The 61,826-nt window shown below is 44.4% G+C and overlaps 5 protein-coding genes and 1 long non-coding RNA gene across 13 annotated transcripts; 3 read left to right on the top strand and 3 right to left on the bottom strand.

Annotated features, from left to right (window-relative positions):
• Positions 1-1,143: 1,143 nt before the first annotated feature.
• TMEM125 (transmembrane protein 125) lies at positions 1,144-10,913 on the bottom strand. 5 transcript variants are annotated; one of them, XM_051808510.1, is made up of 3 exons: positions 10,647-10,913; positions 9,004-9,141; positions 1,144-5,121 (listed from the first exon to the last, which is right to left on the bottom strand). In XM_051808510.1, the coding sequence occupies exon 3, from the start codon at positions 4,807-4,809 to the stop codon at positions 4,147-4,149; it is 663 nt and encodes a 220-aa protein (XP_051664470.1). In that variant the 5' UTR covers positions 4,810-5,121; positions 9,004-9,141; positions 10,647-10,913; the 3' UTR covers positions 1,144-4,146. The 5 variants fall into 5 exon arrangements, with proteins under 5 accessions (XP_051664470.1, XP_051664476.1, XP_051664494.1 ...); XM_051808516.1 differs by lacking the exon at positions 10,647-10,913 and adding an exon at positions 10,483-10,635; XM_051808534.1 differs by lacking the exons at positions 9,004-9,141; positions 10,647-10,913 and adding an exon at positions 7,107-8,992.
• A 45-nt stretch (positions 10,914-10,958) lies between these two features.
• On the top strand, positions 10,959-13,014 carry LOC127480429 (uncharacterized). Of its 2 annotated transcripts, none has more exons than XR_007907909.1 (3): positions 10,959-11,090; positions 11,716-11,864; positions 12,872-13,014. It is a non-coding gene; the product is annotated as an uncharacterized LOC127480429 (long non-coding RNA). The 2 variants fall into 2 exon arrangements; XR_007907908.1 differs by having other exon boundaries at positions 10,970-11,090; positions 11,713-11,864.
• A 141-nt stretch (positions 13,015-13,155) lies between these two features.
• On the bottom strand, positions 13,156-35,553 carry CFAP57 (cilia and flagella associated protein 57). 3 transcript variants are annotated; one of them, XM_051808444.1, is made up of 22 exons: positions 35,361-35,552; positions 34,955-35,271; positions 33,356-33,642; positions 33,008-33,188; positions 31,902-32,054; positions 31,124-31,263; positions 30,277-30,442; positions 29,776-29,889; positions 29,063-29,275; positions 28,242-28,415; positions 27,034-27,195; positions 26,430-26,585; positions 24,233-24,326; positions 23,380-23,570; positions 22,260-22,433; positions 21,032-21,190; positions 20,477-20,620; positions 19,232-19,348; positions 18,177-18,311; positions 17,950-18,093; positions 14,574-14,700; positions 13,156-14,280 (listed from the first exon to the last, which is right to left on the bottom strand). In XM_051808444.1, the coding sequence occupies exons 1-22, from the start codon at positions 35,512-35,514 to the stop codon at positions 14,102-14,104; spliced, it is 3,681 nt and encodes a 1,226-aa protein (XP_051664404.1). In that variant the 5' UTR covers positions 35,515-35,552; the 3' UTR covers positions 13,156-14,101. The 3 variants fall into 3 exon arrangements, with proteins under 3 accessions (XP_051664404.1, XP_051664411.1, XP_051664419.1); XM_051808451.1 differs by lacking the exon at positions 28,242-28,415 and having other exon boundaries at positions 35,361-35,553; XM_051808459.1 differs by lacking the exons at positions 34,955-35,271; positions 35,361-35,552 and adding an exon at positions 34,786-34,838.
• Positions 35,554-35,563: 10 nt separating this feature from the next.
• Positions 35,564-40,129, top strand: EBNA1BP2 (EBNA1 binding protein 2). Its single transcript, XM_051808506.1, has 9 exons — positions 35,564-35,684; positions 35,756-35,839; positions 35,953-36,110; positions 36,713-36,836; positions 37,955-38,044; positions 38,279-38,354; positions 38,614-38,704; positions 39,019-39,190; positions 39,535-40,129. Exons 1-9 carry the CDS (start codon positions 35,607-35,609, stop codon positions 39,583-39,585), a joined length of 924 nt encoding a protein of 307 aa, XP_051664466.1. The 5' UTR covers positions 35,564-35,606; the 3' UTR covers positions 39,586-40,129.
• Positions 40,130-40,199: 70 nt separating this feature from the next.
• CFAP144 (cilia and flagella associated protein 144) lies at positions 40,200-43,174 on the bottom strand. The gene is made up of 4 exons (XM_051808556.1): positions 43,036-43,174; positions 42,244-42,303; positions 41,367-41,470; positions 40,200-40,329 (listed from the first exon to the last, which is right to left on the bottom strand). The coding sequence occupies exons 1-4, from the start codon at positions 43,166-43,168 to the stop codon at positions 40,264-40,266; spliced, it is 363 nt and encodes a 120-aa protein (XP_051664516.1). The 5' UTR covers positions 43,169-43,174; the 3' UTR covers positions 40,200-40,263.
• PIF1 (PIF1 5'-to-3' DNA helicase) lies at positions 43,167-52,554 on the top strand. Its single transcript, XM_051808569.1, has 12 exons — positions 43,167-43,820; positions 43,909-44,014; positions 44,092-44,217; positions 44,313-44,466; positions 45,011-45,125; positions 45,200-45,306; positions 45,717-45,856; positions 46,505-46,611; positions 47,168-47,255; positions 47,796-47,941; positions 48,935-49,126; positions 49,466-52,554. Exons 1-12 carry the CDS (start codon positions 43,167-43,169, stop codon positions 49,520-49,522), a joined length of 1,992 nt encoding a protein of 663 aa, XP_051664529.1. The 3' UTR covers positions 49,523-52,554.
• Positions 52,555-61,826: the final 9,272 nt, after the last annotated feature.

Here is a 61,826-nt window from a genome sequence, read left to right as displayed (position 1 = left end):
GCTCCCATTACAGAGTCCTGAGTGCATCTCTAACCGTGGAGTTACAGGAACGTTGTAATTTTTGCATTCCTGTCATCTTTGTGGTACGATAAACAGCACATGAGACACAGGTAACTGCAAGTTGTTCCTGCTGCAGTCGGCTGTGCCTGCATGGGTTATGCTGGGGTTAAAAGCAGGGAGAAGCAGCAACATTTGCTCTCCTTGGTAAGTGATTCATAAGGCTGGTACCATCCGGTTGGGAAGATTTCCCAGGGCACAGCCCAGTCGTTACCATGCCTGATAGCTCGGGAATCTTTTCCTCACGCTCCAGAGAGTGAAGTATCAACACAGGGACAGCATTTCTTGCAGCCCTGCCACACAGTCAGTTCCCCCACCTCCTTCAAATCCCTGTTTCACTGTTAACTGCCTTTCTGTTTCTCCACTCATTAAGACATTTATAGAGCACAGTGTATACAAAGGTAAATAATACACCTCAGAGAGTGTGAACCAAAGAGGACAAATGGGTCAGGCACCGGATGGGCAATACAGCCCAGACAGCAAAAGTGACATTTTAAGCCATGAGGAGGAGGAAAACTTGCTGGCTTCCTTTCAGTTGTCGGCCAGTTTTTGCTTTTAAATATTTCTTAAATATTTTTTAAAATTTCTTGAATATTTTGCTCTTAAATATTTCTAAACTAAACTTTACTTTTGCAGTCATTGTCTTGTGGTTTGCCTTCTGGGCTCATCAACTACCCATGAAAATACATTATCTACTGTAATTTTGGGAAATTTTTGATATCTTTCAGGTAAGATAGGAGACTTAAATCTGAGGGCTGGAAAAATGCATTTCATTTATGTTTTGGAGGGTATTTTCAACATGCTTTTCAATCACATGAACTCACACTAGATGCAGTATTTTCTTTTTAGTCTCAGTGATGTCTTAAAAGAGATTAAAACTACAAGTGCCCAGGCTTATTTATCCAGGATCTCACTCCCTCTTGTCCCTCAGTACCTAGTGGTGGGTTGCTTGTCTACTTTGACCCTGCTGGCAGGCTCACCCATTTATTTTTTAACCAAGCTGACACATCTGGTTTTCATGTGCGGTTTTTAATGCCCCCTCTCCAGGCAGCTCCAGTGCAAGTGGGCACAAGCCTGGCAGCTCACAGGGAGGGAAATACACCTGGCATGCAGAGCTGGGATTACAAGGGGTCAGAGCAGAAAAAGAGGATCCTTCTCAAGGGGTTCAGCCCAGGAAGGTGCCAGAAGGACTGTGGCTGAGGCTGGGGACGGGACTGGGAGCAGGTATGCAGGCAGACTGGTTCCAGGCTCCTTGCAGGGAGCAGCTGCTGCCACAAGGCTCAGCCCTGCCCCAGGGTAAAAGAGCTTCTCTGTAAACAAACCAGCCAGCACTGACATATTCAGGAAGCTTTGTGTGCTCCATGTGAGCATCTTTCAGGGTCACGGTGAGGTCACAGGTTCACAGAGGGGATCCGGCTACATCCGGGTCCTTAGGCAGAGGGACCTGCACTTGGAGGCGCGGGTCATGTATCAGGAAATAAGGTTTTGGGGCCATGGTGGCATTGCCACACACCAGCCAATAATCCAAAAGCACAGCCACAGGAGGGACCCTGGGATGTCATGGTTTCTGCCTTGGGCCCAGCCTGAGCAGAGGCCAGCTCTGCAAAGCCCTGCCACCTCCTGCTGTACAGAGAGGCCAGCACTCAAGCATCAGCTTCAACACAGTCAGCTTCTCTAACACTTTATTATGTATTTCCACACACAACACAGGAACTGAGGAAGACACAAACCAGTACCCCTGCTGCAGAGGTGAGTCAGTGACTGGGGCAGCACAGGCTGTCCCTCTGGGCACCGGACACCCAAACCATCATCTTCAGGCACAGTCTGTTCTCAGCCATTCTCTCCTTGGGTTGCTGACACGGCCCATGATCACCCTTGTCTGGCACAATTCACAGGCACTTGGGGTACATTTTGAAGGGGCTCTGGAGGGGAGGAGGATTCACAGTGACATGCAGGCAGCACAGAGCTGCGAGCTGGGCACAGCCACGCATCTTCACAGAAATGCCCAGATGTGCAAAACAGCTGGGGCAGAGGCAGCTGTGGCCTGTCCACACGTGTGGGTTGGGGGAGCAGGGAGTAACTGCTGGAGCACTGCTGCAGGCAGAGGGGGTGCAGCCTGGCACAACTGCACAGGCACTGACACAGATGTGCAGAGCACCAGCAGTGGTGATGGTGCAGAACTGTCCAGCTCTGGTCTGTCCCTCCCTGTGTATGCACAGTGGTCCCTGCTGGACCTAGGGCCAAACAGCCCAGAGGGGAAGGACAGCTCTTTGCTTTGAAGAGATTTAGCACAGAAAGATCTGAGTTCTGTTACACCCTCTGAGCTCTTGGGCAGGTTAAGGGAGGAGATGCAGAGAGAAGAGGAAACACCAGTTTAATAAAATCTACAGATGAAGAGAAAGGGGCAGAGGAAAATGTAGAAATAACAGAGATACAGAAAGAAAAGCCCAAATGATGTATCCATATTTTGGAGAAAACAATCCAAGGCTTCAAGGGAAGGAAAGCCAGCAGGAGCAGGGCAAGAGCAGATGAATACAGATGTGCCCTCATGTGATCTCACTGCATCGGGTCTGGAGCTGTGAAAGAATGAAGCCTTCATTGTCCAGCATATACCTTGTGGGGCTCACCAATGGTGAACTCTGACACTGCCTCCAGGTGTGGAAACAGTGATTTGTGCTTTTAGTAAAGGAATGAGCTACCATCCTCTTCCAAATGAATTTGCTACCAAGCACTAAAAAGTAATAACTCAGTCTTGTGCCATTGCAGAGGAAACTTGGCAAATAATGAGCAAAACCAACATCTGGGGCAGAGCAGCTCAGATGAGGGGGAGATGGGAGCAGACAGGAAGATGAAGAGAAGGTTTTGCAGGAGCAGCTTTGCTTGGAGGTTAGGATATATGTCAATGGAAAGGGCAAGAAATGGGTTAGTAGGTCTCTGAAGGAAATGAGAATTTTGACAGGTAAATTAGTCTTAAATCACAGGAAAAGCTCCTGGGGTGAATTGTTAGTCTGCCTCTGGAAAGGACACCTTGGAGATAGACACCTTATAGAGATAAAACAGAAAAAAACCTCCAGGTGAGGCCCAAGTGACAGCAGAAAAACTTTTTTGCCCTGCAGGAGCTGCAGCACTTGGTAGACAGAAACAGTATAGAAACAGGCAGGGACTGGGATAAGCTGTAGGGCTCCTGGCAACAGAGGTGCATCTGCTTGGGAAACTGCAGTGGGAGGGCACAGCCTCTCACACCACTCTTGCAGAGAGCTCCAGCCCTGGGATTCAGGCATTCCATCACCATCCCCCAGCCACTGCACCTTGCTGTTTGTGGCTCATGTGGCTTATGCTGGTGTGATAACAGAGCCCCAACACACAGTCCAGCATGGGTAACCTGTCAGGGCCTTGACACCCCTTGATCACCCCTTTGATAAGCCACAGGTGGAAGAGATCCTGGCATTGCAAACACAAACAGAATTTCATGTGAGGTCCAGCCATGCTGTGGCTCTGGCACAAAGAATCCCATACAAATCCCACACTCACTCCCACAGACACACAGGTGCTTTCTTGGGAGCAGGCCCTGCAGCCATACCTCCCACCAGGCTCCCTTTGCCTGTGCCTCATGCCTGCTGACACAGAGTATTTCCTGCCATTCACCAGCTGCTGGAGGCTCTGCTTCACTCAGGAGCTGGAGGCCCTGCACAGAGCACAGGGTGGTTTTATACCACCCACAATCACAGCCTCTCCTGCCAGGAGAGCATGTGACAGTTCCAGGACCTGCAGGAACCAAGTGAGTACTGGGGTCCCCAGGGGTACAGGACAGGCTCACCTTCACTCTGTGACACAGGTCACAGCCGAGCAGGAGCAGCTGTCACAGAAGGTTTGAGGAGATAAAACACCAACCAGGCCAGCACTGCACGCCCAACACAGCAGGTCCCAGAGCCCGTCCAGGCACCCCAAGTCTCTGCTGTGCCATCAGCAAAGCAAATGCCAGTCATCCCTGGCAGAAGCACAAGGCACATCACAGCTCTCGCCCTTCCTTCAGGAAAGGCCAGCACTGACAGGTCGTATCCACCGAGGCTCACGCAGAGGTGTCCTGGGTCAGATCAGGTTGGCCATGCTGGAGGTGGGAGGCAGCCGCCTGCTCCCAGCGAGGCGGCCGGAGATGGTGAAGACGCGGATCTCGCCGGTCTCCAGGCTCCGAGGAGCGGCTCGGCGGCAGGAGGTGCAGAGCAGGTAGAGCAGCAGGCAGAGCAGGATGGCGCTGCCAGCAGTCAGGAGGACGACCCCGCTGGTGAACATGCTGGCCAGCGGCCGCGCGGGGCTGAGCTGCATGGTCGTGGTGGAGAGGATGGTGAGCACGACCCCGCAGACCAGCAGCACCAGGGCGCTGAGCAGCAGCACCAGGCAGTCCGAGAAGCCCCCGCTCTTCAGGAGCTCGATCTGATCCCGGCTGCGGATGCAGTTCATGTCCTGGATTGCAGAGCTCAGCAGCTGCTTCAGCAGCACGAGCAGTGCCAGGAGGCACAGCGTGGTGCCCACGGCCAGCCGCCACTCTCCAGACCGGCTGCTAGTGCTGTAAAGCAGGATGATGCCCCCGATCCCACAGGCCAGGATCAGCACCACAGCCATCCCGTAGCACAGGATGGACTTTTTGGGGTCCTGGAACCACCAGAGCTCCACATGCTCCTCCAAGATGTTCCTCTGGATGTGGTCTGCGTCTGCAGGGGTGCGGGGGCTGCTCAGCTCTGCCAGCTCTGGCATGGTGGGCAGCTGAGTGAGGAGGGCACAGTGGGGTGGTTGCACAGATGAATCTACACCCTTATGGCAAAGTGGAGGTTCAAGGCAGCAGCAGTGGTGAAGGCAGCTACATTTCTCGAGCAGTGATGTCTCTGTCTCATTCTTTGGATCCTCATGGAGTTTCCTTCTGCAGTGGTGCCACCTGGAGAGCTACGGTCCATGTGCTGAGATTGAGCCCACCATCCAGGCACGGCTGTGGAACATAGTGGAGCATTCCCAGAGCAGCACCATAAGGGAATAACCGGGGCTGTGTCCTTCCTTTCCTGTACCTTTCATCTGAAAGAGTCAAGAAGAGAAGATTTCATTAAACAGAGACCCTGCTCCCCTGTACCAATCAATCCCCTGCCGAACCCAGGGCCTTGGCTGCTCCAGGCTGGCCTGCAGACCTCACCCTGCCTCCCTCACAAAAGCCCTGTGTGTTGGAGAACAGATCATCCACATACATCTTCCCAGAAGACCTCCACGCACTTCGGGGGAACCTCAGCCTGGCCCAAGGGTGAGTCTCCTGCCTCCCCAGCCTTGTGTGCCCTGCTCAGAGGCTACTGGCACATTGCTGCCCACAGGACTCTGCCTGCAGCTGGTGCTGGCAGCAGGGCAGGGACAGAGCAGAGGCAGGTCCCTCCTGGGATAAAGCCCCATTCACAGCTCTGACTTCACATGCTCCCTCATCAGCATCAGCCTCTTGTCACCAACTGGCTCTGCTGCCCAGAAGGACAGCAGGAGGTGGGGGTCAGGACCAGGGTTTAACCCTTCCATTCCAGCCACTGGAAGAGGAAGAGCTGCCTTTGCTGCACGTTCTCAGCCTTGTCTCTACCCCTGCACTGCCAGTGGTTTCCCCTCACAAGTTGCTTAAAGAAATATGGTGGTTACATCTCCAGTTACATCTGCCCTGGAAAGAGCTGTCTGACAGCTGGGACCAGGCACCCTGAGACTTTGCTCTCCTCTCTGCTGGTCCGTGAAACACTTCACCACTGGAGGGGAGCAGGGGAAGGGCGGTGGTGGCTGCAGCGTGGAGGGAGGCTCTGAGGTGCTGTGCTTAGCTGGGCTCCCCTCAGCACAGCACCTTTCTCAGCCCACAGCTCGGCTTCCCAGCCTTGTGTCCCCAGTGTCCTGGTTCCCCTCAGTGCTTCTCTGTGTACAGTTTTACACCAAGAGTGGAAAAAACTTGAGTTTCTCTCACATAATGTGCCTCCCTGGCACGTCAGTGCCCCAGCTGGTCCCACAGCACCACAGGGACCCTCTAGAACAGCTTGTACCCAAATCAAGGAGAGGTGCTGGGGAGGACACTGCAGGAGCATCTCAGGTGTGCCCTGAAGACATGGGGCAGACACTGGAGACCCAAGAATTGCCTCTGTGGCCATCTCCCAGACAGGATGATACCCCCTTGACTATCACAGGCAGACACACACAGACTGCTCTGAGCCCTGCAGGAGCCCATGGCAGGGACAGGGACAGGGCAGGTCCCTTGTGTCAGAGTTGTGTCACTTCTCCCGGGTGGGGGGACAGCCACTCAGCACCCTGCCTGCTGGAAATGGCTCTCATGAGCCCGTCAGCCCATGCCAAGCACACTCTGTTTGTCTTCATGCCCTGCTCTGTGTGGCGCTGGGACTCGGGGCTCATTACACACAGGCTGGGACAATTTGTGACCTCCACACATGGCAGCTCTGCACACACCAGGGATCGTTCCTTCCATTGCTCTCCCTGTTCCCAGACAGTCCCCACAGACCACATCCCCTTGTGGCATTGCCTTTGCTGCCAGCAAACACCTCAAAATCCCCTTCCCTTGGGGACCAGCCAACACAGGGTGGGGGGAGAGGGAGGACAATAGTGTGGGGGGTGCCCGAACCAGACACCGCCTGACAGTGTCAGGCCAAGCTCCTCCTGAGTCACTCCCCGGCTGTGATGGAGCATGAGGTCACTTTGGACGTGGCTCAGGGCACACTGCCAGAGGCAGCACGTGTCCAGGAAGTCTGTAACCACCGTGGGTTTGCAGGCCCGGGACCCATCACACTCCCTGAGCTGCACACAGGGCTGTTCCCTGCACAGCTCCTGCTGCTTGGATTGCCTGGGCAGGGAGAGGGCTGGGGCACAGAAACCCAGGCTCCAGAGGGTACAGTTGCTGGGAGGCCTGTGAGAGATCTACAGCTCCTGGCTAGAGCCAGAACAATCAGAAAGCATCAATTAGAGAGGGAAAAGAGCTGTGGCTGAGCAGGCTGATCTGTGCCTGCTGGGACTCTGAGTTTGCATGAGACAGCAGATACCTTGTGCTGTCCACGTGTGCCCAGGAAACGGGTCCCTGAGAAGGTGAGGATGTCACGAGGCACTTTCAAAGCAGAGGAGTGAGAAGATGTTGAGTCCAGAGTTGTTTCCCAGCCTATGCAAATCAGCTTGGTGCTAAACACTGCTTCCTCCTGCCTTTCCTTCTCCAAGCACAGAGGTGCCTTATCTCCTCCTTAGCATCAAATGAGTGAGTCTAGTAGATAGCAAATTTGTAGATTAGATTGAGATTTGGGACTGAGAAAACATAAAGCTTGGAGAAGTGCAAAGTCTGTGTCCTTCTGCTGCTTGACCCAAGTTGTGCACACAAGTTGTAAGTCAAACAGTAAACAAAAAAACCACAACAGCACAAATCACAATGAGGGAAAATGTGACCAAAAATCAAGGTACAGCACTGCATTCTCATATTACTCTTTAAAAGTTAACCATCTTAATTTTTTATTTGCTCAGAAGAAGGGCAGGGAGCAAGAGATAAAACTGGAGGAGCATCTGGCTGAGGGAAAAAAATAAGGTGTCACCTCTATGAGCACATATTTTCCAGTGTTATATAACCTCTTAAACAAATGATTTGGAGAGTTTCCCAGTGTCACATTAACCCCTATTAACCAACTGATTTGGAGAGGCAAAGGCTCCCACTGCAGTGTGCTTTCATGTTTCCTTCTGCCAGTTTGAAAATGTTCTGGGAATATAACACTTGTTCTGTAAGAATCCACACATGCTTGGGCTTCCCTAGACTGTGAGGGTTTGTGCTACTACTAACAGTATTTTTACACTTAGAATCACAGAGTAATTCAGGTGGGATGGGACCTTGTGAAGTCACTCATCCCCCTGCTTAAAGCAGAGTTAACCTAGAAGTCAGACTGGGTAGCTCAGGGCCCCATCCACTCAGGTGCCAAGGATGGAGGATCCACAGCCCCTCAGGAATCATTGCAGTGTTGAACCACCCTCACCAGGAACACATTCTTCCTTAAATCTAGCTACAATTTCCCATTCCTCAGGCTGGCTGCATTGCCTTCCATCCTCTTCAGAAAAATATACGTTAAACCAAAGCTGTCACCCACCACGCCTTGGAGAAGGGATGAAACCAGACCTCACCAGATCTGCTGATCTTGTTTCTTGGCATTATGCAGCACATCATTTTGCCCAGATCAGATCAAGAGAAAGGAAGGGATATGGCTGCCTGCTCTGCCATGAAGGAGAAGGACAGCCTTTCCACAGCTGTGGCCTTTTCTGTTGGTGTTCTTTGGGCTACCTCGTCTGGGACAGACCATCATACAGACCCCTTGGGAGCTTAAGCCACCAGATTAGCCTTTTGACAGCACGTATCACAGGTCATTAATCTCTAACTCACTACTGAACCCAGAACCTTCAGTGCTTCCGTCTCTGTGTGCAAGAGAAAAAGGAGGAGAGGACCAGCCCAGCCACACTATGCTTTATGTCCAAAGGGCACGTTTCAGGAAAAAATTGACACTCTGTCCTTCCCCACTGCTGGCTGGCAGCTGGGGAGGAAGAACAGGAAAACACTGGGAATGTAGGACAACAAAAATGTTCATGTTTTTCCTTTTTCATTATGTTTTTTTTTCCCCCGCTCTGATAATATTTAACTGGAAACTGAGGGTCATCATCAACAGTTTTCTGGCCACTCCTGGCTGCAGGTGTGGAAGATGCACACTGGCTGAATGCCTCAGAATGATGTATGCATATATTTATTTACTTATGAACTCTTTGTCTGACTGCCTGATATCTGACAGACAGGCCATGGACTGTATGTTAATTAACACTTTAATTTCAGAGCCACATACAATTCAGCTGTTGAAATACTCCTCACTTTCCTCCTCTTACTGAACCTGAACCCAGGGTACCCTTTGAGACATTCCTTACCCACAAGATTCAGGAGGGGAAGTCTGGGGGTGGGACAGGCTCCTGCAGTGCTTCCTTGTACTTCCAGCCTTGGAAGGGTTTTATGCAGCCTTATGTGGACTTTGTGAGCATCATGGAGACTGGAAGAGTCAGCAAGATCTGTTGTAAAATAACAACACATAAAATTATTTGCATGAGCAAACTAGATGAGAGCCAACAGAGCCTCACAATCTCAAACAAATCCAAAGCCATTGCAGTCCCCTGCTTCCCCAGTGCCTCACAGCTTATTTGCTTCTTGGCCAGGTCTGGCCATAGCCTGTTTGGGATGGACTTGCCACCCCTCTGTGCCTCACAGAAACCTTTAGTCCAGAACAGGCATAAATTTTTCCCCATAATTTCTTGTAATTTTTCCAACTTCCAATGCTTTAGGAAGCATTTCTTTATCAAGAGAGTCAGCCCTGAATTGTTGTAGATCCCTTCCAACCAAAACAAGATATTCTGTTCTGTCTGCTGTATTCCAGTTTGTCTATTCTATTCTGTCTATTCTATTTCAATTAAAGAGGACCTAAAATGATAATCTAATCCAATTGCCTGACCAATTCAGGGCTGAATAAGTTAAGGCATATTATTAAGAGCATTGCCCAAATGCCTCTTAAATACTGACAGGCTTGGAGTATTGACCACCTCTCTAGGAAGGCTGTTCCAGTGTTTGACCATCCTCTCAGTAAAAAAATGCTTCCTAAGCATATTCAATTCGATTCTAACTCCCCAGTAGGCTAAAAGAGAACGAAGCTCATGTATCTTGTTTTATGCCTGAATTACTGACAATGCACAAATCAGAAGCTCTGAATGTCATAGTGCTCAAGGCCTGCCTGTGTCCCTGGGAGCATGTGGGAAGGTTTCCTCTCTTCTCCTGAGAACTCAGGACTGGGGACAGAGGAACCTGCAAAGAATAGGAGTAATGGGGCCTTCATGTGGCATGCCCGTCTCACCCAAAATCCTAGCAAGAGACTCAAGCTCTTTTCACTGCTACACCAAACACCAATTCCCAGCATTCCTCCTTTCCCGGGCTTCTCAAAATCCATGCAAAGCTATGCAGCTTAATCTGTACCTGTGGGGAGAGACCACTCTCTCTACCCTGCCAGAGGGATAATGCTTTCCTAGAAGTGAGCATCCCACCAGTGCTCCTGCCACAAGACACCCTTTGGGAAGCCCTGGGGAAGCCCTGGGTGATGGTGGACTGTCCCTTCCTTTCTCCAAGCCTAGGGGCTCAGGGGTTAAGGGTGGCGGAGGGCTTGTTGTAACAGGGTCAGTGTGCAGCTGCTTTTTACACAAATCTAGATAGCTTTGGTATGCTCCATTGCAAAGTCTCGTGTTCCCCCTTCCTCCCTGCGTGCATAACAGGCATCCATTATCCTGACCCCGCAGAGCCTGTCCTGATGTACCTCTGCCGAGGGCGGCCTGGGAGTCCCAAAGGAACAAGAAACTCCCAAGCCTTACCTGCTGAGAGGAAACACAATGGTGCAAGGAAGAAACGCAGTGGAGGCAAGAGGCAGGATCTCTTAAGAAGTAGGTCTGAGGCAGCCCCCAAACCTGCCGGCAGCTCCTGGCGAAGCGCGTCCCTTCCCGCACGGCACAACTCCCGGGGAGGAGGGATCACTCACCTGCTGCCCACACGCGACAACCCGGCACAGCTTCCTGCTCCTGGCTGGCAGCGATGCTTTTTCCTGGCTTTCCTTCCACTGGATCCAGCTACCGAGGGAGCCCAGGGGGAAAACCTCTCCCTTTCCTCCTGCAGCTGCCTGCCAAGAAGCAGGTGCGGTGCCCCTGCCGGCTCCCCGTCCCGGTGCGACGCGGCAGCGCCAAGGATGGGCTGCGAGCCCTCACCTCTCGCCCGGGCAGGTGCATTCCCCAGCAGGGTGGCGTCCCAGCAAACCTGCTGCTGCTCTTGGAGAGGCTCCAGAGCCGCGCCGGTGTGCAGGTCCTACCCCTCCCTCCTCGGGCAGGATCTGGCCTCTGGCCACACACCGATCCTGGAAGGTGGCTCATTTCCTCCCAGCTGGAGGGGAAGGGGTGCCGGAGCCAGGGAGCAGCTCCCAGGCAGCAAGGTGAGAGGAAGCCTGCAGCCAGGTTGGCAGCGCTAGGGAAGATTTGACACATTCAGCAAATATTTGGTATTATGTGGCATTAAATAAAGCAGCTCCTGCACTACTGTATAGGCTGGGGCCATCTGGTCATATCAGACCTGAATCTTTCCATGGCATTAGTCCAGGCAGGCACTTAAGTCAGGCAAGATGTCATTGTGGTGTCATCTTCCCATGACAAGGCAGCTGCAGAACCCCTTGATAGGAGACAGCAGCACCAGCAGAGCCTACTGTGCTGCAGAAGAGCTGACTTCCTGGTAAGTCCGTGGAAAGAAAAGGGTAACCACTTTGAGAGGAATTAGGGAAACAGAAAAGGATCCGTTTAAGAGATGAAGAATAAAAAAGGGAGTAGCAAGAACGCAGAAGTCAGTAGGGGAACGGGACTCCCAGGCTTAGTGATATCCCCTCCTTCATGGCTGGGCTTCATCATAGCAGAAGGGATCATTACTGATAGTCTGAGCAGTTGGAAAATCTCCTGGGAGATGCAGGAAGAAGAAAATGGGACTGAACAACAGCTCTTGTCCAGTTAATGGAAAGGGAGGCTCAGACATTAAGCCACATGCTAGTTTTTTTAGCAGGCTATGAGCAGGGAAGCTTAGGATATGCTAATCAAATAGAAACCAAGGAGTGTGACAGCTTCAGGAATTTGTCTGAGAAAAATCTGAGAGATCTTTTGAAATTTGTGAAATATCATCAATCCAGAGGTTGTCCTAAACCTAAAACAGCAAAGGAGATGTGGTGAGTTTTGTTATACAAACACCCTTAAACAATGAGATTGACCTTACTCAGAAAAACCTGGTCTTTTAGTTGGCCCAGTTAACAAAGTCATCCAAGGGGAAACCTTATTCACATTTAAAGATAACCATATATTCACTTAAAAGAATGGGCTGTAGCTTTATAAGAGCATGAGATGCTTTCCAGCTCATTTAGAGATAAAAGGAGAAACAGAACAATGCGGATCAAGGGAGGATGAAAGCAGAAAGTGTCTTTGCACCCTGAGAGAATTTAGAAGACCATTAGCCCACAAAACCATAATCCAGTTACAACTTATTCTACAACATTTCTACAGCATATGCGTGGGAGTTTGACCTTTGTCTGGTTTTCCCAGTATAGAAGGGGCTTGTACAGCTACTTTGCTTCCAGCAGATCTTTGATAAACCTCACTTGTAACACTCTGCTGTGCCTGACTTTTAATGTTCCCCTATACAATCAATGTTTTAGCTGCCTCTTAGCTGCTAAGATCAAGTTCAAAATCCTTTTCAGCCTAGTTTGGCAGGTGCTTACTTAAGGCTTCATCTGTATTGCCTTTAAAATCTCTCTAATGAGGGTGACACAGGGGCATATTATTAAGCACATCAGTCACCATTTCAAAATAATTCTTCGCCTGTATATTAGGACAAGGTTCTTCTTTTTCAGAAAGATTGATTCCATTTCTCTAAACCACTACTATTAAAGCAGTGCGTTCTATGATTCTACCACTCAATTTATTCTGACAGAGAGAGGGGAAAATTACACCACATGGGAGCCTAGCAAATTAAAATGGGTGTGTGCTGAAAATTTAAGAGGGAACTAGTTTCTAAAATATTTACTAATTACATTAATTACATCCTCTTTCTGTACAGGAAGTATCAAGATGATTATATGGGGAGGGGAGGAGGAAGAAAGAGTGTTAAGATAGCCCATTAACAGACTAATTCCATCCTAACTTCTTCCTTTTGCTCCTGTGAAACCCATGCTTCATACAGGTTGAAGATGCAAAATGGAAAAAAACCCCAAGACTAAAGAAACTTAATTCCATGTTCATGGACAAAGCACTCAGCTGGAGTCTCCAAAGTCATAGGAGCTCAGGGAACCATCTATTTTGCCATGGTGTTACCCTGGAAATGAGTCCAGTATCCCTAATGGTAATGCAGCTTACCTGTTACCCAGCCTTGGCACCATCATCTTCTGTGTAATATTATGAGTATGTGGAGAGCACTTGTCACTTTTCTACAGTTCAGGATAGGAAGACAAACAGTAACAATACTGGCTGTTATAACACCATACAGTTCCATGCTCAGTCAGTAGCTTCAACTTCTGATGTATGTGAAGTACTCCTCAGTGAGACCGTGTGTCATGCACCAACAACCAAAGATGAAAAATTTAATTTTTTACCCCTCATTTTTAAAGAAATGACTCCCTGCCTTTTTCTGTATATGAGTACTTTGCAGAGTGACTTATTTGGAGAATTTCACTGAAAAACTGAATTAAAGGGATTGTGGATGTTGGAAAAAAGACAAGGAAAAAAAATCAATTTATCAAAGTTACAGGAGAGTTATGACATAAGGTTTGGACTTTATTCCAGATTTCACAGTCTGAAACAGGCTGTCTTTTTGTCCTGCTGAAATTATTGCTGCAGATGAGGCAACTAATCTCTAGACAGGAGGCAGAGGCTTGAGCAAGGGCTCTAGTTCAGGTGTGCTTGAGTCAAAGGTTGCCCTCACAAGGTAACTGATTGTTAGTCTCTGACTGGATACCTGCTTGGAATAGCAGCAGTCCTTTGTATGGACACAGGCAATTCATTCCTGGAAAACAAAAGGCTGATGTTGAATTTTGCAGCACAGCCACACCAAATTAGAATTCTAGCAGAAAAGGCTTACAGAGTTTGACCAGCTCTTCTCAACTAGGACACATTAGTTTTCAAGAGAAAGGTGACTACCTGCCCTAGCATGAAGGCACAAAGATTAGTCTTGCACTCACACAAATTTATTTTTTTCTCTTGGCTCCTAAGTCTCATGGAAAGGGCGGATTCCAGGAAAGTAGAAGTGTTCAGAGCAGTGAGTGTTGCACAAATGCTTCTAGTGGTAGAGTATAGGATCATGGAAGTCTAATCTATGTTGTTGCATTTCTAATCTTGCCAGGAGGATATAATTATGTAAGGCATCCTTGAACCAGGTCAGTGTTGTTGTGTCTTGCAGCTTCTTTCCAGATTCAGCTCAGGAAGATTTCTGACTAAAGGAGACTGAACTTGGACAGTTCAGGACTTGCCCCTTCTCTTGGATTTGGTCTCGCAGATATTGAATTTCTAGCTGCTGAATTTCTATGATTTTCTCACTTTCCATCTCTGGATTCAACCTCAGGACAGCTGGGCCAGACAGCAGTTCACTGGAGGGAGCTAGAAGATAAAATCAGAGAGGACAGTAACAAAGGTCCTGCTCATACAGTTCTTTGGCATGAACAAGGGAAGGCATCTTTCAGGGCTGAAGCAGTCGATCTAAATAGTCAATTCTGCAGTATTTAGCAGCTTATACAATTTATAATATATATAATATAATATACAATTTACTATATATATATAAATTATATTTACAATATAACAGGTATCACCAGGCAGACAAGCTAATGGAATTGTTCATCAAGGACAAAGAGGGCTTCTGTAATATGGTAAACACAAGAAGCACTATTCACCTGTGTCTTGAATTGCTTTCTTTTTCTTGTTTAATCTCAGTGCTGCCTGGAGGTCGTGCACCTGGGTGTTGGCCACCTTCAGTTCTTGCCTCAAGTCATTGATTTCCTTAATCAGACTCACATTTTCCTGCAAAAACATTATGCTATATAAGGAAAAGCACAGGTACCATCTGGCTGAGCAATATGTATCTTCATGTCATTGAGAGGGACAGTGGACAGTGCAGAATCAGTATCACCAGCAGAAGATACAGGGCAATCAGTACAGCACACATTTCAGATAAGGCCACAGTAGATTTGACACAAAACATGACAGTATTCAAAGCACATTAGCTCAATAAACTAATATTTGCTTTGCTTTTCTGACTGCAGCTGCACTCCAAGGTATCATCTTCCTTGCCAATTCCACAGGGAAGCTCAGGGCTCTTCCTAGATTGATCCAATTAATTCAGAATTAATGTGAAGAATTCCCATCTCTCCCTCCAGTGTGTATTATTTTGCTTTTCATTTGTCAGTATGCATTTGTTCACTTAAATTATCTGCATCTCCTTGCAGTTATTCAAAGCCCTTTTCATCAGTTCTGAGCAGACATCACTTTTCAACACCCCCTCTGAATTATTAAGGAATATATAAAGTACATGGAGACTTGAGATATGTACTGCTAACATGAGGAGAAGTTGGCCAAGTATTTGTCTTTTGTTCTTTTTTAAGTCAGTTTTCAGCCCATAAAAGTTCAATACTCCAATTTTTTTAGTAGCCTACCATGAAGCATTTTGCTGAAGGAGCTGTGGAAGTACCAGTAAATGTACTTCACCCGTTGTTGCAACAGATTCAAAGACTTCAGCAAAACCAGTATGGGGTACTACTAGTGAAGGATGATAAAACTGTTGTTCATGATTCAGAAATGGGAGCACCATTAACTAAATATTTCTTTTTTGAATTCAAGAGACAGAAGTAGAATTGTATATTTGCCTCTCACAAAGACAGTAAAACACCTTATCACCTCAATAACTAAGGCAAATATTAAAGAGTTGCCATCATACCAAGAATATCAACTATTTCAGCCACCTGTGGTGGTTTTTTTAGAAGTTTGGAAGACAGCACCACTCCAACCCCTGGAATTTCATCATAAGTGTCAATATTTAAAAAAGATAAATGGCAAAAAGGCATGCTTTGGGTACCTCACATAATACTAGTCTCAAGCTGTAGGGAATCCACTAAAACAACAGGAGATAAGAACAAGGATTAATGAAATTTTCCCATGAAAAAGATGTCTTCGAATCTTGGATTAGTTTTGTTTGTTTTTTTTTAAATTATTTGATTGATAATTATGTTACCATAAAAGATTATGCAAGGCATATGATTCAGTTCCTTACAGCATACTTATAAAAGTATTGGCACCACACAACTGGAAAGTGCTTAGTAACAAGGTACAAAGCTTACTGCAACTATCTGTAGATAGATGCACTCGAGTTCAGGTTGGCAGCAATAACTTTGGTTTGCTGGGTGCTAAAAGGCTGCTGGTTGACACTGAAGAAGCCTCCTCTGCAGAGAGATTAGCCTTTAGTTCAATCTTTGCATTCTGACAGAAAGCTTGCACTGTAATGCAGTGGTCATAGAATGGATTAAAACAAATGATCATGGGAAAACTCACTGTCACAGGATGCTGTGGCAAAGAACCAATTGTTTCAGAAAAGGAACTGATCAAATGCATGGAGGATGAGGCCATCAGGTCCAACTGCATAGGATGTCTGGATGCAATCTGCAGCCTAGGGAGTCCCTACATGCTGACTGTCAGAGACAGGTAGGACATAGAGAAAAGATCATCCTATACGGGCTTCAGTTCAAGCAGCATGACTTCAGGATTATTCAGTGTCTCTGCTCTTGTGTATCCAAGTGACAAATACAGAAGGCTGGAGGGAAAACTAATAGTTGTACAACAAGCAACTTGTCAATTGGTAAGAATAATTACAATTATCTTGACAGTTCTAATCATCCGTTGCAGCAGTCACTAGTGGAATGTACCTATGAATAATCACTCAAAGAGGAATGCAGAACTCTGAAAATGTAAGAGCAACTGAGGAACAACAGAAATACAGAGCTAGAAGATTGTCAAGATGTCATTTACTTTTTCAAAGCAAGTCCTGACAGAAGTTTGTCTAAACCAGTCTTGAAAGCCCCCTGTGAAGGACTGGAAGAGCACGATAATTCCTCCTGGCTGTAAAGCCTCATTAATCTACTGGACTTCAGAGAATTGCTTTTTCTTTGAAGAAACCAGGCTGGTTAGAATCTTTGATATCTTCATCTTCCAGATGTTTTATTAATTTGGTTTTAATCATCATTTCATGTTAGGCTTACTGATCCAAGACATCAAGTCTTATCATTATGAACACCATCTGTCACCCTATTCCAGCAAGGAAATTCTTCAGGTTATTTTCTGAAGCCATCTCCTTTTGTGCCAAAGGAAACATCTAACTCACAGAGGGGTAAAAAAAATTAAAATAGGGAAGGGAAGAAGATCACTGCTGTCTAGCCCTGAAGAAGCAAATTATGAATAAACAGCAAAGAACAGATGACTAAGGAGGGGGCTGAGTTCTAATGATCCTGAGGAAGCATAATAAAGTAACAATGATGAAAGGACTAGTGAGGGGAAAAGGAAATGCTGACTGAGCAGAAGGAGATTATGGCAAGAAGAAACTAGAAAAGCTGTCCTCCGAGGGTGTGTGGTGTGGGGCTTTAGATCCTCTCACTCCAGATGAAAACAAATTGGATCTTTGACCCCAGCAGTCACAGTTTACCTTGCCCTGTAAGGAACAAGGGTTCTGAGCAAGAGATCTTAGTACAAATAGGCATTTGTATTTCTGAATTTCCTTGAAAAACCTGGATGTGAAAACCAGAAAGTTCTTCTGCATTCAGATAAGTAGGCATGGGACTATGTGGCCAAGGAAAGTAAGTTTTTTCCTTTTCTTCCTCCAAAATTAGTTCCTAAACACTACCACATAGCAAGTACAAGTTGACACTCAGACAGGGGCAAATTGACTATGATGGCAATTATAAATACTGTTTGAAATAAAAAATAAGTACATTAATTTCTTTAAAAATATCCAGGCAGAGGAGGTTCCCTATCTCCTTTTACATTAGGGAGTGGGAGATAAACAAAAGTATCCACAAACCAGCAGCAATTTCTGACTTTAGAGATCATGCTCTTTTTGTTCTGAATATTTAATGGAAGCACTTGAAAAATTTAGGAATTTCTGGCAAGGAAGGCAACCAGAACTGTTTCAAAGTCCTAAGAAACCATAACAGTAAGGCTACAGGTGTGTTTTGTGCAGCCACTTCCTCTGTTACCCCTCCATACCACAAGGACAAGGCTTATTACCTGCACGAGGCGCATGTAAGCAGCTTGGTGCATTTCCTGATCCTTCAGCACCTTCTTTTTTAAAACTGCCAAACTCCTCTCATGATACTCTTGCTGTTTCATGTACTGCTTCTGCAAATCTGTGTCCACTGCTTCAGCCTCCACCTGAGAGGGCACAGCATTTTGCCTCAGTAATTACACAACCAGACAAAACGACCTGCAAGGACAAGGCAAAGGTCCTGACTCACCACGTCTGATTGCTGCACATACTTGCTGTAGAGTTCACGGATACCATCCTTCATTTTTCTGGAATCCTGAATGAAGCCCACACAGTTGTGAAGATCTGCTTTAAATCGTTTGATGACGGTTTCCATATCTTGCTTCTGCAAGAATGAGGCAGTCACATTTTTACTTGGTTCATCAGAACACTCTTTCTAGAAGAGTTCTAGAAAGTTTCTAGAAAGTGTAGGGGAACTGGTGAAAACTCTCATATATTTCACTTCCACTTCATTTATTAAAAAAATAAATTAATCACAAAACCCACTGGGGATGTGACCACTACAAGTTGAACAGCAGTTCTAGATTTTAGCAGTAATAATAAGATACTTGCATTAGGCAATCTAAGTGCCAGCATCTAGAGATGTCATCTGAAAACCAGTGGTTTATTATGGACCCTACATTCTTATTTAGAAACAACAGTTGTCAAGAGAAGGCTAGGGTCAAAACACTTATCAGAGACTTGCACAACTTGCTGATTTCACATCAAGATTGCATTCTCATTCTCTCTTGGTCCCTCGACCTGCTTCCTCACTCCTGCACTGCCTGCCAAGCTCCTCCACCTTCACCAGCAGTCCCTTTTCCTCCCTTATGTCTGATGTGCTTGTTGTCAAACAAGGGGTCCTTGACTTCTCCATTAAAGACCTGACCCTTTATTTCATCCTACAAATGCCTAGGTGGTATCCTACATGCTGCTCCTGGTTAGGCCAAGTGTCCCCAGATTTCAAGCTTGGGCAGGAACAGGTAATTTGTTAAGCCTCAGGAACAGGTAATTTGCCTCAGTTTTCTGTTAAACCCAGGAGAATATGTGTTGACACATATTGAATATGTGTTGGATTGTTTTTCTAATATCAGCTCTCTAACCTGGCTGCAGGCTTGGAAGTTTTCTTTGTCCCCACTGACCACAGACTCTCTTGGTCCTTGGACACAGTATCCCTGAAGTACCTGTTTGCTCAAATTAATGCTCCACCAGTGTTCTGTTCCCACAAATGTTCTGTAGGAGCTGCACAGTGGTTGTACCCCATACCTTCTGCCTCTCTTTGTCCATCTCGCGATAAGACGCCTTCAGTTTCTGTTGCAGTTGTGTGATGTTCAGCTTCAACTGCGTGCTCTCCTTGTGGAATCCTTCCAGCTCCTCCTCCATCTGAAAGGAAGCAGGAGGAGGAAATCAGGACTAAGAGGAGACATGAAAAAACAACACAAAACAGGAAAGCCGCAGACTGGAAATACAGACTTGAGGGAGTAGCTCCCCCTTCAGTTTGAATTACAACACGAAACTGTCAATTTTAGAACAACACTGCCCTCTGTCAGAACACACAGAAAGCACAAAAATTAATGTGCAGCTCCCTTTTGAGCTACATTTATTTAAATTATGTGATGCCCCTTCATTTCCTGGAGCTGAACTGGAGCTTTACTGTTCCATCTGAATAAAAATGGATGAGATAGAAATGAACAGTCGATACTGGAAAGATTAAGGGCAACAATAAGTAGAACCTGATACTGAAAAGAAACAAATGAATTGAAAAGCTGTGGGTACATACATAGAACACACAGGAAGAAAGTAATAAGGGTACTACAGCATTTAACTGGCATAACATGGTGACCAGAAGAGACAACAGGGATTTCATCATGCTAGTCTGAAGTACATACAAGCTGTTCACTAGTTTTCAGTTTATTTTAAAGGCTGTTCTGAATAAACAGACTTATGAAAACTTATATGTCATTGATTAGCTATGTCACCATAGTCCTAGTTTGGCTATGAGTTATGGAGAGATCACAGTAAGTTTTTATCACAAATAAGTTGCCTCAATGAATTTACTGCAAGCTAAGTATGAATTTCCCATGTATGATGAATATAATTTGTCCATGTACCTAGGCCCTAAGCAGAGTTATGTTTCCACAAATCTGCAACTTTTCTGAGAGAAGAAGGTCTCTCTCTTCCCCAGATCAGCAAAAGCATTGTCTTGCAAACCTTATAGGGCACATGGAGGGCAACCACATATGGATAAGATCTATTTTTAAGCAAAATCTAGAATTAAATAGTGAAACAGGAAATAACCATGTTGATCACTGGTAGCACGTGATAGAAAACTAAATAGCAGCTGTTTTATGCAAATATTTTTATCAGCTGCAAAGATATTGAATCAGTGCTGTGTATCCTTGAACGAAGCCAAGGAGCAAACTGGGTGAAATCTTTCATGAGACTTTTTGGGTCACCTTTGTATTCAGACAAAGGGCTTAGAAGCAGAGGCCAAATGAGAGTGTTACTCACCTCCTGGATCTGTTCCTTCATTGTTTTAATATCATTTTCACGTGACTCTATTTGCTTCTTAAACTCCTCTATTTTGAAACTCAGTACGAACTTGAAATTTTGCAGTTCCTGATTTTTCATTTTTAGGTCATATATATGCTTCTCCTGGAAGAAATCGGTGCAGAGATCTGAATCAGACCCAGCACTCTCAAAAAGATCCCTAGGACAAGGCATAAATACAGAAGAGGCAAACCCAGCAGTCACAGATCTAGTGGAAGACTGAACTTCAGTTGCAAATCTACAGATTGGGTGGGAGGGCAGGGGGCAAATAATGCAGAGCCATCTACAGATCTCAGAATAGGGGATGAGAAAGCCAACATCCTGAACTTGAGCCCCTCAAGGAAAGCTTAGAATGTCAACTAAAAACTAAAATCCCAAACTGGAGATCACAAATTCTTTAAGTTAAAACTGAGTTTCCAGTCACGGGATATTATCACAGCAAATACAATTAAAATAAATATCTGTATTAAATTAAGGGAGGTGATTTTGATCTCAGCCAGGTGTCCAGTTTCTCACCTTGTCTAGGATAGTGTCACTTCTCTCTTTAATCTCTGTCTTCAGTGCCAAGATGTCCTTCTCCAGTGCTCTAATGATGTTTTCCAGCTTCTGCTGTTCCAGTCTCATTTCCTCAATATCCCTAATTCGATCCTTGAGCTCTTTCTGTAGGCTGTTCAACTAGAGAGGCAAACAAGTAAGAACTCAGCAGTCTCCAAAAGCTATGCACAACTTAGCCATCCTATTCTGTAAGATACCTTATACACAGTGTGGGATAAAGGATATCAAACTAAGATATGAGGAAGGAGCATCACATCAGTTACATGTATATTCTGATAGAATACCCACTGCACTACAAGGAAGCAAGGAATTTGCATCCAGAAGCAAGAAGGGCATGGATATTATACCCAAGCATCAGCTGCAAATAACACACAATCCATGGAAAATTCTTTTAAGGTGAACATTTGAGATACATCTCTGAAGATGTCAAAAGTAGACTGGAAGGGTGCCTAGTTCATAGCTCTTGGGTACCCTCAAATTCCCTGCCTCAGTACTAAGATGTGCACAGCCAAGAAAGTCAGAACCAGAAAATGGTGCTGGACAAACCATGGAGAAATTCCTGGTGTCTCAAAGATAATGAAACTAAAGACAGTACCATGATACTAGAGGGTATGAAAAGAACCTCTCTGTCTGCAGATAGATACTGAAGAAAATGAAAAAGAAAAATTGTCCCTCTGACTTCCTTAGGCAAACACAATACCCAGACAATAAAAGAGCTAAAAGATTTTATGCCTCCTTAAAAATCCTGGCAAAACCAATAAAAAAATGATGATGCATACAAAACATGGTGTTTATTGCATCAAATGAAGCAGTAGAAGTATTTTACTAACAAAGCAACGTATCGGATCTTAGAAAAATTAAAAGGTTCATTTCTTTCCCATCATAGGATGAACAATATTATTTATAATTTAAAACCATGTAGATAAGAAAAAGTGTACTAATAAAAACACACCTCCTCTATCATCTATCTCTAATCATATCAGCAATACAATCAGCACACAGCTTCTTCCTCTGCCCAAATATTCTGAAACATTCAAACTGACCTAAGAAGGGGCTACTGTTCTCATATGAAATGCCACATATTTACAGATCAAATTAATGGACTAAACTGACATGCCATTGATCACATTCAATGCCCAGTTACAGGTCTCCATGTGCAGGTCTGCTCCTACCACAGAATAAAAGATACCCTTTTATTCATGACTCCTATTTCTCCTTTCAGTTGCGTGTTGGACTCCTTCTCTTCGCTGAGCTGTTTCTCATACTTGTTTTTGATCTCTGAGATTTCTTTGTCTCCATCTTCATAAATTTGTTTCTCCATTTCTTCATGTGCTTGAATCTGCCTCCTCATATTCTCCTTTGCCTGCAGTTAAGGAAAGTAAGCATTAGAGAAGACAACAGTATGAGACCAATGACAGGTTGTTTGTAGCTGTGTTTCTCCTGGGAGGATCTCTATTAGGCCTCTTCAATGGCAACAATATCATTTAAGGTAACTTCTTAGGGGATTAAAGTAACTTTGATAACATACACATTAAAAATTCTTTTTTTTTTTCTCTTTAATTATTCCTAAGACTTGAATGCTTCAAGGTAGGAACCTGGCCCAAATACTAATCAGCAAACTTGTTCTGGCTGCAGAAATCACAAAAAAGTGACACTTGAGAAGATCTTTTAAAATTGCTGTTTCTGATGTATTAGAACCAATAACCACTCAGGTTTGCCTCAGTCTCTGTATGCCTCTCTTCCCACATTCTTTTCAAACAGGTATTGCAACACAGGGCTGCAAACAGTACTGTTGATAGGATTTACTGACTCTAGATATGTAAGTATCAGTTATCTGGCTGCCTTTTTTTCAAGCCAATTGTTTGACCTCAGTGTGCAAGAGTTTTTTAAGTATTCAGGGTATTTATCTTTGTTCCCTAAATTATGCAGGTAGGAACCTCAAGGACTCAGGAATGTAATTAGCCATTTTCAAAATGTTTTCTCTTCACTAGAACAACATGATTGAATCTTTCTTCAATTACATTAGATGTACCAACTAAGCCACATTAATAAACAGGAATTCTTGGATTTAGCTAAGAATGCCCAAAGTTATTGATCTTAGCAGGTTACTCAAGGTATGGAGCCCAGAAAAGTTGGTAACTCAGCTGGGTTTTCCTCATCACTATTTTACCTGTCAACATATTTTCCCAAGGTTACAGGCAGATTAGGATTTGCAGGGAGGATGCCAACCTCTCCTGTCCTGGGGAACATTTTATCACAGTTGAAGATAAACTGGGTCAACAAATCAAACTGCAAATCAAGTTTCCTACCTGTTCCAGCTGAACAGATTTTTGTTTAAGCTTTTCCTCGTAACGCTCCGTCAGCTCCTTCACAGCCGTGCTTTTGCTCTCCTCCAAACTGTGCAATTTTCTCTCATATGCCTCCTGCATCTTCTGGGATTTCACTTGCAGCTCCTCATATCTCTCATTTTCCATTAAGAGTTTCTTATTACTTGCAGATTCTGTTAACAGGAAACATATGGAATGGATAAAACTAATAGAAACGAGAGGTGAGTCCTACCCTTCTGCAGGCAGCACTGTCTTATTCTCTACTGGCTTTTTGGCAGCTGGTTGCAATAAATTACAGTAGAAGCACTTCATCACTTTCTTCATCAGATATACAGGGGCTTTAGGCTCTGTGGCCATACAAAACTGACAACTAATTTAGGCATTCCCTTGAGAAGACAACCATGGCAGAGCTGTGTAAGCTCAACTGTTACAAAGTATGAGTGGGCAATGGACTCGTTTACAGATGGACTTGCTCTTTGGGACTAATTTGCAGTATTTTCATCTTGATTACGAATCTGGAGTCCAGGTATTTCCATTTTATGTACACTGTACATTAGTCTCCTTGCTGAACTGTACAACTTCACTGGTTTTGCACAGTGAGCTATAAAATAAATGAAGAAATTAGCAAACCTCTAAGATACAGGGCCCACCAGCATGTTCTCATCATGGGCACGTGTGTGGTGCAGTTTAGGCAAACATTTGGTGTACAATACCTATATGACATATGTGCATTTTTCCTTGTACTTCTACTCTAGTAATCCATCCCTGCATAACCTGCTATCAATCCAAAGCATTTCCTCCAGTTTCTAATTGCAAACACTCATTATAGTCTAACCTAGCTGTTGCACCTCCCTGGCCTGTTTTTTCACCAGCTCAGACAGTTGACACTCGTATTGTAGCTCCTGTTTTTCTTTCTCTGCCTGTAAAATCTGGGGGGAAAAAAATAAGAAAAATACATTTTAATTTGAAAATAGACGAAGCAATGTCCAAATTGTTTGTGCTCTTGCCCCATGGTGGGGAATACATACACAACAACAGAATTGTGTTTGGAAGTCCCTCACCAAAATTCAGATGCCATGTGTCACTAATGCAAGTTTTACCAGAGATCAGTTTGTCATGACAAATTACAAAATTATGGAAAACTAAGGGAATGTAGCAAATGGATATAATATAATACAATATATGTACTGTAAAATCCTAATCTAACAAGAGAAGTTTGTGAGCTACAAAAGTCTCTACTCATTTATGTGTTCCTGCTTGAGGAGAATTTGCAGTTCCATAAGTTGTTGTCCAGATATTAAAGTTCAAGCTGCTTTTTGTCTCACTTGAAGCAACCCCAAGATCCTAAAACACTGACATTTGCACAGTCTGACATAAACCTAAGCAAGAGCCAGTTTTGATTGCCATTTGCTTGGAATGTCTGACTACCACTACAAATGATGTCTGACTACCAATACAAATAATCTTCTAAAAAAGCACAAAGAACTGGAGTAAGGAAATAGGTGAGAAATTTCCCAGAAAAGCTCAGAATTGTACCATAGGAACAATTTTTTCACTTTCTTCTCATAATAACTGCATGGGTCTTGCATAAGCAGAAATATTCTATTTGTCTGATGGATACAACAGCTAGAAAGGTTAGTCCCAAGCCTGTCCAAAGCTGTCATTCAGTTCAATCTTAACACATACTGACACTTGGACAAGTACAACTTGCCTGCCTAGAGAACTTCACCTTCAAAGGCTTTTGCCCCCCAAGCCTATAATCAGCAAGTCTAAAGAATTTTTAGTGTAGCTGAGATTATCATAACTCTATAGCCAAGCACTGCTTATCAAAAGAGCTGGAGAACTGCAGAAAAAAACCAGCACAGGTAAAACACAGGTAAGAGGACTCTACAAGAATTGAAATGGCTTCTTGTACAAGGTCAAGTTGTACAAAAAGAGGAAAAATAGAAAGATTAGAACTCAGGTTATCTGAATGAAAAAAAACCACAATGAGACAAGCCAAAGAGTCTGAAGAACTACTTGAAGAAAACATTAAAATGAATAATTAAACTTCCTCAAAAAATAAAAATAAATAAACCTCCTAGAACATTTGTAGGGCCAAAAGACAAGAAAGGTATAAAAGGAGTGCTTGAAAACTACAAGCCTGTAAAATACTAAAACTAGCAAGGAACTTGGCAAGCTTTCATACTGGAATCCTATATGTGGATTATGTGGAAACACTGCTTGAAGGGACTATGTACAACTCAACAAATTATGCAGTAACAAATCACCAGAACAGGACAATATTCACCCAAAGGCTCAAAAAGAACATGAGGTTGACAGAATTGAATCATGTGATATGTAATCTCTTACTTCAAGCTCTCTTACTGTCAGAGAAATTGCTACTGGGTCACTTGCCTTCTAAATCTAAAAAAAAGTCCAGAAATATAGCAAATTACAGGTCAGAAATCCAGATGGACAGAATAGAATAACCAGACACAGATAAATAAGACACTGTGAGGAATTATAATAGCCTTTGCCTTTGCAGGGATGTCCTGCTTCACCACAAGAGAAATCAATAAGCACATGAACAGAAGAAATCCAGAGAATATATTTCTACTTTCATTTTCAAAAAACATAAAAGACACCTCAGCAGATGTTCTTAAAAATCTAAGCAGACAGAACAAAGAAGGCATCACTGAGAAGAATAACTGTTAGATCCTGCAGCAGCTGCAACCTTGTATGTGAAGGAGCTTTTAGGGCATGATACCATTTCTACTACTGATCCTTAGTCTCAAGGCAGCATTTTATGTGCTGTTTTTATGTGAAGATACTTACAGGTTACCTAGGAGAACTCTTGCATCCCCTTGTTCCTATAAGATATTTGATTCAAAGGTAGCTTCATGTGTTACAAATATCAAGAACGTCTTCATTGGAAAGGAACAATTCATTTTTCAAATGCTTTATGGCATTAATATATATTTCATACAAGCTTGAATTCAACTCTTCAGTGAAAGATTTCTTTGTATTTGGTTCTGCAATATGAATCATACCTGGTGTTGGGCTTTAAGAGAGTCTATTTCCTGAGTGAAATTCTCTTCCAATGCCTTTATTTTTCCAGTACAGTACAGGTCCTTGAGACGTAGCTCATAATCACTTTCTGTCTGTAGATCTTTCACACAAATCTGCAGGTCTAGTATTGCCTGACTCTGTTAGGACATGGATGAGAAGACAATTTTAACAGAGAGAATATTTGCCATTAGCAACAGCTTATTAAGGATGTTTTATTTACATGCACATATTTATGAATGACAGCCTTTACAGAGAATCTTCAGAAGTTCTAGAAGTAAGATTCCTTTGTTATCTTACAAGATGGTTTATAGAAACCCATCTTATGACTTCTCTACTCCATTAAAAGTCTTTTCAAGAGATTGGTGAAAGCATTAGAGAAAAGTCTAAACCTTTCTCCACACTCCCTGTTTGTACAATGCTGTTTGCAGATTGACAAGCAGCTGCAACTACTTGCTGTAACCTCTTTTTAGGATGAAAGCCATACAAGCCATATAGGAACAGCTAGTCAAAAACATCATGCAAATGTAATTCATAAGCTGTACACTGTGAATCCTGTGGTTTAAGTTCACAAGTCGCTCCTCCTACCTTCTCATCTATATCTGATTTCATGATCAGCACTTCCTCAGCATACTCAGCTTTTGCTTCCCCTTTCAGTGCCCCACCTTCTTTATCATGCACTTTCCAGATAAATATACAGCCATCCTCTGAAGCAGTCAGTAGAAACTGGTCATCACTTGTTACTGACATCTTAGAAGGAAGAGACAACAAAATATATAGACGAGACAAGGAAGAATGGAGACGCAGTTTTATTTTAAACCAAATTTTTCTCCCAACCCACGTACTCCCTTAATTTCTACCACAGACAGTCAATGGTGGAAATAATAACATAGCCCCATTACCAACATTTTGATTATGTCCTTTACTCCTGTTCCACCCTGGTTGAAACAACAGGGGAAGGGAAAGAAAAGAAGAACATATGTAGATACTGGATCTGCTTCTGCTCTCAAAGCCGTAGGAAGATTTAAAAAAACCTGGAACAGGAAAGGCCTTCTAGACAATTATAGAACAGACAAGCAATTTATGTGACAATTCCAAAGGTCTCTAGTGTTTTTTTTTGAGAAGTTGCTTGAGGAACAGACGGTTAAATATTTCCTTTTGAAACTGTAACTAAGCTCTAGAACTATCTGGTAATAACTGCTGCCCCCTCCTCCAGACCTCCTGTGGCTGCATGGCCTGGCATAAAGTACCTGGGAGCTGATACAGCTCATCACTGAGGTGAAAGTAGAATTCCAATAACTGAAGTTCATATTCCAGTGTTGGACTGTGCAACTATAACTCAAGGTGCTGTAGTTGACAGTAATACTTAAAATGCCAAAATTGTGACCAGTTTTAACAAGACAGAACATGTGGCCTCCTGGAGGATGGGGATCTACCAAAGCATACTGAGGGAGCTGGTGGGGGTTGGCCTCTTCTCCCAAGTAACAAGTGATAGGACATGAGGAAATGGCCTCAAGTTGCACCAGGGGAGGTTCAGACTGATTAGGGAATAAATCTTCACCAAAATGGTTGTCAAGCATTGAAGCAGGATGTCCAGGGGAATGATGGAGTCACCATCTCTGGAGGTATTTAAGAGGCATGTAGATGTGGCACTTAGGGACACCGTTTAGAGTGGACTTGGCAGTGCTGTGGCAATGGTTGGACTCGATGATCTTACAGATCTTTTCCAACCTAAATAATTCTATGACAAAATTATCTTCCTGATATCACAGGGAAAAGAAAGTACTTTATGTTACCTTTGTAACAGCACCTGCATGGGCCTGATACTCGTGGAAATCCCTCTTCAGGGTGAGTGGGTACTTCATAGCTCGGATTGTCCCCAGGGATGTACCAACATATATCATGTGCCCGGAATGGGAAACAGCTACAGCAGTATAAACAACGCCATAGGCAGGCACTTCATGCTGGATCTAAAAAAAACCCCAACAACACAAACCACCACACAAACCCCTCAGAATACATTAAGTATTTGATTACCTATTGCATGACCAATTGTCACACCTCTGCCTGCAGCAAATAATGCAGTTAAAAGAATTTACATGCCTATGGGAGTAAAGCCATGAACAGTAATTAGTATTAAGCTCTACAGATTTTTAAAATGTATTTTAGATATAAGAGAAATATTTAGATATAAAATTGCTATATTTATTACAGATATGCAGTATTAAAATTTCAAGCCAAGTTTCACATGTGGATGTATGATCTGAAAGATCACACAGAAGTTACCACTTTTCTGGGAAAAAAAATGCATATAGCCTACAGTAGTAGATGTGATACACTTGTATTTCAGCAAAACAGTTGATGCAATATTGCCTAGTTAAGTTTATTAGCTGGATTAGAAGACTTCTAGGTAAATCCAAGTAAAATTACAAAAAGACAAAACTAGCGAAAAATCTCAGGTTTCTTGGCAAAGGACATAAGAATACAAAAGTGTCAGTAAATATCACAGCTCTCAAAACCAGACCAATTCCTACTTACCAAAAGGATGATAAGGAAACCAAAGCACTAGCACCCTCCCCAGAGAATTTAGCAAAATCCCAGAGTGCTTGTTGCTCACCGAAGACTCTGAAATTTCTTTGAGAGTTTGGTCAGATCCAACAGCAAAGATAATTTTGGCATCAGAAGACAGGGAAATGCTGCTGTAGATGCAGGTCTTGAGCACACACTCTGACTCCCTTTTACATGTCATCAAGTTCCACTCAAACACAGCACCATGTGTGTCACAGGACACAAATTTAGCATCATCTGCGCTCCATTTAATTGCATGTATCTGGCAAAGGCAAAACAGACCAAGGAGCCTGATGTGCAGGTTATAGACATACAGCACAGAGTCATTTTACTGGTAAATCCATGACAACTTTGGAATCATATATCAAAGTCTTACTTAAAAACCCCTAGGTGTTTCTCAGCCAATTCTATTTTAGCATTAAAAACCCCCACAAGATCAGGAAGAACTACTTTATGAACACACTGTCAGGAAAAAGTTCATTTCAATACTGACTAGTACGTTTTATTTTTATAATTTATTACTGGGATTTTTTTCCTGGTTTTGCTCCCTGCCAATCATTCACCTTCAATTTAAGGACAGACTTTTTAGATGTATCTAGTTCATGCACACTTTGCCTACTGACCAAAGAAAACTGAGTTTTCTATTTCTATATTCAATTTTTGGGGCCCTTTCAGATCCAAAATTGTACTTCACCCCTTCAAAATGCATCTTATCAACTAGTTAATGTGTTGTGTTGTATTGTATAGGATTTGTTTACTAACCTTCCCACTGTGTCCTTTTAGATTAGTAACATTGTCAAAGGTGATGCTGGAATAAATTTGAATCACATTTCCATTAACTGCAGCAAAAAGATGGCCTCCATTACTGAATGAGCACTACAAAAAGAACACAACCACCCATTACTGTAGATGGAGTGGATAAAAACATTCATGCATTGAATTTATATGGCGTTGTCTAATTTCAAACGGTTACACAAAAAGAAAACTTCATAATTAGGCTCTTACTACTGTCTTAATTGATGCTTTCCCCTGGAAAATTCTGTCCTTGAGTATTTCTGAGCAAATTACCCCTTCTGCTGCTTCCCAGGTCAACAGTTACGCATCAGCCTCCGGCCTTGTTTTCCAATAGTCAGAATCCATTTCCCTATGCTTTGATATCCTAAATCCTACTAGGATGTATTGGAGAAGTTTCTACATTCTGTCATGTTCCTCACCACTCCGCTCCCTATAACTCCCCAATTTCATTGTTGCATCATTCCTTACCTCTCTACACTTCCTCACAGCAAACTCCTTGAAAACATGCATGTCCTCGTACAGCAGACTAATAAATCGTAGTTTGTCAGAAAACCCAACCAAACAGAAAAGGCCAGTGGGATGAAGTGATACTGTGTATGCTTCCTCCTGATACTCCTTACACAGCTCCAAAGTGCTGAAAGAGAAAACCATTGTGCAGTATGGAATCCTACAAACTCCCTATGCATGCTTGACAGGACATTATCTGGCTCTGGAAGGACACCTGCAAGCTACAATCTGACTGTGCCTTGTCCTTGAGGAAACGTGCTGTTATTCAGTTAAGTAATGGTCACACAGATGTTACAGGAAACAAAGGCAAATTTGACTTTCTGGTTCACAGATTAGGTGTGGAAGGTGCAAGAGTAAATCCTTGTATACTGGAATATAATGAAGGCAAATGAGTTGCTGATTGCAAAGCTACATAAACATCTCTTGAGATTTGGTTTCTTCTCTCTCTCCCTCCACAGAACCTTAAAAGCTGGAGTCATTATGCTTGAGAACTATGGCTAAGAAGCAAGAGATGGGACAACAGTATCTGAAGACAAAGCCGAACGAAACTTTCCTGAAGATATTTTTTCCCCAAAACATGAGAAGTCTGACATAAAAAGTAGCTTAATAGAAAAGGCTTTGGATTCTTTTGGCACTGATTTTAAAGGCACTGCATATTCACACTCCACAAATCATGCCAGTAAGACCATTTATGTCCCACACCACACAAGAATTTTACCAGAACAACACTCTCATTCATATGAGATTGCCTGTTAAACACAATATACAAAAAAGCAAGAGGTAATAACAAGGATAAATAACTCTTTACTTCGTCTTGTAATTCCAGATGCGGACAGATCTATCCAAGGAACAAGTAGCAAGAATGGGTTTCCAAATACACATGTCCAGACCAGTGATCGAATCGGAATGCAATGGGAAATTCAGATATGCAAAATAAGATGTCTTCTCCTGAGAAGGAATGAGAACATTAAAAAATCACAAATATTTCATTGCAGGCAGTAACTCAGACAAGAAATGTCTCGTGGGTCTTTGCATACAGTAGCAGAATGAGGAAACCACTTAATGCTTTAACTGCACTGCTCTGAACATAACAGTTTCATTCCTGGATCCAATGTGTGGTGATCATATATCTTTCAACTTTTATCCTTTCTTTCTCTTTCTTTTCCTTATACATTTTCTGAAATGTTATTTTTATGCTTTTATATTGCTATATTACTATAGAATGATAACAACCAAAACGGCTACATAGCTGGATTTCTTTGAAACCAAATTGTTCTAAAATAAACCCTACATAAATATATTTACAAACACCAATCATCAGTGTTATTTCACTCTAATCTGCCCCAAGGGATCTATTAACAAGAACCTGTGTTACCCTCCCCTTCTGGGGTGGGTTATAACACTGCAAGAATTCAGTTAATACCTCCTGGCCCTGTAGATACTTTAAAAAAAAAATCAAGGGTTCAGATGCTATTTGAAGGATTTTATGAGAATGCATCACAGAAAACAACACTGAATAGCCTGTGACATTACAAACATCCCTTACTGGACATGATGGCTGTGGAATGTGATAGGATTGCACTTACCCTTATAAGTTTGGAGGAGACCATAGGAAACATGTATAGCTGATTTTTATTTGTGCTAATGACCATTGTTTCCTCAGAGGGGCTGAAGCATATACATGTAATGTCCTGTCGGTCTGACTTTTTTGGCTCAGTTCTGAACTGGTCCTGAGGAAGCTGCACAGAAAATGCATCCTATGGGATATGCCAGGTTTCCATGTTTTGGTAGTAGGCATGCACACACACACAGACATTTCTGAAATGCTACTTTAATAAGGATATACACAATAGCAGCAAGACAAATGGGATATTTAATACCATGTAACTACTGTAAGGCAGGGAATAGAGGACAAGAGGACAACTGTATCTATAGCATTACAGCTGAAACAAAGTATCAGAAGACATTTCAGCAGTAATCTAATGTACTGCATTAAACAAGACTGAAAATGATGGCAGAAAAACATCAAGAAAAAACCTAGCAAGTGCCAGAATGAAAACTGCTAAAAATTGTGATCTCAGAATAACAGTTCTTCGTAGTGTATCATTCAGGTTGATAACACCTATTACAGGGTCTCAAGCATAGGAAAGATCTGACCTTTTAGGACCAGAGTATGAAGTCTTGACCAGGTCATTAGAGCTAAGTGTTCTCAGCCAGAGACTGCAGAAAGTCAAGGCATACACTATAGAACAGGTAGAACAGAAACCTTACTGGATTATTTAAGAGTGCACAAGTCTCATGACAGCTCTAATAAATATCTGAGGGGAGAAAAGCTTCTCCTTGGGAAAACACCAAGCAGCCAAGTTCTTCAAAACTTATGTAAACTGCTTCTTATCTCCAAAAGTCTCCGCAGATAAAAGTTTCTTAAAGGTTCCCTGAAATTTAGCAGCCTCAAAGCACATTTTACATGTGGGAAGGGAACCTGCAGAATTACCTGGACATCAGCCACTGACTTGCAGTGTGACCTTTGGCAACTCCCTTCCTTTCAACATCACCAGCACAGTTAGCTAATGCTTACAATGCAATTTAGAATGTGCTAAAAATTATTATTAATAACTGAATCAGAAGCACTCACAGTCCTCTACACAGGCCTCTGCTGTATAATTGCTTAGAAAAGCTTTTTTCTCCTTACCCAGATTTCTTGACTCTCCTCGTAGGCTTCCTGTCCCTTGGTCTTCTCAAACAGAAGAACAACTCCTGGGCTAGGTGAACATGCAAAGCCTTTGGAATATGCTGCAACTGCAGATATTTGAGGCAAAGAACTATGTTGTGTAATATCTTCAGAGGCCAGTCCACAAGAAACATCAAGAGAGCTGCAAGCGGGAAATGCATAAAGACTTAAGAATAAAGACAAATCAAAAAATTTCAATTGGCAGCAATCAAAATCATAAGCTGGACAAGAAGGAAGTCAGTCAATGGCCTGCAACTAGTCTGCATGCACAAACATGAAACTATCAGTAATAATATTTAACAGATTTACCTCTCATATTCTTTTGTTGTTGCATCTTCTTCTAGTTCCCTGGGTGGTTTTCTGTACTCTAAATTTGTCTCCCAGTGCAGCTCTCCAGTTTCAAACACGCTAAGTTTGCCTGTGTCAGTGCCACATACAACTTTCTCCTCAGACAGCCAGGCATGGCACAAGTAGTTTTCTGGCTCTCCCTTTTGTAAATTCATCTGCTTCAAATTTCCTTCACTGTACTTAAAAAGTTTAAAAAAGCCATTTCCAGTGATACAAAGCTGGGTGCTGTCTTGAGGACTAAAGCTAACCTATGGAACAACAGAAAGGATTTTTTACAACTATGTTCACAAACAAGCAAATTTTATACCTGTTCTGAAGACTTTCAATACCAGATAAAGGAAAACAAAGAAGGGAAGACAGATCACAGAAACATACATGAATACAGAAGAGACTAACAATTAACCATCATAACTACATATTGCAGTTTTCCCCCTTTCAAAACCGTGTATCAAGCAAGTTGTCTCTGCCCTTCAAAATTAAATTACAAAAGTAAGGCCAAAATACCTCTTTATTGCTGATTAGCAAGTTTTTCCAGTAGCAAGCTTCCTGAAAAGTGTGACCATTTGTTCTTAAAGGCCAGGAATAACTTCTGTATTTCAGGCAAACATTATGCATATGAATCCACATAATTAGGTGTTTATTTGTGAAAATGATGGAATAGCCATCTCAATATCCAACATGAAGAATAGCAGGGGTGGTTAGAACTCATTTTTTATGAGTGGTACAAAGGAGCAGGATGTAGCTTAATGGAGCTTAATAGGACTTTAGACAGTGGGAGTCTTTACAGTCACTCTCCCCTCTTTAGGAGTTGAGCTCATGAATTCAGTAGTTCACCTAAACTCTGTTTGTAGTTGAACCGCATGTACTGGAAGCATCTTACCTCCCTACAAGAAAGATTCTAAAAAAAGGGCACCCAAAGCAGGTTGCAGGGTTTGTTTGAGTGCCATCAGCCTGCTCCAAGCCACTCTTCTCCTCTGATCTGCACATAGAAGACTGCAGGAAGGAAAAGGTGCAGGACTAGGCCAAGAGCTTTCAAGAAGTGTGTTACAATTACTGAGCACAACCAATATATTTAGTAAGTGTTTCTGCAGGGAGGCAAGGGCTGTGCTGGCCCCATGACATAGACCTGATGTGATGTAAGAGAATCTCATGTGATAGAACACATACAGACATGAGAATGCCCATTATAGGTCAAAGCAAGACTTTATTTAGCCCAGTGTCTTATTGCTGAGGGAGACCAACAGCAGATGTCAAGAAAGGCCACAGAAACTGTATGAAATCTACCATGTGGACAACGTGGAGCCCTCTCCTCCTTTTGGCCTGGATAGAAGCCATGTGGCCACAGGAAAACGTACTGTGCACATATCCTGAAGGATGAACATACGTGCTACCTGGCACCCCGGTACTTGTTGAACTCAAGTTTGATCCTTTTATCCATCTCTCCGAAAAGTGCAATGCGCTCCCAAAGAAACAGTCAGCTGCGAACCGCAGTGTTAAAAACGAGCCGCAGAGGGGCTGTCACAGCTGGGTTTCGGCAGCGGGCGGAGGTGGCGCCGTTACCTGGCAGGGGCCGCTGCCCGGGGCCAGCAGGCGGACGGCCGCCTCCAGCTGATGCTTCTCCCAGAGCCAGCAGGTGAGGACCCCCTCGGGCATGGCCGTGGCGGTCGCCAGGTACCGGCCGTCGGGGGAGAAGGCGAGGGACACGGCCTGCCGCGCCGGCAGCTCGGCGGTCGCCAGCGCCCTCCGGCGCCGCGCCCGCTCCGCAGACAGATCGTACACCGCCAGCACCGGCTGCTCCCCCGCCGCCTCCGACACCGCCAGGAACCGCCGGTTGGGGCTGACGGCCAGCGCCTGCACGCCCCGGCTCTTCTCGGTGCCTGCGGAGAGGAGAGCGGTCAGGGCGGGCCGCGGGGCCGGGGGGGCCGGGGGGGCCGGGGGGGCCGGGGGGGCCGGGGGTCGGTGCCACCTGGGATGAAGTTGTGCCACTTGTGCTCGAGGTGCAGCCGCAGGCAGCCCGCCCCGGCCGCGTGCAGCAGCACCTGCTCCTCCAGGAAGCAAACACCGCCGGCCACCCGCGGCCGGCAGCCGAACACGGCCACGGGCAGCACGGCCGCCGCCATGGCCCCGCTGCCCCGTCGCCCCGGTGACCGGGCCCCGCCGCGCCCGGAAGCGGCGGCGCACGCGGGCGGAAGGGGCGGTGGCGGCGGCGGCGATGGCGGCGGTGGCGCGGCGCGGGTCCCTCTCGGACCTCGGGTCGGACTCGGAGGACTCCTCGCTCTCGGACTCGGAGGTGAGACCGGGGCCACGGTGGGCGGCGGGGCCTCCCCCGGCAGCCGCGGCCTGACCGTGCCCGTCTCACAGCTCCAGGAGGCCTTCGCGAGGGGGGAGCTGAAGCCGGGGCTCAACGTGGTGCTGGAGGAGCGGCCGAAGCGGCGCAACGACGCGGTGAGCGGGGCTGCGGGGCACGGAGGGCTGCGGGGCTCTGCACGGCGGCGGGGGTTTGCGGTGTGAGCCGGGCCAGCCGTGCGGGGCCGTGCAGAGCTGTGCTTCTCTCGCAGGACGGCCTGAAGCAGTGCCTGGCCGAATTCGGGAAGCAGCTCGCGTGGGTGGAAAGGCTGGACGTGACTCTGGGCCCCGTCGTGGACCCCGTCGCCCAGAGCGCTTCCAGCACAGATGCTGTTGACCCTGAGAATGATTTCCAGAGAGAGATGAGCTTGTAAGTGTCAAAAAAGAGGTTTCATGTAGGGTCTCAGCGTGCTGCTGCGTGCTTGTAGTTTCACCAGTGTGCTGCAGGGTGCCTGTCACTGGCACTCTTGGGCCGTGTTATTTAAGATTTGATGGCTCTGAATGTTTTCTAAAATAACTACAAATTAATGCTAGTATGTTTAACTTGCCTTGTGACTGAAAATAAATAATTTTCCTCCTCCCAGCAGACTTCCATCCTTTGCTGAAAAGTATATTTTAAAAGTGCCTTGGTAGCAGCACTAAGGCTGTAATACAAGATATTGATTTTTCTTTGTGGGTTTGATTTGGTGTTCTTACAATTCTTTTGTTTTGCTATGCCTTTTGTATTCCAGCATATTAAACTGTAACTGGCAATAAGTGCATATATGTAAGATACAAGTCTTAATATTCTGCCGGCACCTATTCACTAGCACTGTATGTGCACAGAACGCTGATGTAATTCTAGAGCAATGCTTGTTAGATCCCAGTATCTCCCAGCTGGTGTGCTCAGAGTTTCTGTCAGTGCTGTGGGATGCCTGACATGCAGTGACAGAGCTGGTGCAGTGACAGAGCTGGTGCTGTGCTCTCTCCCAGCTACCGGCAGGCTCAGGCAGCCGTCCTGGAAGCCCTTCCTAGGCTGCGGAAGCTCCAGGTTCCGACCAGGAGACCGGATGATTACTTTGCAGAGATGGCCAAATCAGACCAACAGATGCAGAAGGTATGTGCAATGTCTTCCTTTCTTGTGTAATGTGTTGGTTTTATCCTGTAAGAGGTTGGAACATAAAGTAGAAAACCCTATTTATACTTTGTCCTGAATGTGTTTAATATTAAAAATGGAGAATTTTTCTCAGTGTGAGTGGTTGTAAAGTTGGCTGTGTTTTTGCTCTTTGTCATAAGACTTACAGTTGACTGTGTCTTTTACACGATCCTTTTTTTCCTATTTATCACCCTTTGTTTATAGTCAGTGTGTTCTGGTTCTCGGTGATTTTAGACTCTGTTAATGAATGAATCTATTTTGGATAGAAAGTCAGATTTGCTTAGGAAGTAAGACTTTCATGAACTTGCATTTTACTGTAGTCTTTGCTCAAAAGGGAACTCTGTTTTTTGTTTTAAATTTGGAAAAAAGGCTACATTGTATAAGATAAAAACCCGTAAGCTGGAGTCTAATTTGGAGATTCGTGTATGACTTGTTTTGGTGTTTGATAGAACCTTTCTAGAGAAGATGAAGAGTAATAAGTGGCTTGTGCTAAGGCTTAAGTCAATTCTGCACATTACTGTTCTTTTCTTTTGCTGACTTTTGCTGACTTTTGTCTGAACAGCAGTTTCTATCTCCTGGTGGAGTCACAGACTGAATCCAGAAGATCTGTGTTGAAATCCTTGTAATCCTTTGTAATGTGGCATCCTTATAAAAATGTGATCAAGGAGGGAATGGAAAAGAGGTTTTCTGTGGCACAGGATTATTGACTCTTCTTCAGTGCTTTACTTTTAGTAATGACAAGACAGAAACTATCAAATCTTCTTCATGGACCCGAGTAGACTGACAAGATAATCTTTGTTCCATTAGAGCCCATTATAAGGCTTTGTCTTGTCTCTGTTTGAGTACTGTCTTTTCAACCAGGTTTTGGCTACAGATCAGTTCAGGAGTTTCTGTAATAACTGTTTTAGCCTTGATCTGAAAGGATGTTATGCCTTATAAGCATGATCTGATTGAGAGAGGATTTTTTACACCCATATATATTTCACAAATACTGACTTAAGGACTGTTAAGCAATCATAAAATTCTCTTATTTTCTTTTGTGTTACTCATAAATTTCATTTTTTCTATCCCCTAATAAGATTCGACAGAAGCTTAAGAGTAAACAGGAAGCAATGGAGAGGTCTGAGAAAGCAAAACAGCTCCGTGCAATGAGAAAATACGGCAAGAAGGTGAGGAGCTGCAAAAGGGAGCTACAATCTGTGACAAGAATCTAGAGCCTGAGTGAGCAGCTTGGAAAGTGAGACCACCAGAGTCTGGCTAAAATATATAGAATTTGTCTAGTCTTCTGTCTAGCTGCTCTGAAGGAAAACAGAGCTAAAGATAGGATACCTTTAAAAGAATAGCTTAAAAAAAATGATGGGACACTGCAAGGAACAAAACTAACATTCTGCTTCTAATCACAGGTGCAAACTGAGATTCTGCAGAGGAGACAGAAGGAGAAAAAAAATATGTTGAATGCAGTCAAGAAATACCAGAAAGGTAAAGTTAACTTGACTAAGAGAGCAAATGTGTGATGGCAGCAGTGGTGTCTGAGCAATGTAAGGCAGCGTGATGGGTGGTCACCACATCTGTAGTTCTGGGCCTTGAGCTTGGGAGGCTGCTGTGCAGAAAGAACCATGTGCCAGTGCCAGTGAAAAGCCTCCCAGGTAGCTGTTCTTCAGTGAGGGTGACTTGGTGCTATTCCTTCCTTAGACTGAAAATTTGCTTCTTCTGAGCTGTGATGTCTTCGCTCTTGCAGGGCTGTCTGACAAGCTGGACTTTCTAGATGACGAGCAGACGTCGTCTCAGGGGAATAAAAAAGGCAGTGCAAGTCAACGGACAAAGAAGGGGTGAGGCTGGAAATGAAAGATGTTTAAACACAGAATGTCTGATTCTTTTCTGTCTTTTGGGGGGATAATTTTGGGAGCATGAAAGCTGTTCTGATGAGTGTTTGTTAAAATAAGTCCAAGGTGGCTTTCTGTCCCTAAAGAGAAATAAAACTGGCCAGAATGGCACGGAGACTGAAATGTGCTAATTTCTGCATCTTTGGTATGGGGGAAAAGGTTTATGATGGCTGTTGGGAGTCCATCAGCACATACCTGTGCCTTGAGAGCTTCCTGAGGAAAGGAACGTAGGGCAATGATGCTGTTTGGTTGTTTTTCAGACCAAATGCCAAAAGACGATACAAAAATCAGAAGTTTGGTTTTGGTGGGAAGAAGAAAGGCTCAAAGTGGAACACAAAGGAAAGTTTTAATGATGTATCCAGCTTCCAGTCAAAAGTGGCTCACAACAAAGGCCCAGGAAAAGCAAGAAAAGGAGGGAAAAAAGCCCTCAATGTAAGTAAAATGTTGTGTGCAAACACTCCTGGTTGGCTGAGAAGCCAGCCCTAATCTGGGAGGGAGAGCTGAGTACATGATGGGTGCCTACAGCATTGGGAAGTGATAATGCCTGTCTTTGGGAGCTGAGCATAACTGGGTTGCTGACAGAGCTGAGAACAGTTGTTTGGTATCAGCAGGGAAATGAGCAAGGGAGTTAATACCACTTGCTGCCTGTGTGCTAAAACCTCCCTCTCCAGATGTACTGACAAATATCCTCTCCTTGGTATCCTCCCCAAGCTATAGAAATAGAACATATATTGAGAACTTGAAAATAAAGATCTCAATCTGTCTGTTTGTTGCAGAAGAGACCTGGAAAGAGAGCAAGGCAGAAAATGAAGAACCGAGCGCGCTAAGAGGACTGTGCTTCCCACTGGGGTTCTTGTGTGTCTGTGTGTTGCAAGATGTGCTTCTGCTGGCATCAAGCAGCTAACCGTGGAGCAAGCTGGATGCTTCCAAGTGGCATGGAAAAGAGTCAGTGGAAACCAGTGCCTTATCACTAATTTCTTCGTCCTGTTTTGTTGAAGGATTGTTTTCTACGTAAACCTTTGGTGTGTGAATGCATTAAATGGTTTGCACAGAACTATGTGTAACTCATGTTTAGCTGTTTTATGAATGGCAGCTGGAGCCTGCCCTTTGTCCCCTTCATTCTGACAGCCTTTTTCACCACTACTGCTGATGTGAGGTTGGAGACCTCGAGTTCTGGGTCATGTTGCTGATGTCAAAATAAGAAGTCTGAAACCTGTCAAAATGTTAGAGTGGTTTTTTAGACTATTCATATAGATGGGTTTAGAAACAGCAATGAGATGAATACAGCAGTCTTATAAGTTTATTTCTGTCAGTGTTGTCAGGCTGCAAATCTGGACAAACTGAGGTTCTCCCTTCCCTTTTCTATTGTCTGTTACTAGAACTCTACCAGACTTGCCTATTAACAAGCAGGCCTAACACATTAGATGTCTATCTGAGTTTGTGGCTTTCCCCCTCTACTACTGAAGGTTCTTACTCTCCTCCTCCCCATGCCCCAGGGCAGCCATTTATGTAGTGAACTTGGTTTTCCGGCGTGGGAAGTGGAGTCTGCAATCATTACGGTCCACAGGAATCTGGGAAAGAAAAATGACAAATACTCATGTGCTGTTGCTAAAATTGGTAGTTCCTCCTGGGAAGAGTGATGCATGGTGTTCTTGCTGCTGAGAAATGTCCAAGTGAAAAACGAGCAGAGTACCACCACACTGTTATGGTAGAACTGCTTCATTATGGTAGAACCTGCTGAAAAAGGCAAGGTTAACAAATTAAACAGCATTATGAGCCTTGACCCTATAAATTGAACTTGCTTCCCTTCATGCACATTTAGTTGCCTCTTTCCTGCCAGTCTAATCCTACCAGCACTATTTTAACACCATAAAGCCCAGCTGGCATGTCTGTCTCTACCCTTGTCAGGAGTGACTAGTTTACTTGATGTATAATATGAAAAGTTGAGGAAAACTGTCTTATTTTCTTATTTGTCTTAGTTTTCTTTGTAATAGGCCAAAATTAATGAGATCCTCACTTGCCTTTCTTAAAACACTAATCTGTAAAGTACAGCCATCATCACAGCTATTTGTTTGTCAGGTATGATTGATGTCTCAGCTTGTTAATCATACTTCTTTATCTCCTATTTACTCACGCTTCCCCAGATGAATCCTCACTGGTGTATCTGCCTTGGGTATACTTAGATGATTATTAATTTCATGGTTCTGCTTGCACTTTGTTTGAAAGATACTGTGCAGCAGCAGATTTCTTTTCACAGTATTTACATATGTCACTTCACGTTGCTCACTACACCATTTCTCAGGGCTGAAGGCTTTAGTAAACAGTGAGTACACATGTGGCATTTGGCACTGTGCTTGGGGTCCATTGTCACTGTACATATTTTGCATTCAGGTTTCTCAGGGGAAGTCTGCTGTTTCTGTGTTCACAAGCCTGTGCCAGTGTGAAGAGTCCTCTTAGGTCTAAGTTTTAAAAACTGGTTATGAACAGCTCTGCTCACTCCTGGTCATTCCTGTTTTCCATGTTTATCACAAATTATTGTCTTGCATGTGTATCTTTCAGTGGTGGGCTGAACACCTCTGAATCCTGCAAAGACCTGAGTCCTACTCACCAGAGGTGTTGTGTTCCAGCCAATTTCTTGGCTTTCAGTTTGCGGCTCTGAATATTTCTGTCTTGGCTGCAGTGCTGCGCGGTGAAAAAGTTTCAGGAACTCGTCTGTTGGTTTAAGAGACACAAATAGAAATGAAAGTATTTAAAAATTTAAAAATCACTCACCTGTGGATGTGTGTTAGAATGGGACAACTTAATGCTGTCCAAGCTATAGCAAGAAAGCCAAGGATAAGAGCAACCTCTGTGCTTCTATGAATTACAGTGTCAGAGAATGCAGGGTGACGTTTCTACTTCAGTATTTCCTGATGCACTTTCAAGATTTGCCTGGTGATACTGTCCTGTTAATTCTTACCTGAGCATTAAGGTTTTTAGACAAAATTAGCATGTTAGAAATAAGGGAGCAGCTGCTATCAGGGTTCTTGTTACCAGTGCTCTGAAGCAAGACTGGACAGTCATTTCAGCAGTTTACTATGTGTGGTGGTTAAGTAGAATCTGCAGTGACAGGCAACATGTATGTGTAGATCATGTTTCCAGTTGTTTTGGGGAGGTTTAGATTCTCAAGCAAAATTTTATCATATGACTATAAAGAATTTTCTATATATTTTATAGTGTAGTATAGTTTTTAACTAAAAACAAATAGCACAATTGCATGAATGCAAACTTTTGCTGATAATGGAAAGTAATGGGAAAGGGCCTTAAAGTGGAATAAAACCTGCTTCACATTTAACAAAAATCATGAACAAGTTTTAATTTTCTTGTATGGTCACAGAGGCATTTCCACAGACATGATGTTTTAGACTGATTGGAATTATTAAATCTTATTTATTAGTAATTTTCTTAGGTAATTTTGAGAAAAAGATTTTTCAGAGATTTCTTACCATCTGTTGGCTCGTCTATATTGTCATGCCAAGACATTGGCTTCCTGGTGACTGTGTAAACTGGAAAGAAATGATACAGGTGAATAACATGAATTTAGCATCACAGCCAGGTACAGAATATGTATCATTGCAGATGTTCTTTTTGGTTATTCCCCAGTGTGGATCCAGCTACTTCCCTGAAACTGTAAAGGAAGAACGGCACGTGAATAGCAGAAAATGAGTTAGAAATACTGATTAATGGCAATTTCCTAGGAAGGCAAGGGGCTTAAGCATGCTGAAGGCCCTTCTACTGAATGCTGCCTGTGTTCACCACCCCAAAGTCCCACCCCACCCAAGTGGTGGCCTGTGAATGCCAAGTCTCAGGAAATTATTTTCCTTTGGTTTTTGTTTTACTGCAAAAGCTAGACCTGAATGAATCTACTCCCATCACCTGTCTGTGCCAGCACAGACTGTGATATTCTGTGACTCTGAATTGACAGGTAGAAGGTCCAAGGGCTGAAGGAACGTGGTGTAGTGATTGGGCTCCCTACCCCATCTTGGCTCTGTATTTGCTCAGGATTTGTAGGTTCCGCATCCTAAATAGTTACCTCACTTCTCCAAGGTTACTAAAGGCTATCTGGGGCATGTCTCCTTGCTGCCTCTGAGTGTGCAGACCGGCTCCTCAGGCGAAAGAAAGGCCCACCGGTTGCTCCTTCCAGCTCTACCCCTGTCCCTGGCCGCTGCTGCCATTCCTGGGTGCAGCTGCCTATCCCCGCCGCGCAGCTGAGCGCTGCGGGCCCGCCCCCGCCTCACCGGGTTGGAGCGGGTTCACGGTGTACTGCGTGTAGAGCTTCTGGTGCCGCATCTCCTTGTGCACCCGCTCGCTCAGGAGCCGGTCCAGCTGCACCGCGTCCGGCCGCTCCCGCTGCCCGCCGCGGGCGGCCATGGCCGCGCCGGCCCCGCGTCCCGCTGCCTGGCAACGCCTCACGTGGGGCCCGCGGGGCCGCCCATTGGCCGGCTCGCCTTCCCGCCTCCCATTGGCCGCCGGGTTAAATCCCCCGGGCGCCGATTGGCGGCGGCGCACGCGGCGCGTTCAAACGGCCAGCGGGGCGATGGAGGCGGCGCAGTTGCGCTGCACGGCGGCCGTGGAGGAGCCGCTGCCGGGGGGCTGCGGCCCGCGCCGCCGCGTCCTGCGGGACGCCACCGTGCTGCTGGGCCGCAACGAGCTGCGCCAGCCTGTGCTGCGGGTGGTGGGCGGCAGCGGCACGGCGGCCGCGGTGCTGAGCTTCGCGCTGAGCGGGGACGCCGTGCGGCTCTTCACGCGGTTCGCGGGCGAGGGGCGGGCGGCGGTGCGGGTGGGGCCGGGCGGCGCGCAGGTCCTGCTCTCCGACTGCCCCCCGGACGCGCTGCGCCGCTTCCTCCGCCTCCTGCGGCTCAAGGTGGCCGCCGGGTCGCGGGGCCCGGCGCGCCCCCCGCGCCTGCTGGAGCGGCCGGCGGCGTCCTTCGCCGTGATCAGCCCGGTGCAGGAGCGGGACCTGCTGCGCAACCCCGGCCCCCGCCGCGGCTGCGGGGAGGGGCGGGGGGAATGCCCCGCCGAGGTGAGTCCCGGGGCGAGGGGCGGCCCCGGTACCGGGCCCGGGTTCGGGCGCTGCCCTCACAGCGCACCGCTGTCTGTCTGTCCCGCAGGTGCCCCGCGCCGAGAGGCGGCCCCCGGCGCGGCTGTCGGCGGAGCAGGAGGCGGTGCTGGGAGCCGTGCGGAGCGGGAAGAGCATCTTCTTCACCGGCTGCGCAGGTGAGGGCGCCCGGCGGCTCTCGCTGGGGAAAGCCCTCGGGCCTCGCTGTTGACCTGTGGCTTCTCTCTCCTCGAAGGGACTGGGAAGTCCTTCCTGCTGAAGAGGATCGTGGGCTCCCTCCCTCCGAACGTCACCTATGCCACAGCCAGCACGGGAGTGGCCGCTTGCCACATCGGTGGCACCACTCTCCATGCCTTTGCAGGTAATGCCTGCCCGACAACGAGGGGCTGGGAGCTTTCACTCCCTTCCCAATGAATCAGGAGCTTCCCAAAGCTTTGCTTTCTTCTCCCCTGCCAGGGATCGGCTCTGGGAAGGCACCGCTGGAACAGTGCATTCAGCTGGCGGAGAGGCCGGGGGTGCGCCAGCACTGGCTGGCCTGCCAGCACCTGATCATCGATGAGATCTCAATGGTAGATGGAAAGTTCTTTGACAGGCTGGAGGCAGTGGCAAGGTAAGCAAATGTCAGGTCAAACAACTAACTGAAATGAGTTTTCCTAAATTTCCAGGCTGCTTCCTTCCTCGGGTTTTGTGAATTGATACAAGGCAGCTGCTGGCATAGGACTGCAAGGAAGCATGGAATCATAGCATCTGGGCAGATCTTTATCATGAGATAGGTTTTGATTGTGTCCCCTCTTCACTCCCAGCCGTGGCTGTTCTAGTTGCTCTTTCCATCTCCTGAGCTAAGTGTTGTCTATAGAGCTGAATCCAGAATACGGCTGTTCCCAGAAGTTCTCTCTTGAAGAGAGAAGCAGCTGTAGCATAATAGCCACCAAAGAAAGACTGGTAATGGCATCTGGGGTGGGTAAGCAAAGCAAATTTAATGTCTTACCATTGCTCAATTGTTTGAGCACTTCTGATTCAGCTAAGGATAAACATCTTTTAAATGCAGGTGGTGTATATTTGAATATCCTGACAGATTAACAAGTAACTTCTGAGATCTAAGTATGTCCAGGTTCTGGAGGACATTCAAAACTTCTCTCTTCCATCTCTTTCAGGGCAGTCAGAAAACGGGATGAGCCTTTTGGGGGAATTCAGCTAATCATCTGTGGGGACTTCTTGCAGCTACCTCCAGTATGCAAGGCTAATGAAGAAACCAAGTTCTGCTTCCAGGTACAAAACTGCCCCTTAACTCGTTCTTATACTTCAAGTCTGTTTCTTTCTTAACCAGAGAATGATTTTTGCAGGCAAAAAGCTGGAGGAAATGTATCCACATAAACATGGAGCTGACTGAAGTGCGGCGACAGACTGACAAGACCTTTGTCTCACTCCTGAGTGCAATACGTTTAGGCAGGTGAGGAGAAGCTCATCTCTTTGTAATCTCTGCTCCCCACCTAGAGCAGAAGAAAGCAGAATAAAGAGCAGTTTGTCACTTTTCTGAGCCCTATCAGGAATATGTAGCTGGGGGCAAAAGCTATAAAAGCTTTAGTTAACATAGGCAGATTTCATATATCCTGCTCTGGTAAGGAAGGACACTTTCTAGGGTTCCTCCTTGATTTCTGTGAGTTAATTCAATGGATCCTGAGCTGGCAGTGGCCAGGACCCACACACTGGCACTGTTCTCCAACTTTTATATATCTTTCTCTGTCCTCCTCTCTGGAGGCCTGCAGCTTGCACAGACAGATCCAGCTGTGTGAAGGTTACTGCTGCTCAAGACCTGTTCCTGATCACTTTAAAGAATAACTCCCTTTTCCTGGTTACCAGGTGCACAGAGGAGGTTACCAGGCAGCTGATGCAGACAGCTACCAACAGGTCTGAGCGTGATGGGATCCTGGCTACACGGCTCTGCACCCATAAGGATGATGTCGAAATAACTAATGAGAGACGCTTGCAACAGCTGTCAGGTGAACTCCCTGGAGGAAACTGCTGATTCTGGGGCTGAGCTCTGAGTGGATGCAGTGGGGATACTGTGGTGTCAGGAAGAACTAGTGTTCTGTCATGCACAGCAGCACCAGTCAAAGCTGTGTGTGTTGGAGTTCGGCTGCCTGGGGAAAAATTCAGTTTTTTGGTTAAATATTCAGTGTCACTTCTTGGTGTGTAATAGACAGCAAGCTCATTGATTGCTATGAAACAGGGTTGGTCATTTATTGCCTCCACACCTCTGCTTTTTCTTTCTATAGCATCTTATTAAGGGCTTTCTCAATTTTTGCCTCCCTTTCTGGCAATATTTTCTGGATACTTCCTTTAGTGATCTGATGTTGGCAGCAAATGAAACTAGTCATGTGCTCAAAATGCTGGCTGCTCAGTTCTTATTTACTGCTGGCCTTTGATTCCTGTGCCTTTTCATGCTCTGCAAATTCTGTTGGGAAGAGAGGCAATAGTGAGCTCCCTGTTGTTAGATGTGACAAGGTTTGTGTGAAGATGTCCTAGCAGCAGAGCAGAATGGTTATTAAAAGAGGAATTTCTATTAGAAATAAATACTGAGCCTCCTGCCATGCTGTGTATAATGTGTTCAACAGCTGCAATTTGTTATGTCTTTCTTTCCTTAACAGGAGAAGTGCACACATATGAGGCTCTGGACAGTGACCCAATGCTAGTGAAGTTAATTGATGCTCAGTGTCCTGTGGGTGGTAGAGTTGAGCTGAAGCTTGGAGCTCAGGTAAGTATGTGTACATACACATGGGATAGAACAGCAGATCAAATGGTATAAGAAAAATAAAGGAATATCAGATAAATATATAGAGTAGATTGATATACAGAATGCAGATTCAATATAGAATGTCTATGCCAGGCCAACAGAAGATTCTATTCCAATCTTTTATATTTTCTCTGCTTGGAATCTTATCGAAACAGAAAATGAGTTTGATTTGAGTGCAGTCCATGTCTTGGGGACAATGATGATTGCTGTGACTTTGACACACTTTTCCAATCAGGTTTAGAAGCTTTCAGTAGCAGAGAGCACAGGCAGCTCATAGCTGTGGACAGAAGCAGCTCAAGTGAAGTGTTCAATGCTGTAAAATAGCTGGGAATCCTAGGAAGGAAAGGCTGTGAAATAATTTCAGTTGGAGATGGTGCTCTCTCCTGTAATAGGCAGGATAGGATGATGTGGTCATATCAGCCTGATGTACTTATGCTTCCTGGAAAGAAGTTTAGTTGCAGGTGGCTGAACAGGCTGTAAACCCAGTGCACTGAAGGATTTTTCTTTTTCTCTGTAGGTGATGCTAGCAAAGAATCTGGATGTGTCTCAAGGGCTGGTGAATGGGGCACGAGGCGTTGTTGTAGGATTTGAAAGTGAACAGAAGGGTAAGTGAGCTTCTTGATCTCTTGCTGAAGGAAGAGGGGAAAAATAACAAAACGATTTTTCATTGATGGCTGATGACTTCTCAACTTTGTTTACTGTCTGGTAAGAATAATTGGAGGGAAAGCAGGGAGGAGATCTCTGCAGGCTTGGGGCTCTCACCAGCTGTGATGTCATGCACTGCATCAGCTGTAGCTATCTATGGGCCTCTTGTGTTTGCTTTTCTGTGTTGTCTAGATGTGGGTGCTCATTTGCATTTCCTGTTTTCTTTTGTTCAAGCAAGTTTTTGTTTGTTTTTTTCTCAAAGAATAATGTTCTGCTACCTGCAATGTGTATTTTTCTCTGCATCTCAGCTGATAAATTACCTGACTTTAATTCTCCTGCCTTAAGTAGGTGCCAAACATCATTTCAGTGCATGCTATTTACTGTCTGCGGGTTTAGGTTTGGTTTAGGAGGGGGGGAAAAAGTGTTCTTAGGCTGCTGACTTCCTGGCTTTTGAGTGTCAGGAATACATCCCTGTTTCTCTCCTGCTCCCATTCCTACAGGGCTGCCTAAGGTTAGGTTTCTCTGTGGGGTCACACAGGTCATAAGAATGGAGAAATGGGTCTTCAAAGGACCATCAGGAGTTCACCTGAGTCGTCAACAGCTGCCTTTAAAATTGGCATGGGCCATTTCCATTCACAAGAGTCAGGTGGGTGTCCTTATACAGCTGTCTAAAGACGTGCACACCATCATAAGCCTTATTTCCTGGGTGAGCTTGCATTGCTTGTAAAACAGAAGGGAAAGCTGAAAGGCCCTTGTTGGGGGGGGGAACTCCAGAATATGTGTGTTTAACTGCACCTCTTCCGTTCATGATGCCTGCCTATAGGGTCACAGATGGACTAGATACACTGCTGGAGTTTCCATGGGGTGCTGCCATCTGCATAGTTGGTGTTGGACTATAAAGCAGCATTATTTACCACTGTGGGCTGATGAGAGCAGTGTTTCCTTGAGAGTCATCAGCACTAGAGACCCTGAGGTTTGCAGTATAACTGAGGCAGCTGTCAGAGCCAGAACTGTGCTCTTTGGGCTGGACTCGCTCTTTGGTGGTGTGTGTTTGGTTTTTTTCAATGTAACAGTGTAACTTTCTCAAAGGTCCTTCCCTTCCAGAAGACTTCATACACTTTGATAAATACTGGTCTTGGAAACCTGTGAGTTTGTTCCCATGCCACTGCTTTTTGTTCCTGTGCCACTGTTTAAACCAGGGCAGGCTGTAAATTCTGCTGTGCCCAGGACAGCCCTGCAGACAGGCCTAACCCAACTCTCTGATCTGCCTGAGGACTGCTTGAGAATGGTGACTGCTCTAGTTAACTACTAGGAGTGAAACCAGCAGGATTTCTTTCCCTGCTGTGTTGATTAGATGGGATTTATGGAGTTTCATGCAACAAGAGGTTCTCTGGAGTTAGTTAGTGGATTCTACTATCTGCTAGCAATTTACTGACAGTAGGAAACTGCCTTTCCTTTCTGATTCTCATCTTTTAATCAGTTACACAGTGAAACAAAAGACTTCTTTGTTTTTTCTTTTTTTTTTAATCAAGTCCCTACACCAAGAACGGTACCTTTGACAGACTCACAGGTTAGTGTTGGTACAGCACAGTGTTCTTGTTTGTTTGTTCTGTAACAAAGTTCTCTGTGTCTTTGGCAGGGCATGTCTTTAGACTGTGTGGAAATCTCCCTGTCTCGTGTCTTTGAAAGTGGGCAGGCTTACGTAGCCCTCTCCCGGGCCCGCAGCCTTGCAGGGCTCCGTGTTCTGGATTTTGACCCAAAAGTAGTGAGAGCTGATCCTTCTGTGCTGCAGTTCTATAGAGAGCTGAGGCATCATCAGCTTTTAACCCAGGTAAAGAAAAACCTCATGCTAGCAAAGCCTGCTTTGTGCTACCAAGATGAGAGATGTTGGCCCTGAGATGCTTCTTTTTCTTCCTAAGCAAGACCATTCAAATTAAAACTTGTAGTGGCAGGAGAGATGAAACTGCAGAGAGAGCATGTGGCAGGGCAGCTCTTGGTGGTAAAATAGCTACAGTAGTTTTGGGATTGTACAACACTACCTGGCCCTGTGGGTGAAAGGATAGGTTGGGATTCTTTGGTCTTCCTCTTGCAGTAAGGAATGAAGGGGAAGTGGGCACAAAAGAAATCTGTTCCATTTTTTTCTTTGTTTATGTCTTCTCTCTCCCCAAAGGATTCACTACACACCTATTCAGATGCTGATGAGAAGGAGAATGTGAAATGCAGCTGATAATGTTCTCCTGGTTTCTGTGAAGTGTCAGCACAGACAGCTGAGATGCAGTGATCTTGCTATTGAGTATATTTGATAACACAGGTAAAGTCAAAGGAATTTTTTTAGCTGTTTACTTCACTCAGCTGACTCTGGATATATAGAAGTACCCCCACCTTGTGCCTCTGGAATTTGGAAGGCTTCTGCAGCCCCCTTCTGAGCCCGCAGACCTAAGTAAGCACTTCTGTGTCACAGATGGAACTCTAGCAAACAAAATGACTGAACAAGGATATTCCTGAAGGACTTTCCTATGGTTCTATCCTGCCTGCCTAGTTGCATTTAATCCTCCACATATATAGAGTGAAACTTGTGTCCCTTTCTTCAAGTATACCACTGTTGTGAGATGGAAGGTGTCTGGATGGATTGGACCTGTTCACAGGAGCTGCTGACACAAGGGAAAGCAGTACTAAGTATCTGGAATACATACTTGATTCTTCTGCAAGCAAGGAGCTGGGCTATTACTTTACAGCATGCTGAGGTGTTCCAGATGCTTGACACCAGGAGGCTTTGCAAAACTTCCTCCACAAGCAGAACTGCCAGTTACATATTGCTTGTTATGCTGATATGTAGCATTTTTATTAGTCTGTTGCATAAGATGTGATTTTTATTTTTTTAACCCTCTGAGATGAACTGACACTGTTTAAAGACAGGAGGAATTCCTACATCTTATACCTGTAATTATGGAACTACAAGAATTGTGAAGGTCTGTTACTCCACTAGGGAGAAGATGGATACTGGTGAGAGTTCCTCTTGTTTAAACATGAGGCTTGCTCAAATGAAAGTTGCTCCTGGAAAAAACCTGTCTGACTAATAAGGTGGCAGTTTAGTGTGAAATAGGGAATAATGGCTATGGACATGTGAAGTGAGCTGTAATGTCACCTGTTTCAGCAAAAGCAGAGATAAGCAGAAGTAATATACTGTCTTAAGTAAGGAAAAGCTTTGGTCTTTGTATTTTAGCACTTTGTTTAAAGCTTAAGTGACTTGTATATTTTAAAATGTTTAACATCTTAAAACATGACATAACATTCAGCTGGAACTCATCTCTTGCAGGGTTATGTCTCTAACAAAACCTCTGCTGTGTGAGTGAGCTGAAGGTCACTTCTTGGCAGCTGCTCTCCTTAAAGCCAGGAAAGGATGTTGATTAGCCAGTGATTATTATAGCAGAGAACAGTTTTAATAGGATTTCAAAATGCATATTTTAAGTGGGGGTTGAGGTTTTTTTCTGGGCTTGAAAGGTAGAGTTTTGGAGGGAGTCATAGTAGAAGGCAGAAGTGTGACTATTATTCAGAGGGGCTCTTAATGTATCAGCACATTGTTTCTTCAAAGAAGTCTGGTGGGGAGTGGATGAAGTAGCTGGAGCCTGTGGAAGACAAGCCCTTTCCCCCATCACACTGCAAGCTGTAAACTTTTTAAATTATTTTTTTTAAACAACACATCCCAATTCTTTGAGCTGGATGTAAGCTGTTTGTCCACCTTGGGGAGAAACTGAAGATTAACTTCTCCCTGCCCACACACCTGGCAAGGAGGGTGCTGGCACACTAAAGCATCATTTCTGGTGCAGATGAGCACTGAGGTGTGATTGTTTGGCCTGCAGCTTCCAGAGCTTCCCCTAGAGCTGGGTGAGGGCCTGACTGTTGCAGGCTGTGTCCCCCAGCTGACAGTGCCAGTACCCAGGTGGGGTGCCCATGAGCATGGTGTGCTCAGGTTCAGCCCCTTCCTCCTGTGGTAGGGCACAGGGGGTGCAGGTGTGGCAGACTGGCTCTAGCCTTTCCTTGGACACCTCTTGTTCCCCCAGCTGCTGTGTCCCCATCTTGAAGCACTCTTGCTCTTTCCTCATGCTGCTGTTCTGCAGTGGGTGCCCTGGCGCAGAATCTGTGCTGTGCCACTCATGCCTCCTGTGTAATTCCAGCTGTGCCTCAATGTGCATCCTCCACCTTTGTGTGGGTTGAGTTTTTGCTTTTGTTCACCCCCCATGTCCCTTGTGCAGGTGGCAGAGGCTGTGGGTACCCTGATCATCAGGGCAAGCCTGTCCAGGCAGGCAGGGATGCCCAAGGAGTAGCCTTAAAGCCTGTATGCTTGGTCAGGGGGCTGGGCTGGGTCCAGTTTGCACTCTTTTTAGAGATGGGATGCTGCAGTATGAGGGCTTTGTGTTGCACTGGAGGTTGAGTTGTGGGATCTGAAATGCCCAGAATGTCAGTGGGTTTTACTCTTGGGGTAGACAGCTAGGAAGGATATGCCAGGCATGTCCAGTCATACACAATACATTGAATTACTGACAGGTTGCATAAGAGTGATGAGATAATGCAGGCTCAAATCCTTTAACATCTCTTAAAAAGTTCCTGTATTGCTGCAATGAAAAGATAATTTAGAGTGTAAGAGTGGTGATTATGCAAATAAACCTCTAATTGTGATTTTAAGAAGCAACTCACTTGACTGTAGTTTTCCTGGATTTAGGGACTGAAATCTTTCCAGTTGTATGGTGGTTTTTTTGGTGCCAAGCTGAGGTTTGAGATAAAATGCTAAACAGAACTTAAAGCTGGAAAGGCTAACCAATATTTCATGTTAGTATTAAATATACATGAAATATTGTGGTTACCTTCTCAATGATGGAACTGTGGGAACAGAATAGTGGTGGCTTTTGAAGGGCTGGCAGCTGTTCTGAGGCCAAAAGGGGTCCACCTGTGTAAATTTTGGATGTTCTTACTTCCAGCTAAAGCAGATGTAGGGAGGGGGGGCTGGGTCTGGAGGCTGCTATTTAAATCAGAAAAGAAGCAGTCAGGACAAATCTGAGCTGTCAGGCTCTGTCATGGCTCCCCTTCAGTCAGGGTTGTGATGAGGCCTTTTTTAACAGAATAATACTTCCATATATACATGAGGTAAAAATCTTGTAATACAATAAATATCCCTTCTTCCAAGTTTTCCATAATGTGTTGCTTTTTCTTTCAGAGGGACAGTCTGTCACTAGAACCCAGTATAACAACATGTTTGTTTTTTTTTTTAAGGAACTCTTTATTGTGGTAATTGTACTGCAAGAACAGAGCTCCTCCTCTCTTCATTAGTCAGTAAAATGAAGAAGAATCTGAAGGCTGAGCAGCTTTTTATACAAGGCTGCCACAAAACCATCCTCAAAATGTCTGGTGCTGCTGTTGCTTTCACCTGCTGAAGCAAGGTGGGCTTAGCAGGCTCGATTCTTGTAAGGACAATTCACATGGCTTGTGGCAGAGCAAGCACCTGTGCCATTCTCCACTTACACAACCTACAGTTCATGCTTCTCCCCTGCCCCTCCATGGATCTTCTCCACAGGCTGTGGTCCTTCAGGGAGAAGTCTGCTCCACCACGGTCTTGCTGGGGGCTGCAGGGGCACCTGGAGCTCCTCCTCCACCTCTGACCTGGGTGATCCTTTCTCACACATTGTCCCCCACACTCTGCAGTTTTTCCCCCTCTGTCTGTTGTTACCACCAGTGCCAGTGAGGGGCTCAGCCGTGCCCTGTGGTGGGGTTGTCCTGGAACTGGTTGGAATTTGTTGTGTCAGGCATGGGGCAGCCCCGACCTCTCCTCACAGAGATTCCCAACACATGTGCACAGGCACCTCATACACCAAGTGTGTGAGCATCTTTCAAACTGCCCCACCACCCTTGCCTGCAGCAGCTGGGTGCTGGATATCCTGGGATACAGAGGAAAGGCTGGAGGCGCTGTGGTAGGTGAGGGGGAATGGCTGGTGATGGAGGAGCTGCCATGGCCGTGGGGCACCGGGCAGGAGCTGGCCCGGGGTGCAGCTGGAGCCCAGCTGGTGGGAGAGGCACTCCGTGAGGGCACATGGCTGTGCAGCAGGGGGCTGGGTCCCAGCTGTGTGGAAAAGGAGGCTTCCATTACTGCACTCCCATAAACATGGGGAATTAATATTGTCCTCTGCTTTCACAAACTGAAGAGCAAGAATTTAAGCTTGGTGTTTGCCTTAACTGCAGCTATCATTAAGTGAATTAAACTAAGAGTTAGACACATAATTGGTATTTCTGTTACCACAAAGTACAGCCATTCTCTTTTCAAATACATTAAACCATAAGAAACTGCTTTATACCAGCTAAAGCTTCATAATACATTTATGTGTTATTGGAAGCATAATTCACAAGCAGTGTGTTATTAAAACCTTACCAGCTTCCAGTTTAAATCTTTGTACAGTGATTTAACGCCCTTCTCATTTCTTTATGTGACATTTTCACAATAATTAAACATGAATGTGTCCTCAGAGTCTGTACCCACACGTCCTGTGAGTGCAGGAAAGGCAGCAACAGTCCTGTTGATCTCAGATGCTGTAATAAGATTGTGTCCAGGAATTAGATCTTCATATCCAGAGTTGCTCTGAATAGATGAAACAAATACTACTCTTAAGTGATGGGAATAGAGTACATTATAGCTTATGTTATGAATGCTAATAATGTAATTTTTCTCACAGATATTAAAAGTTTCTCATTTTGTATTATACCACTCTGTGACATGCAATTGTCTTCTGCTGTTAAATCTAAGCAGCTCTATTATTAGCCTGAGAAAAGACCTGAATTGCTAGAGATTGCATTTAGATGTGTAAAATCTCTATTTCGTTACTTCCTGTATAATTATTTTATGCTCGTTTCTATTACAGATTATAAGGATGTCGGATGGAATTTTTTAGCTAAACTACTGACTAGGATACAATGTATGAAATATGGTTGTAAAAGCAAAATAAGTTGATAAAAAAATCTAAGAGTGAAGTTTTTCACTTATAATTATTGAATAGTGCACTAGCTGAATTTTAATTTTTTTTTTTTTTTAATTTGGTATGGTGTTGATGCAGAGGGCTGTCAGATGTGACAGAGAACCTATGAGAACCCTTCTGGGATGGCAGCTGGGTAGGCACCAGCAGCATCCTAACTGGTACCATGTGCCCATGTGTGGGCAACCAGATTAAGCCTGAAGTGTTCTAAATGTAACTGTAACACTTTTTTTACTAAATTGTTTATTATAGTCCCTTTGCAAGAAGGTAGAGCTATGATAAAGGTGCCTCTGACAGAAATTTGGCTAAGATTTTTAATTATAATTATTTCTTTTATCACATGGAGTTTGGCATTTTGGGTTTTTTTCTCTTATTTCTTAAAATGTATGGGTTTTGTCACCAAGTAGGGGAATATGTACACGAACCACACTTTTCATCTACTCTTCTCAAGCCACTGGGCTGTATCAGTTTTCTGTGGGGGTACATAATTATTTTTTTTTTCAATTATTAACACCCTGAGAATTACAGGGAGATTTGCCCAGACTTTGTTGGAGGTTAGGAGCTGGTCCAGGTCTTTAAAGATTCTGGATCTTGTTTTGTTTATTGAAAGATCTGTGATTCCCTATCATCAAATATCAGCTTAGAGAGGGTATAATGTATTTTGAAGACAGTGCTAGACAGTAAAAATATTACTAAAACTTCTTAAGGTTATTCCAGTAGCTCATAATTCACAAAAGTGAGGCAACACATATCTTTTAGTATTTCCAGGTGAAGGCTGGACAGACTTACTAAACATAATAAATGTCAAAAATATTTATGTGGAGTAGTGAGAATAACTTGGATTAAAAAACAATTTTTAAAGTTTGTAATCTATCTTGGAAGTTGTACATATGATCAGCCTGGTTTTAAGTTGTTCCGTAAAAACATTCCTGGTAAGCTACCTTCTTGTTTTTATTGGATTAGTGGGACTCCTTCTAATAAAATATTTGACCATAATAACACCAGGTACTTTCAACTGACACTTTGCAATACAAAGTAAATTTTAAAAAGAAATCTTGAACACAGTATTCATCACTGTACCGAGTGGTGACAACTCCAAGTAGTGTGCTGATTTAGAGTAGTTCCCAAGCATATTTGCAGATTCAATATGCATATGGGCCTTTGGGATGAGTAAGAGATCTAGGATGTTCCAAAAGTGCCTGAAAGAATCACAGAATCAAACAGGTTGGAAAAGACCTCTGAGATCATCAAGTCCAACCCTTGATCCAACCCCACCGTGGTTCCCAGGCCATGGCACTGATGCCACATCCAGTCTCATCTTAAAAACCTCCAGGAATGGTGAATCCACCACCTCCCTGGGTTATGGGCTGGTTATGTATTCTTAGATTTCATCCCAAACAAGTGGCAAAAGACACAAAAAAACCTTGATAAAACTCATCAAAAGGGAAGACTTAACAATTACTGTGGAGCTTAAATAGAGGAGAGGATTTTGCAAATGAATTAGATTCTGCAGTGGTCCCTTTCCTTCAAAATGATCTATTTTACTTTTACATTATGGAGCCCTCTCATTTATTTGCAGAGTCCATTTCTCCCCCTCTTTTCCTAAGGTGTGACTATGTTGTGAATAATTGATGCTTCTGTGTAGAAAAATATTTTCTTTATCATGTTGCAGAGTTTGGACTTCCACCAACCCATTAACTCAAAATAAACTCATAAGCATTCTACTGTCTGATCAGTGTCTGCATAGTGACATTTATCAGGAGAGAGAGAGACACAAGAAATAGTCAGCGACTGGAGATTCTTACAGACTGGAATAGTGACAGTGTAATCTTGCTCGTTCCCTCCCTATACCTATCACCCCCTTTTCCAATCTCTATATTGTGTATATGTCTATATTGTGTCTATATTTAGACACAGCTAAAACGACTGTTAGAAGTGTCCCTTGACATGTGTTCAAATCCAAACCACAGGTATTAAAATTCACTTGAAAAAAAACAAACAACAACAACAACAACAAAAGACAATTTAAGCATTTTCTGGTTCCAGGACATACAACAGAAAAGACATCACCATTACTAAGCTCATTTCTGAGGTCAACAGATGGTCTTGCTACATTTAGAGTCCTTGGACGTTGTTTGCTCTGTTCTTTGTTACAGAAAACACCTTGGAAGTAGATTCAAAAGACTGTATCCAGTAGACATGATCCAGTAGACATGATCTGAATTAGAAACAATAAAGGAGAGTCTGATGTTATCACACAGTATATTTCATGCATCCAGTCAGTGGCAGCAGCCCACAGATGCTTAGGCTAGAGATGCTTTAGTAAATAGAACAATTTGCAGCATTGTGTGAGCCATCAGCACAGCATAATAAAACTTCATGGAGGTATGTGGTTATACCTTTTCCTGAAAAAAGAAAAAAAATTTGAAAAGCACAAAATAACTTCTTATCTGCAAGAGTTCATTCACAACTGCCAGCTATGTATCATACAAGTGAAAGGAAGAGTTCTTTAAATGGGAACTTAGAGGTACCATGGCACTTGAGTAATTAATACTGTACCCTTGTATCAACTCTCTCTGCGTCTTGTTTAAAGGAAAAAATACCACACACTTTTTTCTTGTCATGGTTTTACACTGCCATCCAACACCTGACACACAAATGATCGATATTTAGCATCGCTCCCCACTCTGGTCACATCCACTGATGATCCATTCAGAGTAACTCCTTGCAATTATCATAACAAAGACTGGGGATAGACATGCATACATGGTACTAAAACTGAATAACCACAAAGTATTTCGCCCATGCATTCTCCAATTTTCTCTTCCATTTATGGATAATAACACTATTTGCAGAAAGGGCAGCAAAACTTTTCTCCGGGGATTTATTTATAACACACAGTCTTGCTTACTCAGATGTAAATAACAGGCACCGCGACCCGTCTGGAGCCAGGGTCTGGGCGTGTGCCCGCGCTGGAGCCCCCTGTAAGCAGGGCGGCAGCCTGTTTGGCTGTTGAATGGTTTAGGATACAGGAATCTCTTCCCTGAGGTTAAAAAGCCTTTTAATACATGGTATGTTCTCTGTGTGTTAGTACTTCTCTGCTACAATCAAGTTACCTTTCAAACTCTTTTTTCATAAGCTTAGTGAATTGCATTCATTTTGTCCTTCACAGTAGGGCTTTTTTTCAAGCATTCAGATAATCTTCGTGGCTTTCTTCTTACACCGCCTTCATTTCTTCCACTGTTAGAAACACTTGACACCTGACTTGTAAGCAATAGTCTAGTACTGGCTTCATTAAAAAATTGCCTTCCTATTCCTACACACTGCCTTCCTGAATAGATTTTAAAAGTCTTCTTAATCCTGTTTACCTCACACACACAACGCACACAACAGTGTGTTGACTCAGTTGTTCAACATGATTTATAAGCACTTTTCAAAGTTGCTGTTTTCAAGGATACTGTCCTCCCCTCCATACTTAAAAATTTTATTTTTTAGACGTACAGCTCTTCATGTGAATATATTAAAACAGCAGCTAACTGCACGGGTTTATTCTCTTTACCAAACTATCCATGTTACTCTGTGTGACTTCAGCATCATTATCTGTCATGCTGTCAAATTTCTGTGTCATCTGCATATTTTGTCTATGGTGATTTTATATTTAAATCCAGGGGATGCATAAAACTGGCATCACTTTTCTTTGAGTGCTTTCCTTTGGAAGACACAATTTTAAACAGCCTCACTGGATGATTATTTCTCACTGGCAATATTTTTCTAACCCATCAGTTCCAGACTGTATGTGCTACAGTGCCAGCTATTTTAAATGAGCAGTAGCATATTGAGTTTGCTAGATTAACAAGCTAACAGTTAAAGCATATGATATCTTCACAGTAGGATTACATCTGTAATCTCTCAAAGAGTTAAATTAGGTCTATTTTCTATAAATTACTTGTATTAATTTAATTCTTCATCACTGAAATCCTTTGCCTTTTTCCTCTATTGCACCTGGATCATGTCAGGTTAACAGGCCCTTTAACTACAAGTCCTTCATAAATACTCCTAAGTTATTCACAGGCTTCATGCTTCTGTAATTTCCTGAGCATTCCAAAATTCATCTCAAAAAGCTAGTCAGTGTGTGTGAAGTGCCTCAGCCAAATGTGGGGGGTTTTTAAGGACTTTCAAGTGTGAATGATCCCAACTTGATAATTCAAAAAAAAAAATTATTCCAGGAAAGTGGGTGCCATCTGTGTCCCTGGGGGGGAGGTGGGTACCTTCTGTACGCCTGAGGGGCTGTGTGACTCACTGAGAGGGACCTGAGCATCCCTTGTATCACTGAGGAGGGGTGGGTGTTCTGTGTGTCTCTGAGGGGGAAGAGGGTGCCCCGAGGGCTAAGCGGGTGTCTCCTCTGTCCCTTTAGGGGCTGTGAGGGACACAGGGGGAAAAGGGTGCTCTGGAGGGTCACCGAGGATCCCTGAAGGTGCCCTGAGGGAGACGAGACGGCGCGGGACGGGTCGGTCGCCGGCGCGCGGCTTTTCCCGCCCTCCCCTCAGCCCCCCCCCTCACCCCCCCCCCCCCTCCCTCAGCCCCCCCCCCCCTCAGCGCCCTCAGCCCCCTCAGCCGCAGTGTCCCGGCGCTCCCCCGTCCGTGAGGTGGGCGCAGGTAAAAGGCGCTTTGGAGAAGCTCGATAAAAGGTTGTGGAGTCGCTCTAGAGAAGATTTTGGGCTGTTAAGGACGTAATACAGTGTTGAGCAGCAGCGTCAGAAGGGCAGCGCGGTCTTTCAGTGGAGTTATTGAGGAAAAAGCTTCTTGAACTCCGTCACCCTTGGTAAGGTAAGACAAAGGGGACTAAGAGTTTCAGAGGGGTAAAGCTGAGGGAACTTGGAAAGTACATGCAGGGGATGTTTTGAGGGAGGATCTCAGGGTAAAGAGTGAGGGACAGACTGAAAATCTTGGAGGGAAAAGTTGAGTCGGGGATATTTTGGGGGTTGAAATATGTGGTTTCCTGAGTGTCACTGAGGGGTTTTGAGGGTCACAAGAGGAGGAGGCTGGTGCCCCCGGTATCACTGAGGGGAAGGAGGATGTGCTATGTGTCCCTGAGGGGAAGGCAGGTTTCCCACATGTTGCTGAGGGGAGAGGCAGGTTCCCGGTGCGTCCCTGAGGATCTCTGAGGGGGAAGAGGGTGCCCCGAGGGCTAAGCGGGTGTCTCCTCTGTCCCTTTAGGGGCTGTGAGGGACACAGGGGGAAAAGGGTGCTCTGGAGGGTCACCGAGGATCCCTGAGGGTGCCCTGAGGGAGACGAGGCGGGTCGGGTCGGTCGCCGGTGCGCGGCTTTTCCCGCCCTCCCCTCAGCCCCCTCAGCCCCCTCAGCCCCCTCAGCCCCCTCAGCCCCCTCAGCCCCCTCAGCCCCCTCAGCCGCAGTGTCCCGGCGCTCCCCCGTCCGTGAGGCGGGCGCTGGTGAAAGGCGCTTTAGCGAAGCTTGATAAAAGTTTGTGGAGTCGCAGTAAGGCAGACTGGGCTGTTACAGAGGTAATACAGAGTGTTTCAGAGGAGTTATTGAGGAAAAAGCTTCTTGAACTCCGTCACCCTTGGTGAGGTAACACAGAGGGGACTGAGAGTTTCACAGAGGTAAAGCTGAGGGAACTTGGAAAGCACATGCAGGGGATGTTTTGAGGGAAGATCTCGGGTAAAGTGTGAGTGAGGTGAAGTGTGTTTAAGGTGGTGAATAAGGCACAAACCTTGCCGGTGACACAATCAAGTGCCAGGGCAGAATTAAGGTTTATTACAAAACAGTTTGGTTTAAATACAGTGCTTAAACATGTCACATGATCTTCCAAACAATGACAATCAAGTATTGATTGAGCATGTGTGAGAACGTGGAAAACTACAACTCCCATAATTCCTTGCCACATCTCCCTTTCTCTAAATAATTAACAAATTGTAAAACAATACATTTTTTAAACATCCTTAATGTAACCAATCTTATCTTAACTGTTTATAAAAACCAGGGCCTATCATCACAAGGCCTTTATTGAGCTGTTTACAACTTTATTGGTTTGTGCAATATTCAAGCAACCTTGAATTACTCAGGGTTTGTAGATGTGTAGAATCTTTTATCTGAGGGTAATTTTGTGTGATTGGGTAAAGGCATCATCTTTATTTGAAAGGGAAATGTGTTGGGTTGTAGATGTGTTTGAAGTAGTGTTGTTTGAGGTAGTGTTGTTGAACGAGTGTTTAAGATATCTTGCTGTAAAGTGTATTTGCATTCACACACACATACATGTGTCCACTCAACTTTCTCATCCACATTCCTGTGGCCACTGTTTCATTCTCTCCTAACACACGCATTCTTAAACCCTTTATTGTGTTTGAATCATGGAGTTTTGGGTTTGTATTGGTTACTGTTTGTGTGTTTCTTTTGGTTCTGTTTATTTATTGCTTCTTTGTGATTGTTCCTGTTTTGAAGAAGTGTTAATGTAGATTTACACATATAGGGACCAGACCCATATCTCTTTCCCTCCCTTTTTTGTGTTTTTACAGCATGTTTCTCAATGTGGGGTGTGTTCCTTTTACTATTGTTGGTTATGTTTCTTCAAATCCAATTTCTTCACTCATTTTTTCTGGTGATTGTTTCTGTTGTGAGGGAGGGCTAATATAAGGCCTGACACATTTAGAAGAGATCCTTTTGAATTTGGTACCCTGGGATACACAGGCATATATCCTCCCTCAAGTTCTGAGATCTACTGGTCCTGACCATTGCCTAGATATTAGATTTTTAATCATAACTGGTGCTTTGGAAGATGAAAGTATTTGAGTTTTATGTTGGTATTCGTACCTGCTATGGTTTGTATCATCACAGTTTAAGAAATTTAGAACATATGATGCTTTCCATAAGCGTTCCTGGGGGCTATATACTGACTCCCCTCTTTTTTGCCTTTGAAGCATTTCTTTTAGTGTGCAGTGTGCTCTTTTTACAATTGTTCTGTGGGTGAGTGCAGCATGTTTGTGCAATGGAATATCTTCTGATTTGTGAGATCTGTTTTAGCTTTTGTTGAATAATAGATAGGATCATTGTTTCTGTTTCTGGTTTTTGGAATGTTTGAAATTGCAAAACAAATTAGTATTTGGTAGTATCTTTTGCCTTTTTCTAGTGTGTGTTGTATTATTCTATCTGGAATGTGTGGGAATGGATGTGTCTTATGTAAGAGTAGGATTTTGTGTGATTAACAAGGAATTCTGTGGTGTGTATTTTTCCAGGTAAATGAGGGTTAGTGAAATCTCGAAGGAAGGAGGCTTCGAGATGTGAAAGTAGCATAGCATGAATCAATTATAACATTCACAGGTTAATTATAAAACAATTTAAATGTCTTGCATATATGAGTAAGTTGTAAAACTTATACAGAGTCCTGGTCCATGGTTTGTACCTTTAGTTTGTCCAGATGTAGATGGTCTTAGTGTCCCATTTCCTTACTACAGCTTCCGTGTTGTAGTTTTCTTTGTATTGGAGATTCCATTGTTGGTC

Source organism: Manacus candei, unplaced genomic scaffold (genome assembly GCF_025592945.1).
Source record: "Manacus candei isolate 608988 ecotype Guabito, Panama unplaced genomic scaffold, ASM2559294v1 h1tg000005l, whole genome shotgun sequence".
Lineage (NCBI taxonomy): Eukaryota > Metazoa > Chordata > Aves > Passeriformes > Pipridae > Manacus > Manacus candei.
The sequence above is the reverse complement of the archived record's forward strand: the minus strand, read 5'-3'. Positions and strand labels throughout refer to the sequence as shown.

Coding starts and splice junctions, on each gene's coding strand:
- TMEM125 (XM_051808510.1), bottom strand. CDS start 4,809: ATGCCAGAGCTGGCAGAGCTGAGCAGCCCCCGCACCCCTGCAGACGCA.
- CFAP57 (XM_051808444.1), bottom strand. CDS start 35,514: ATGGCGGCGGCCGTGCTGCCCGTGGCCGTGTTCGGCTGCCGGCCGCGG. Junction 29,890..30,276: donor CTGTGAGGAAGTGTAGAGAG/GTAAGGAATGAT, acceptor TTCTTTTTGTAG/TGCTCATTCAGTAATGGAGG. Junction 14,281..14,573: donor GAAAGCAATTCAAGACACAG/GTGAATAGTGCT, acceptor TTTATCTTCTAG/CTCCCTCCAGTGAACTGCTG.
- EBNA1BP2 (XM_051808506.1), top strand. CDS start 35,607: ATGGCGGCGGTGGCGCGGCGCGGGTCCCTCTCGGACCTCGGGTCGGAC. Junction 35,685..35,755: donor CCTCGCTCTCGGACTCGGAG/GTGAGACCGGGG, acceptor CCCGTCTCACAG/CTCCAGGAGGCCTTCGCGAG. Junction 38,355..38,613: donor AGTCAAGAAATACCAGAAAG/GTAAAGTTAACT, acceptor TCGCTCTTGCAG/GGCTGTCTGACAAGCTGGAC.
- PIF1 (XM_051808569.1), top strand. CDS start 43,167: ATGGCCGCGCCGGCCCCGCGTCCCGCTGCCTGGCAACGCCTCACGTGG. Junction 43,821..43,908: donor GGGGGGAATGCCCCGCCGAG/GTGAGTCCCGGG, acceptor TCTGTCCCGCAG/GTGCCCCGCGCCGAGAGGCG. Junction 47,256..47,795: donor ATTTGAAAGTGAACAGAAGG/GTAAGTGAGCTT, acceptor CCATTCCTACAG/GGCTGCCTAAGGTTAGGTTT.
- CFAP144 (XM_051808556.1), bottom strand. CDS start 43,168: ATGGCCGCCCGCGGCGGGCAGCGGGAGCGGCCGGACGCGGTGCAGCTG. Junction 42,304..43,035: donor CGTGAACCCGCTCCAACCCG/GTGAGGCGGGGG, acceptor ATTTCTTTCCAG/TTTACACAGTCACCAGGAAG. Junction 40,330..41,366: donor GCTGGAACACAACACCTCTG/GTGAGTAGGACT, acceptor TTTCTTTCCCAG/ATTCCTGTGGACCGTAATGA.